The sequence below is a fragment of the Haliotis asinina genome, chromosome 1 (genome assembly GCF_037392515.1).
Source record: "Haliotis asinina isolate JCU_RB_2024 chromosome 1, JCU_Hal_asi_v2, whole genome shotgun sequence".
In the NCBI taxonomy this organism is placed as follows: domain Eukaryota; kingdom Metazoa; phylum Mollusca; class Gastropoda; order Lepetellida; family Haliotidae; genus Haliotis; species Haliotis asinina.
In genome coordinates this window covers 82,185,855-82,246,559 of record NC_090280.1, presented here as the reverse complement: position 1 = coordinate 82,246,559, position 60,705 = coordinate 82,185,855, and the positions used below count along the sequence as shown (strand labels likewise).

General features: G+C 39.8%; 4 protein-coding genes across 4 annotated transcripts; 1 reads left to right on the top strand and 3 right to left on the bottom strand.

The window, feature by feature from the left end:
• Nucleotides 1-3,309: 3,309 nt before the first annotated feature.
• On the bottom strand, nt 3,310-8,700 carry LOC137283463 (sodium/calcium exchanger regulatory protein 1-like). The gene is made up of 4 exons (XM_067814979.1): nt 8,613-8,700; nt 4,807-4,976; nt 3,859-3,969; nt 3,310-3,360 (listed from the first exon to the last, which is right to left on the bottom strand). Exons 1-4 carry the CDS (start codon nt 8,698-8,700, stop codon nt 3,310-3,312), a joined length of 420 nt encoding a protein of 139 aa, XP_067671080.1.
• A 3,463-nt stretch (nt 8,701-12,163) lies between these two features.
• LOC137283443 (uncharacterized) lies at nt 12,164-23,520 on the bottom strand. The gene is made up of 6 exons (XM_067814938.1): nt 23,489-23,520; nt 17,972-18,162; nt 16,587-16,773; nt 15,793-15,909; nt 14,560-14,690; nt 12,164-13,246 (listed from the first exon to the last, which is right to left on the bottom strand). Exons 2-6 carry the CDS (start codon nt 18,143-18,145, stop codon nt 12,941-12,943), a joined length of 915 nt encoding a protein of 304 aa, XP_067671039.1. The 5' UTR covers nt 18,146-18,162; nt 23,489-23,520; the 3' UTR covers nt 12,164-12,940.
• Nucleotides 23,521-26,536: 3,016 nt separating this feature from the next.
• LOC137298064 (E3 ubiquitin-protein ligase RNF10-like) lies at nt 26,537-40,668 on the bottom strand. Its single transcript, XM_067830119.1, has 18 exons — nt 40,239-40,668; nt 39,741-39,910; nt 38,724-38,920; nt 37,825-37,915; nt 37,014-37,071; nt 36,641-36,767; nt 34,716-34,855; nt 34,362-34,474; nt 33,967-34,011; nt 33,572-33,697; nt 32,963-33,389; nt 32,341-32,474; nt 31,652-31,769; nt 31,011-31,112; nt 30,351-30,497; nt 29,521-29,615; nt 28,507-28,711; nt 26,537-27,718 (listed from the first exon to the last, which is right to left on the bottom strand). The coding sequence occupies exons 1-18, from the start codon at nt 40,333-40,335 to the stop codon at nt 27,630-27,632; spliced, it is 2,481 nt and encodes an 826-aa protein (XP_067686220.1). The 5' UTR covers nt 40,336-40,668; the 3' UTR covers nt 26,537-27,629.
• Nucleotides 40,669-44,633: 3,965 nt separating this feature from the next.
• LOC137283438 (serine/arginine repetitive matrix protein 1-like) lies at nt 44,634-59,598 on the top strand. The gene is made up of 8 exons (XM_067814925.1): nt 44,634-44,732; nt 45,485-45,646; nt 46,697-46,801; nt 48,102-48,225; nt 52,724-53,163; nt 53,968-54,020; nt 54,932-55,033; nt 55,985-59,598. The coding sequence occupies exons 2-8, from the start codon at nt 45,500-45,502 to the stop codon at nt 56,187-56,189; spliced, it is 1,176 nt and encodes a 391-aa protein (XP_067671026.1). The 5' UTR covers nt 44,634-44,732; nt 45,485-45,499; the 3' UTR covers nt 56,190-59,598.
• Nucleotides 59,599-60,705: the final 1,107 nt, after the last annotated feature.

Here is a 60,705-nt window from a genome sequence, read left to right as displayed (position 1 = left end):
CTATAACATCATATTGAGGTCACTGCACCGGAAACTCTTTTATAGTATTTGTGATCATCCTATGAAGAATAATAAACAAACATGAATATTGTGAGTAAATTAAATATGATATTGTCCAAAATTAATGAAAAATAATGAATATATTATTCTTTGTAATTATATTCCTCAACTTTATTTACCCTTCACATTTTATCAAACAAGTATCTTTTCAAAAAATTATGGTTGAATTAATCTGTTATGCTTTTCAAATTATTAAATCGATCTTTGACCAGTTTCGAACTATGGTAACATCAGCTGCGACCGATCGAGGCGAGCTAGATTTCAGATTACACATACAACCCAATGATCTGGTGAAAATGATAGATAGCATCTTCCATACATATGAGTGATTTTCAGTGGAATGTGTGGTCTGATTAAACCAGTTTTAATGGTAACATTTTGAAGTTACCAGCCCTGATGTCTTGCTGGATTGTTTGCTTATTTCATACGCCTTCAACTGGATTTTCACAAGAAGAAAATCCGAAAGACAAGTATCGGAAATAATTGCCGAGCCTACTACAGGACATCATTATCTTGGATCCAAAGTGTAATTTCTACTTTCTATCCCCGGCGTTGTAATTCCTGCATCTTACAAGATGAAGGAGAAAAAGGATCCTAAACGTCGATGTTTGCGCCATCCAAATTTGTTTACTAAAATGTGAGCAATACATGCTGAACAGCAGGAAAAAACGCTGGCTTTTTGTCAAGATTTTAAACAGAAGACTTAAACATGAACGCTTACTTTTACGAAATTTCGTTTTTCGAAACTTGCGTTTCTTTTGTTGTTCAGTATATTATTAACTTGGTCGTTCAGTTCAAAGTGGTGTGAATTGATTTCGAGCTGACACGAAATATTAACGTACAATTTGCTGTTGTAAGTGGTTTATGTGTTATTGTTTACATTAGTCCTATGCGACGACACATGAGACCGCTTTAATAATGACTTTGTTAATTGCTGCAATGTTGCTAAGGAAAAAGTCTAACCACCCGTTCTAGGATTGTTTTCTATGCAGAGGTAGCGTGTCCGCCATGATTTCTTTACTAGCCGAGGCCGCCATTGTGCAGCCATTACCTTGGCAGATCTAGCGCCTGTGCCGCATGATGAGGAAACCAACTGTTGTCTTAAAAGGGAAACAAACGTTAACGTCAGTAACGGGTGTGACCTCCATTGGCATCGGCAACAACTGTACATCTCCTCCCCGTGCTGTTGGAGAGCGTGGAATAAACCTCCTGGTCATTAACACTCCGTTGCAGTTGTTGGAAGTTAACTGGACGTACGAGTTCGCTTTTAGGGAATTTGTCTTTCCATCTCATCCCAGACGTGTTCGATGGGATTCAGATCTGGACTTGGTCTAGATGTTATTGTTCTGGAGGAATGTCTGTGTCAGTCTTGTCGCGTGCGCTCTCGCGTTTTTGTCGGTGATGGGTCTTTTTGTCATAGTGTTACGAGCAGTTGTGGTAGTTGGTATGCTAAACGATTTCGCAAATGAGAGCTCACGATGTAGCGGTCTTGCTATGACGTTACACGTGGACGTCCTCTACGAGGGTGGTCAGTGACGGTGTTTGTCTGCTGATAGCGGTCAAGCAGTCTGTAGATGGTGGACTGATGTGTGCCTGGGGACGCGTCGGATGCTCCAACCTGCCTCAATATTCCCAACAGCTCTCTGACGTTTGTTAGCATAAACGTAGCATGCTCATTGTTGCAAGCAGTATCCGTTCCTTACTTAATAGAAGTAGCATCGTAAGAGGAAGAATATCATGGGAAGAATTCAGTTCTAACTTCACGACCTCTCTCTGCACGAGCAAAATGAAAAAACAACAACATTGAGCTCACATTTCAGTGATGTGTGACGTCATGTATGCTGCGTCGGTCGCAAACATTTTCCTTTTGCCCTGAAAAACAGTATTAACGGAATCAATTACATGTCAGAAATCTCTTCAACACAGTGAAGAGACGTCACAGGAGATATTGATGAATTTCGCGTTTCCTTTGGCGGTGAGTATGTATTTACCTCACCCCATCATCTTGCATATTCGGTGCCTTTGCCTATTAAATCAGGGAGACTATATATGTTGTAGATTATCCTTGGTTTTGCCATCAAAGGCCACCGACCATAAAAGTTTACCCTTTGTGTCGACCTAGAATCGTTTACTTGATTGACGGTTGTTATAGTAACCCAGTTGGGTAAGCGATGCTCATGATCACTTGGTTATCTAACCCAGACCCGATTATTCACAGACCCATGAAGGTGGAATATTTAGGCTTTAAACAATAACAAACCAGGTCAAAACCCTTTGTATCACTATTTCAACAATGGTGAGGTGAAGTGAAATTGGGTGTTATACTTAAGAATATTTCGCTCATATGACGACGTGTTTGCGTGTGTATGTGTGTACTCGGTCAGACGTATTGTTCCTTTTCTACTGCTAACCAACCTTTTCTTGTATCCATTAGTTCCGAGCGCCAGGGAGGGACCAACCAGTACCATATTTTAACTTTAACTTATTGGTGTATTCTTGTTACCTATGTTTTCGTTAATACAGTAAATGTGTCACTATATTTTCATACGTCTGTTAGACACTGTAGCATGGATCTACAGGTTCCCTTACCAAGCAGAGTATGATACGAATGTGAAATAACAAATGATTCTCCATCCTAATTCATAACGTTTATTCAATAACAAGTTGATCCAATGAAATACGACCTACAGTCAGGCATCTAGTCTACTTGAACAGTTTTTAATAAATGAAACAGTCAGCATTTTTTCTAGTACTTTCTAGTAGTAATGACATTGTCATGACGTCATAGCATTCCTAATTCAGGTCATTCAGTCTCATCTGTTTCAATATAGATAACAGAGTTGTGTCGAACCTCCCGATTGGTCTTGTAGTACCAAAGTCGATATATAAGTGCATGATATGCTGACCAGAAGCCCTGCTAAGATTTATATCACATGATATACGGCGGCTATTCCAAACGTATTCTGAACACCAATTAAAATGATCCTTGAGAACATTTAACTTTTCTAAGTGGTCAGCTCTAAGAAACACGCACTGCTAAATGGTCAAATGGCACCGGGACTTGTTAACTGACCACGTGATAAAATGGTCACCTGCACCGTTCGACTTGAATTGTGGTGACCAGACACTATGGCTCTAGGGCAACTGATGATGTCTAAAGAGTGTATCCATCAATACTACACCAGTCACGCTGTATCTTAAACCCTCCCGATTGAGGGTCTCCAGAATTTCTTGGTAAAGACCAGCAGTCTAAACACGCCTGAATATCCTCTTGCAGATGACGTCGCCGACGTGCACTGTCTGAAACAACGACACCAAACAACAGACCACCATTTAGCTAAAACGATACAAAGAAGTCTGTTTTGAAGCCAACTAGTATGTTTATTTAATCGTGTGATCGAAATATTTCCCTGAGTGTGTGACGCAGAAGAAATATCTGTTTTGAAATGACTCTAAATCACATTATTACCTACGAGGGCGAAAATATCGAGGTTCATACGATGCCCTAGGGCACAATATCACTTTGTCGTGTTGACGTGACGTCAAGAACAATACTATGAAGTGACGCTACTTCTATGACGTTGCGTCCTGCAAGTAGCAATGGCGGGCACTCATATAATATTTTGCGTGTGCGTCGAGTGCAATAAGTACGTTAAATAGCAGCTGCTTGGATGGCAGACATGAGCTGGAGTCCCGCCATGGGTTTAGCACCGCCGTCTACCATATCGGCTATCCTTCACATATAATGACCCGCCATCTAGACATACTGACAAAGAACCCCTTGAGGTTTGAACTCACCATGACCATTTCATTATCGATGAGCTCCCGACAGATCCGCTGTGGCTTCAGGTCTGGCGCCATGGGCCGAGAATTGACCACCACCCGTCCGTCGATGTACGTGACCTTCACCTTGACGGGATAAACAAAGAGATCTCAGGAACGCACGCAATGCACTGTTTGAAACAGGGCGAAGGATATATTATGTAATAATGTAGGGGTCTTTCGCGCTATTTCGACCTCTGGAAAAAGCTGAATATGTCAGTGAAAAAGCAGGAACGCGAAATTTGACTAATATCTCGAGAACCGCCTTGGCATATTTAGCTGTTTTCAGAAGTTCAAGTTATCGAGAACGCGACAATATCCCTTGCAGTATTCCATAGTGTGTGTGAGTGTGTGTGTGTGCGTGCGTGCGTGCGCGCGCGCATGCTTCCAGTCTTTGCAATATATAGGACGGTGAGGTAGCCTAGTGGTTAAATCGTTCGTTCTTCTCGTCAAGCTGGTTTCGATTCCCCACATGGGCACGATGTGTGAACCCCATTTCTGGTGTCCCCCGCCGTGATATTGCTAGAATATTGCTAAAAGCGACGTAAACAAATTATCACTTCCTCACTCTTAATGTAGAAATTTATACTCTCTTTTTGTCCAGTATCATAAAAATATTTTCAACGAGCCTTAGATGATTGTACTGACGCTTTATCTACGTCATATAAACAAAGTTTAGGAGCTGATTGCCTATCGTCGTTTTTTGAATACGTTATAGACTTGTACTCCACCCACGGCGACAGAGACTTCAAAACCGGTTCAAATCGTTAGTGAGACAACATGTGTTTCAGCACACGTTAGTAGTGTTATTTATTGCAAGTTTTGAGGTTACTAATTCATGGTAAGTTACATGCGCATGCGCATGCACAGGGGTCACGTGACCAGGGAATGCCTGTCTGTTTTTGTATCTTCGGTTTTCATTACCTTATGCTTAACTTTGTTTGTCTCTATTTCACATTCCTTGCCCAGTTCAAACACATCGTCCTGCGTCGATAGTCCGGTTTTTGTGGATATCCTGATCTGACCGTCCTTGACCTCGATTACTTGTTCCGGGCGGCTGGACTCCGCCATTTTGCGGAGCAACACGTTGACCCCTGAAAGGTTCAAACAACATTCACATTTGTTGAAAGAACATGCGAGAATAAGGGCAGTATATCACACACAAAGGAGGTCAGGCGTTGTACATATCAAATATGGGCTACCATTTTATTTACAAATGTATCTTGGTCCAAGCGATATAATAGTATTCCCATAAAATGATACAGTGTCTTAATCACCAGTAAGTAAGCATATGTTTCCTACGTTTCCGCCATATTCTAGCATTATGGCCAAGATCTAACCCACATGTTTCTCGTGGTCCGGAGACCCGGGTTCGATTTTCCATATGGGTACGTTGTGAAGCCCATTTCTGGTGTCCCCCGCCGTGATATTGTTGGAATATTCACTCACTCACCCTCCTCGAGACGAACGAAAGTTTTCACCAGTGGGCTACCGGTTACAGAGTAGTGTAAGGTGGTCTGGTAGTCAATTGGTTTAAGCGTTCACCCGTCACACCAAAGACCCGGTTCGAGTCCCAGCATGGGTGTGATGTGTGGAACAATTTCTGGTGTCCTCCGCCTTGATATTGCTGGAATATTGCTAAAACGGCGAACTCAATCACTCACTAACAGAGTACAAAAGGATGACGTCATCAGACAGATCGATATCTATTATAAATGTTAGCTGACAAATAAGAAATTATTTGGGGCGGACTGATCCAAAATTCCCTGAGCATGTCAATCAGCCAGAGCCTGTTCCCTTTAAAACACTCGCGGTAACGAGAGGATCATGATTAAGTATATAGCTCAGCGAAATAGGCGTTAAAAGGCTGCTTCCATTACGATGAATGCGTCCTACCATGGCGTGACAGCAAGACGTAAAGACTTCGCCCTACAGACTGTCATTGCATCTTATTAGTTCCACAAGAGATAATCAAACTTAACATTAAATCGAGATTCAGTGCCTGGAGATTTCCGTGTGGACATGACTGGTGCCAATAGAGGTTTATTCACGTGCAACTAGTTTTCCCTGTATGTATATTTGCGCCATTTCTGTTCGCCATCTTTGCGAAGTCTCGTGTTGGTGTGTCGGTTGGAGAACTTGCCAGTGTTCCAGCTACATGGCGGAGGTCTGTAAATACTCAAGTCTGGGCCAGATAATCCAGTGATCAACAGCATGAGCATCGATCTGCGAAATTTGGATATGATGACCTGTATCAAAGTCAACAATTCTGACCGCCCGCTCCCTTTAGTCGTCTTTTACGATCGTGGTTTGCAGAAGACGGGTAGTCTCGTGTTGGAACTACATGGTGTTTACATTTTAACAATACACAGCCTAATACTGGTTTGTGTCCCATCCTGACGTGATGTTGTTCAACTCACTCGTTTATATATGAGGATTAACTTCTGGACAATTTACTATTTTCGGATTTGAAATGATTGGTAGAGTGAGTGAGTAAAAGTATTTCAGTTTGATGTACACATTACCTCTTGTTATCTTGATAGGAGTGAAGGTCGGAAGCGATGCAGGCTTTAGCGAGTATGGTTTGACGACGCTTTTAGCAATATTCCAGCAATATCACGGCATGGGACATTATAAATAGGCCTCACACATTATAACCATGTGGGGAATCGAACCTGAGTCTTCCGCGTGACCAACAAACAGGCGTGTAGCAAGCAATGTAATTTTTTGTGTAAGTCCGATAGCCTACAGAATGACTACATCATTTATGATTCACATATATTCATAACTGTAACAAACCATTCACATACATGTCGATGGGTAAATAATCGACACTGGAAGAGTGACACCTATCACCTTTACTGTCACGAAGAATAACATGTTTCATGTACATGGGGACTGTGTTGGTAATGCTTTGTGATCAAAGAATATTGTAGTCAGTATGATTCAAAGAGAGTATACCACTTTTTAAATTGCTCTGATAACGCGTTTGTGGACAATTTTGCTCCGCAAAAATCATGTGTAAGCTCGGACTTTGGGGGATAAGGGTAGTTACGCCCGTCCCCAGCGTATGTTTTAGAAGTGTGCGAATAAGACAAGATTAAAACAGCAACATAACCCTCGCCATTACTGAAATCGCAACCTAGTGGTATATAGTTTTGTGTCACCAAAGACGCCCCACACAGTGTATAGCGTGTGGAGCGCCTATAGCCGCTGAATTACTATAAAATCAAATTCATTTTTCATAACAGTTAAAACATTTTGTGCTGATCTCTTGAGGCAATCCGCGGGTGATATTCGCAGGTTCGAGCGATTTATGTCTATAACAGTTGAAAATGCTGGTCATGAGATATGTCGCTAAAGGTGTTATCACTGTCCGTTTTACACGGAGGTTATGTGTAAATTATACTGATTTGGTCTGTCTGAATAATGAATCAGGTAAACGCGCCAAGCTGACGCAAATCTGTCACCATGGAGACCGTCATATATGTTACAGTCTATCTCTCAAACCAGTGATTTGACCGAATGACTGAATTTTTCAGTCATTCAGTCATTAATAAAACAGTCAGTCATCTGGTCAAATGACTAGAAAGATTGAGATCCAGTTAAACCGAATGCCTGAACAGTTATAGTCATTCTATTGACTGAGCTTAGCATCTCTTAATAAAACACGCTATAGTTATCGCAGGAAGTATAATTAGGGGTAATTCGCACATACTGACCCAAAGGCTTCGTCGGAGATTTCGGAACAAGGAAAAAAATGCTAGAAGAACAGTGTTGTGTGCAACAGCCGGCCTCACTCATGTCTCACTTGTCAAAACAAGTAATGCAAAGCTCCCATGTTGAAACTGAATAAACAGAGTGTTCGCTTTCGCGTGTGTGTGTGTGTGCGTGTGTGTGTGCGTGCGCGTGCGCGTGTTTCACTTTTAAACTACAGTGGAAGCTGTCTAAACCGGCACTCAATGGGGCTGAAGAATTAATCCGGTTTAGTCAACGTTCCGGATTGTAAAGCGGATGATAAATGTACAAGTCACGGACTGTACTGAAGTTATATGCAGATGGCGACAACATGCCGGATTGTACTGATGCCGGTTTAGACAGCTACCACTGTAATACGATTTAGTCTCCGGTGTCACAAATGAGAATTTTAGTCTTATTTGTTTTAGTCATATAACCAAGTGCTGATCGTTCAGTCATTTGACCAAATGACTAGTTTGACAGATTGACTGTAATATGTGTTCCGAAACGTGTTACACACACTAGTTTTCTGTTGAATCATGTCAACAATTTTCATTTCCGAAATAATAACTGGAAATTTTGAAATAGTTTCGTCAGTAATGCAGCTTCTCCGAAAATTGTTTATATGTGGCCACGGTCAGAACTATCGAATTATAAATAACATTACGAGCCGGGAACAAGGGGGTATTTACATGCCAAGTCACGAACGAAAAGATGACAATTAGGACTGACTACATCTGCACTTAACTTATGTTTACAACAAAGAACGCAAGATAATAAGCGTCCCAAAATTGTCTTTAGAAAGAAAAAGATTAGAGACTCAGTTATTTAAAAGATACACAGAGGTTTATGATTGCCGAGAATAGTGTTTCCTGTCCATATATGCCAGCGATTAACTTGTGTCGTGAGTTTGGGGTTTTGATGAGTGAATGAATCATTTCTTGGCGTTTTAAATACAGGGAATACTAATATCGTGATTAAAATGTACATACCCATTTCTTTCAGGAATACGTCAAAGTTTTCGCTTCTGTCAAGTTTCCATTTCCCAGCAAACATCGTTTTAATCTCCTGAAGTGCCATGTCACACTGTGGGCAGAGCCGTGCAGCAGACGACAGCACAGCAGACGATACTGATATTGGATAGAATGGGGAACTGGTTCCCTAAACACGTGATTGTACACGTGACCGGTAGATCGATAAGCCTTCGTCAGTATACTTTTAGATTAACAAGTTAACGTTTTTTGGAGAATTGAATGTTGCGGTTTTTGGGGGGTCTCATGACATGGGAGGTGATGCGGATTTGAATTTTAAATGGCGGCATGAAATCTATATAGATCTACTGTAGCTACAACTGAGAACATTTCTTTTTTTTTCAAAAGGTGTCTTTCGGATTCCCTGCCGGTTTCGTTGCAAATTAATGTATTCTCAATTGTTTGTCAGAATTTTACTACCGAGCTCCCTCACCACAAGCCTTCAAACGCTACCACCGCTACCCTGATCAGATGGTGCAACAAACAACGCGGAACATTTCAATAAACCCAGAAATCCACCTGTCAAAAACTGCAACCTCCGACCAGCCGTCCATACTATTGGACCGTCACCCACAAACTCGATAAACTCATAAAGAAACAGGGCTGGGATTTAAATGATTAGTCATGATCAGTAATACAACCGTCATAAATGTTAAATACAAAAGAAAGAAACGCAAAATGAAATTCAGAAATAATAGTTACAATTTTGTACACATATGTAAACTCACACATTTTTTAGGGTTGCACATTGTTTCTGGAATGGTTTAGAATATCATGCTTGACCAAACGCAACCCGAAATGATTTTAAACGCTTTCATCAATCAGGATTGTCCTGATGTGCGTGGATGCCATGCACCACGAATATCAGACACAATGGTTGTTTCTCACTTGCAGAACATAAGTACAGCATGTGACTATAAAACACTCAAATGAATCTCACAATTTCATCCATCATGCAAGTACTGTACACTGTCTGTACACTAAACGGGATCGAAATCAAGCAATTGGACGATTGCAAGCTGGCGAATCAAAAAGTGAGGTGCCAAGGATCTTTATCGCTGATCCCAGCACAATACCTCAATTGTGGGATTGATTTCGTCTAACAAATTCGACAAATGGCCGTCCAAGATCAGGAAGACCTAGAATCACCACACCCGCCCAAGATCGGTACATCCGGGTAACCCACGTATGTGACCGCCATCGTACCGCCCGTGACACAACACAAGAACAGTTTCGAGCCCGAAGAGTGTCCGATCAGACAATCCGGTACCGTCTCCGAGAAGTAGGAATATGTGCCAAACGTCCAAAAGTTCCCCCCTCCTTGACACGACTACATCGACGTCGACGAGTGAGATGGTGTAACACGGTGCTACCATGGAACATAGCAAACTGGAGGCGCATATGGTTTAGCGATGAATGCCGTTATCTCCTAAGGCGACGTGATGGTAGAGACCGTGTCTGCAGACGACGTCATGAACGTTTTGCTCCTAACTCAGACAGGTGGACAGATTCGGTTAGTGAGTGTTATGGTGTGGGGGAGATCTCATACACCTGCAGATCAGAACTTGTGCTTGTCTAAGGCAATCTGATGGCCAGTCAATACATCGAGCAGATTCTCCGTCCGCACGTCCTTCACCTTGTTGACCGTCAACGGCAGCTCTTCCAACAAGACAACGCCAGGCCCCACACAGCACGTGCCACCGTGGACTACCTGACTAATAACAACATCAATACCCACCCCCGGCCCTCCAGATCCCTGGATCAAAACCCAATCGAACACCTTTCGGATCAGATCGATAGACGGATACGTCGACGTCGTAATCCACCACAGAATCTTCAACAGTTGTTCCACATGCTGCAGGAGGAATGGAGAAGGATTCCACAACAAAACATCCAACGACTGATTCGATCTGTATCCAGGAGGTGTCGGGCAGTGGTAGCAGCTGGAGGTGGTCATACAAGGTACTGACTTGAACACCACCTGGTGGGCAGCAGTAATGACTGTGATGACAGTTATTTTCATAAGATATGGAAACGATAGCAATGCATTGCTCTCCACAAAATTTCATTTTGAAGAGTCTACTATGCACATGCACAATTTTACATTTTTTCGGTATGTTTCAGCATTTTATCGCTGTAAAGCAACTGGAAATGATCATAATTTTGACACTTTTATAACAGATCTAAAATTACATTTTAAGACACTTATACATTTACGGATTGATTCCCGGTGAACATTTAAATTCAACTTGGGAAAAGAAAAGTGTCAACTTTGATTAGCAAAAATGCAACAAATTTAGAATTTTTGACACTTGTTTTACTTTGCAGAGGGCATTCCCCATCAACAACCACAATGGTTCATCTGACACTAGACATTGCAGTTATCTTCCGTCAGAAACCATTTTGGTTGCCAATTGCCGTTGTCGGCGTTTGAGCTTGTGCAATTACCATCTGAAGTCTTGACGTATAACCTCATTAGGACCAGAGTCAATTATTGATTTCCTAAGCCAGTTCAAGAACTCGCACAGTAAAGACTGCCTAACCTTGCTGGTTCCTTACAATAGAAACCTTGAATCTTTACTGACAAAAACATACTTTGTCTTTTCCCGTACACGAAGTATGTCCAGCGGAAAAATATCATTTAAGCAAAAAGCATTGTAAATGGAATCTTTCATGAAAGGTACGTTTTTTGGTCGATGTTTTTCATGGCCCTATATCTACAATGTCCGTCACAATTACTACAAAATTGTGAATCTGAAAAAAACCCACTACTGCCTCTTGTGATCTTCGAATATTTTGGATATATCATACAGATGTAAAATATGCTGAGAGAAACAATTAAAGGGTCACAGGAAAATCCTTTAATATTTTCCAGTTTTTCATCACCACAGATGTATTAAAAGCCACAAGACCACAGATCCCGTCAGTTTCGTCTTGCGACAAGCATGGGTTACTGAAGGCCAACATTCTAACCCGGACCTTCACGAGTGTAATTATCCGTGAGATATTGGAACGATTACCATTATGCTGTCCCAAACTAGCCAGGCCCAGTACATATGTAGAGCATTTGCTGGGTGTTTGGATAAATACAGTGTATCATACGCTAACAAACAGAAGTCAATTCTATCAAATCCCAGATTTGTCAAAATGTCGTACCATTGCACACATTTTTGACTAGTGTGAAAACACGTCAGTGTTCTTCCAAGAACGTGTATAATGTGTGAAACTCATTTCTGGTTACCTAGAAATAGAATAAAATCACCAACTGGGCGTTCATAACACAGGGAATTAAGCCAAATATTTTAATTGGTCGTAGCTAGCATAACGTTAACAAAAGTAAATGAATCTTGATTTCGATCCCTCGGCGACGCTTGTCTGATTGTACACATAGCCAAGAGGTTAAAGTGTTTGCTCGTCACGCTGAAGACCCGGGTTCGACTGGCCACATGGGTACGACGTGTGAGGTCCATTTCTGGTGTCTGTGGAATATTGGTAAAAGCGGTAAAACGAAACTCACTCATTCACTTTATTTACATTGAGGTCTCCCATTGGCAAAGCAACTTCATATTTACAGAAACACTCCAACTGCTTCGCTACCATTTCTTTGGGCATGCCGTTATTTGATCTCTGCAAGGTCTTCCCCTCACGTTCTGCTTCTGTCGGAAATTCGGCGTCTACTCTTGGCGTCTTGATTTTGTACACCCCCGTGTCTTCATCCATTTGCACGTGTAATTACTGGTGACGCCATTGCTGGAATATTGCTAGAGGCGGTGTAAAACATAACTGACTCACTGACTCACTGACTCACGAGCAAGATTTCGTTTACATTCGGAAACTGGCCCAGAGTTTCGAAGCTCTGTTAGCGCTAGGAGAGCCGTAAGTGCCACACATAAACATCATCTTAACGCTAAGAGAGCTTCGAAAATCTAAGCCCTGATCATTAGGATTTAGAATTCGAAATTCTGGTCTGAATGCTTCCCCAACATGTACAAATAATAATAATGAAGATCCAGCGATAATTGGATGATAAAACCTACGCCTGAATTCTAGTGGAGGGGAGGGCTGTCAGAGCACCTTGAAGAGAGATATGCATCAGAGTGGGAGATTCTTGCTTTAATTAGTTTGTGAACACACATTGAATTTTAGAAAGTGGTCAAGTGCAGCAATGTTAAATACGTGGAAGGCACGGTGACTGAACAAACAAGGTGTCTGACTTTGTGTGCTGGCGTTTAGGTGCCTGACTCTGAGGGGGTGGGTTCGAATCCCGGTGGGACGATCCTTTCGTATGTTTAGTCGTTTAACATATCTCTGAACCCATCCATCAGCACTTCATAAGAAAAATCCTTGTACATAGTGACGTTGGAGTTTTTGGAGCCCCATTCTAGTTTCAAAAGAGATCGTGATTTGCCAGAGAGCTCTATTACTGCGCATGCATCGCTCGTTGAGACAGCTTCCGGGTGCGCAATAGCAACCATAAGGGCAAAGTCGGGTATTCGTATTCCGAGGTAGTGCGGACTTGCAATCCTGTCTTGGAGGATTCGTTTCGCGAAGTTAGCCTTCTTCGTGTTGATGTTAAAGTGCTCTGTCACCCATTCCTGTAACACGGAAACGTATTTGAGGTCAGGGATCGGTCATTTTAGCATTCGTGGGGGACAGGGGGTCATCGGAGAGGGTTGTTGTTTCACTTTTAACCCGATATGCTCCAAAATAAAATGGGGAAAATATTGGAACATTTCTACAAGGACATGGAGAAGAAAGGAAAAGCTCTTTTCGGAAAATCGTATCGACACTGGGTGTTTGCGATCCTTTGTTCCACCATTTATCTACAACCAACACTGTAGTAGTGAATGAAGGAATTAAACGATTTCACTATTAAAGATGTCAACAGTATCGTAACTATGAAAACTTTATATTAATAATGACAAGCTCAAACGACATATATACCTGTCAACAAAAAAGAAAGAGAGTAAAATAGCTAGAATAACACAGATTTATATTTGAAAAAATAGCAACCTACTATAAAAGAATATTTCTAAACACGACACATTATCGTACAGCCTGGCTATAGACCGCCAGCAAATGACAGTAGTAGTAGTAGTAGTAGTAGTAGTAGTAGTAGTGGTAGTGGTAGTGGTAGTGGTAGTAGTAGTAGTAGTAGTAGTAGTAGTAGCAGCAGCAGCAGCAACAGCAGCAGTAGCGGCGGCGGTAGTAGTAGTAGTAGTAGTAGTAGTAGTAGTAGTAGTAGTAGTAGTAGTAGTAGTGGTGGTGGTGGTGGTGGTGGTAGTGGTAGTAGTAGTAGTAGTAGTAGTAGTAGTAGTAGTAGTAGTAGTAGTAGTAGTAGTAGTAGTAGTAGTAGTAGTAGTAGTAGTAGTAGTAGTAGTACAGGTTGTTCATTTGACCTGAGCTACTCTAAATATGCATGACCCTGGAGGTCAAATGGCACAAACGGCTGGTCGAGTTAATTTCATTAAATTGTGGAGCTCGCTGCCTAAATGCCCGAACAGGAAACATTAAACCATCTGTAGCTAATTGTTTGAAGACATTGCTGACGATTTCTCGACTTCCAAAATTAATTTCAAACGGTGACCTTGTTCCGACTGTTCGGACATATTGACTGTCACCTCACAAAGGCGCACCCCTCCAGAATAATAAACCAACCAGTTGTGACACAGTCGTGCAATGCATTAGTATTCACTTGATCAGGTCAAACTAAACAACCTGTAGTAGTAGTAGCAGCTGCAGCAGCGGCGGCGGCGGCAGCAGCAGCAGCAGCAACAGCAGCAGCAGCAGCAGCAGCAGTAGTAGTAGTAGTAGTAGTAGTAGTAGAAGAAGTAGTAGTAGTGCCAGCAGAAGGGGTAGTAGACTCAATAGTATGAGGAGTATAAAAGAACAAAGGGTTGCTGTGTACCTTTGAAAATTGCGTCAAATCGGACGTGTCACGTGACAGAATGTGGATGTTCTTCATGTTCCTGAGGCAAATGTCAACTGCTTCCGGGTCAAGACTAAAGTTGAACTCTTTCACAACAGAATGGCCAAGTCCTTGAGTTGGAAAAGGAAGCTAATTCAAATTACACCTTTTTATTCAATGTTCTAAACTACAAATATGAAAAAAAAGGATAATGGAGAGAATGCAAGGAATTGACGAGACTGCCCCAAAAATGGACAATGGATGTTGTTGATTTACAACATTATCTTAAGCGACTTGATGGCGTTGCATGGTCCTATTAGCACCATGTTCTCCATGCTTGTGGGGCGGCGGTGTGGTAGCCTAGTGGTTAAAGCGTTGGGTCATCATGCCATACATCCGGGTTAGATTCCCCACATGAGTACACCGTGATATTGGAGAAATATTGCTAAAACGGCTTAAAATCATACTCACTCGCTCACTCTCCGTGCTTGTGGGTTTGACTCCGAGTTCATCTTTGATACGAGCAAGAATATGCTCATGGCGTCATGGAAATATTATTATTACAAATATTTCGAATAAGCTTTCTGCATCACGGGGTATGTAACATACCCGACTTTGTCGATTTTTATAAAACTAATGAAACTATTTATCACTGAAGCTTCTGTCCTTCTGACACCAAGGTGATTGACATAATTCAAGAAAAACATGGCTTATGAACATCGCTTGTGAAGATCCTGTCCCTCAGCAACCCATGTTTGTCGTGAAAAGCGACTAACTGCATTCGGCGGTCAGGATCGCTGACGTGGTTGACACATGTCATCGTATCCCAGTTGTGTAGATCGATGCTCATGCCGTTAATCACTGGATTGTCTGGTCCAGACTCGATTATATACAAACCACCACCGTATATTTGGAATATTACCGAGTGTGGCATAAAACTAACTTTATATTCACTGCATAATGATGGGTCACTGGTTTACATATTTGCGTTTTGAACATACCCAAATAGAAAGCTGAGCATTCTTTGAAAAGACAAGAGTGCTGCAGTGTCTTATTTTATCCATTTTTTTTCAAAAATGAATACCAAAATAGTCCTGTTTTTAGCATGGTTGCAAAGCACCGGATTCGACAGAAAAGTCAAGGTCAACATCTGATCCTGGGCCGCCTTTCATAGTTAACCCACATTAAGATGATATTGTCCTTGAAATAAACGCCGGAAGGTTACATACTGACCATCTATATTTCCACCCATCATGTACAAGTCCTTTATATTGGCAGCAAATTCGTGGTCCGAGTTGATCGCCAGTGCAACATTTGTCAGGGAGCCTAGGGTCACCAGTGATACTTCACCTGCAAATGGGCGAAAACATAATTGTACATAATTTCAGGTACTAAGAGTGGACTCCGAACATTCAGACAGAGACAGAGTGTGGAAGGAGGACATTACAGAGAACAAATAAAGACATGGACAAACAAATGGTAGCGCCGCAGTTGGCAATTTGCTGTAAATGTGTTACGTGTGTGTAACGGTCCCAAGTTAAGAGATATCTGTGCGACAATTGGTGTAACATTTTTTTAATTTTTAAAGTTCTTTGAGAGGCATTTTACAAGTTGTAAAGATGAAGGCATAGGGAGTAACACCGTTATCATGTAAGTGGTACTACCTACCGAAACGTCGTATTCATTGCAAAAAGAAGTTGACTATCCACAAAACATGGTTTGTCTTCTTTCTTAGTCTTTCCTGACTGACATCAACGTATGATCAGACGCGTAATTCAGTCCAGGAAATGCATAATAAATAGCTAATACACCATCTGTGTATCAGTGAATCTCCACACACTGTTCAAATATACTCACTCGCTCAATTTACCTGGATGATGTAACTCACACAGTCACCCACTCACTCACTCACCCACTCACACAGTCACTCACTCACTCACTCACCCACTCACACAGTCACCAAGTCAAACAATCATCCACTGACACAGTCACCAACTCAATCACTCACTCACTAACTCACAACTTACCCGGATGTTGTCTGGCTATGTTTGTCAACGCTGTAACGGCGTTTTCACGTTGAATAATGCCAATGTCGACGGTACTTTCCCACTCAGCGTCGCCCATACCATCGGCCCCATGGATGGTGTAACGATCAGGCCCCAGATCTGGAGCCAGACCCGTAAGGGCTTTACTGCTTCCGCTGTAGATAGGTACCTCATTGAAAAAAAAACAACACTTGTTCACTAGAACGCTTTTCCATATTTGTTTGCTTGCAGGCAATCGTTTTGGAATCTGTGTAATCCCTTAGACAGAAATACACCGGAAATCGCCTAAGTAAAAGCCGCTTAACTAAACGCTGTCGGCGTAAGTGACGCAAGCTTGCTTTCTGTACCATTTTCGTCAAATCCACAAGCATGGGAATGGGGTTGACATATTATCAAGACTGGTTGGTTGGTTGGTTGGTTGGTTGGTTGGTTGGTTGGTTGGTTGGTTCTTTAACGTCACTGTTGCAATATCCCAGGTATATGATGGCCGTCTGTAAATATCTTGGGTTTATGGCTGCAGGGTTTGGATGGTCATCTTGGGGCAATGCAATTCTCTTTGGAGGGATGCCAACCTGTGAGGTTGAACCTTAATATTTTACACATGTTGCTGGGTTTGACAGTCCAGTACCCGTGTTAATGGGTACCCCTGAAGTGTTGGAAATAGCCCTCCATCACTTGGGGCGTTTCCTTAGACACACGTGACATGATATAACATGTCTGATGAACTGTTCAAACAGTGGTACACGTGCCATACCTATAATCTGGGTTTCACTGAAGTGGCAAAGGTTTTAAGCCTGTATAACTTTGTGTTTTCTTACATGAACGAGCTGAGATGATACAAAAGGAATTCTGTTTGAGAGTAGCATGGGCCCAGATCGGTTGTTCAGCGAATGTTCTATTGGCCAACGATCTTGGTAACTTTATGTGTAGATTTGTACATAAGAATTACACCCCTTCGAGTCTAGGTCCACTCCATTATTACAAACTTCACTATCATTCTGCATTTAATACCATTCAAAGTATATTCCAAAGATAGACACAAGTTATAGAAACACCTCCTGTGTGATTAAGTGAGTGGGTTTAGTTTCACGCCGCACTCAGCAATATTCCAGCTGCATGGTGGCGGTCTGTATATAAACGAGTCCAGACCAAACAATCCAGTGATCAACAGCATGAGTATCGATCTGCCCAACTGAGATACGATGACATGTGTCAGCCACATCAGCAAGCCTGACCACCCGATCCCTTTCTACAATGGGTTACTGAAGACAAAGACACCGGACCTTCTCGATTACATTTTACAATGACATATAGGAGCAATCCCACAGTGTCCACACGCTACTCACAAGTGACCAACTGAAACCTACCTGTTTTCCACAAAGGTCGACAACTCGTACTGCGTTTCGACAACTGTTTTCCAGACTCGTGTTCCCCCACGTACATGTTACAGCGAGGACCTCAATATATGGAGAGGACAAGGCATACATGATGGCCAAAGCATCATCCACCCCTGTGTCGGCGTCTATGATAATCTTGGGCATGATTACGTCACTAAGTCCTGAAACAAAAGAAAAATGGTCTACATATTCAACTCTTATTTTTAATCGTCAAAAATACGAAGGACATACCGCAGTTAAAATATGACAATTGAATTTCTGCACACGTTTCCATAAATTAGCATTTCTGCTCTCTTGAAATATTCATCTTGATTACTTGATAAAAGTATAAACCTCAAATGACATCATCCTGGTCGACTGTTTTTTCTTTTACAAAGTAAACTTTCGTGGGTATTCTCCATGAAATCACGTGGGTAGTATATACAAAGGGGGTACGGGATCGCACAGCAAAATCCCTATGCAACTTACAAAGGATTCCAAAAATAACAATAGGTACAGTTGCATTTGAGTATATCTTAGAGGCACTCTTGGAGATTCTTTTGGACCCAACCCCAAGACAGGAATACGGAGAAACGAAAATGGAATCCAAGGCAGAAAATAACAACTGTCAAAGGAAAACCCCTATAGAAGGTGAACCCCAGTTAGAGACAAACAGGTACATAAACATTGGACAATGTCAGGAACCAACCCTATTCCGAGATCCGATCAGGTCGTTTGTCTTTTCGGGAAGCAAAGGAAAGACCACGTATTGCAAGCCTGATACATGTGAATAAAAATCCTGGAGTCATTGGGCCACACCTTCTGTGAGCGCTACCAGATCCCTCGACATTTTCTAGAACTGTACTTGTACTTTTGCAAGTTCGTAGAAGATGGCAAAATAGTGGATTTCATTTACATCTACCCGCCCAACCAATTTTGGCAGCAGGCCAACTCCGAATCATTCTCACCAATGACTGCTCTCCAGAGCCCAAGGGCAGACACCACTGATGCATGGACCACCATATTGGAATTCCCCACCATCTTCAAATTGGACACCTCAACTTGCAAGTGCAGCGCCATTGACCATTGCATTGACAGCAAGAAATGTGTTCTGTGGAAAACCAAAGCGATGGACTACACACCCCAGGAGAGGTGCCCACTCGAGGTTCCAGAAGAAATCAAGATCAACATAAAGAACCTTATGGTGACACCTGCCTTCGGTGGTGCATTCGACACAAACTCCTCCTCAACAGATTTGTGGATTAATGTCCTTGCGGGAAGAAAGATTCTTGTAACTTCCAGCAGCTAGCGCCACAGGGATATTGCAGCAGAATTCAACACACACCGCTGCCCAGCTACAGCAGACCCCTCCATTCAGCGAACACCAAAAAGCCACAGACATTCCAGAAGGATTCTACCTGTGTAAAAAAGTTTGCCATAGCCATATGCGAAAGGAGGAAGATCCAAACCCATTTTCAACCAAAGTTGATCGAACTTCCATTTGGTCATGTAGAGTTGCTGTAGTATAGAGAATACACAACGGCAACAAAAACCTGTGGCAAAGCAAATCACAGCAACTTTCCAAGACATGGGTATTCAGTGCAAATCGATCGCACACCACCTCCTACTGGAAAGCACACACAACAACAGCCTCATGTGCCATATCTCGACACTGGACTATCTCATTGGAAATCCACCTGCAACCTTTCTCCGGTCTACAAGCTATCATCAACGACCTCTACGTGTTTGGCTGTCTGTTGTGCAAAGACATCGTGCAGCACAAGGGAAGCATCCAATGCACGACAGTAGAGCACGGCCATGTGAAAACAATCGTAGGGCTCCTGCACTGGATACTATGCACCACATTAAAAGAGTATACCGAAGCAAATCAAAATGAACGCAACCATTCTCCACATGGTGCAAAAGACGAGTGCAGGAGGTATTGTCAGTACGATCCAAAAGATTGAAACCCAACAGAAATCACTACGAGCATGGAAAGCCCAAACCAAAGATGCAATCCCCTTTGCAGTCTTCGTGGCCAAAGTGGACGTCTCTGAAATCCAGATCTACCAACTCCAAGAGAAATTGTCCAATCTGGAAACAAAGCTGCAAGACAACATACTAGGGATCTACAGCATTGATTACACCCAAGACTATTCTGGCATCCTAGACCGAAAACAGCTTATGCAATTTCTTTGTAGCCAGCTTGGATTTGTCAAACAATGCAATCTCCCAGAAGCCATCAAACCCACCATTCTGGTCAACACATAATTGGTCGGGACCCATGTTTGTACACTGATAAAGTCTGGCAAAACGATGCGCACCAAGCTGTAGAACAAAGTCGTTTGCAACGTCGAAGCTGGGGAAGAACGAGAACTGATTTTGTGGAGCATCTCCACAAAACCTTTCTCCACCCAGATGTACAACAACCAGGTTTTACTCGCATAGAAGTTTCCCTGAACACCTGCCGAGACACTGACAGAACAGAAAACGTTTTGGACCGGGTTTCTCCAGCAGGTGACGGTCTGTTCAAAGTACAACCACCAGTGGCAGAAAAGACAGACCACGGTTTGGTCATAGCTGACCATCCACAACAAATGTTCTTCGTTGCATGGTACGCAAGAAGATGGGTCGCATGTCCGGAATTCGTCTAACCAGCAGTGAAGCAGAATCCTGGAGAAAAAGCATCGATTGGGTCAAAGGAGACTTCGGTTTTCAATGAGTTCCAATATTTTGCTTGGACTTCCAATCGGTGGAAGGAGATACAGCAGAACTGGACTCACTCCGATCCTACATCAAAGGCAAGGACACCAAGACGGTGCTAGCAGCGAATAGGAAACCCACCGCTCTTCATATTACTTCCCGCAACTCCACACATCGAATGGCGATGGCAACAGAAGAAATGGAGAAAGCTGTGCAGAAAAAGATCCGACCAATCGTTCAAAGAAATACTGCACAGAGCTGCCAATCGCAAAATTTCTACTACATCCACACAAGGAAGGAAATTGCTGGAGCTGCTAGAATCTGAGAAGGTAGAAAATTGGCAACGAAATCACGGGTATGGTGTTGAAGGAGGAAGGATCTGAATCAAGGCTTAGCTAAGATTCCTGCCAACAATGTGCACATCCTCATACAACTAAGGCAGACAATTCTGCACAGCAGATGACCAAGCAGTCAAGGAGGTCAGGAAAGCTAACTGTTCTGGTTAAAATGATCCGCACTAGTTGGCTTCCACCTTTTAAACAGGTGCTTATAGAGTGAGTGGGTTGGTTTACTTAGGGGCACCAGAAATGAGCTTTACGCATTTGCACCTATGTGGGGAATCACACCCCCAAACCAACACCTTTTTTGGCACGATACCCAGGTACATATATTCTGACAAGTATTTTATACATGCTGAAAGCAAGGTGCAGTCATGTATGTAACCTTGACCTTAATCTTGAGCTTTCATTTTTTTTAATTTCATCACAAATAAAACTTTGATTTGTTATTGTTGTTAGCGAAGTTTTATATATGTAAATGCAAACTTTCCAAAGTCTTTAGTCTGATCCATTTTAAAAGAGTTTAAAGATTGGACATCATGTTGAGAACAGATACTATGCTAAAAGTGAACCAGGGAAATATCATGAAAAATGGGTGAATGTTTGATTTTCCAGTACTGTTTTTTCATTCATTAGTAACTTTCTTCCTTCTTAGATCAATGTCCATTTTACTTTTAATGTTTTATCATATGTACATAGAGTGTGGTTCTGTAAGTGAATGTGATGTCCATGTCCAAAGTTTTCAAACTAACAAAACTCGGAAACCCTCTACATGATCCCATAATGCAATGGTGCTTCTGCAGCAGTGGGTAGGAGTCCCTGGATTTATTATTTCTAATGTGTGTTTTGATTTATTGTGTTGATTTGGTTTTGGTTGTATGTTTTCAAGGGAGTGTGTGTTTTTATTTTTGTTTGTTTGTTTTGGGGTGTGTGTGTTTTTTTTGTTTTGTTTTTGTTTTTTGGTGGGTTGATGTTTTGATTTTGCTATGTTTGTTTGTTTGATTTTTTGGGGTTTTTTTGTTTTTGTTGTTGGTTTTTTTTTTTTTTTTTTGGTTTTGTTTTTTGTTTTTTGTTGGGGGGGGGGGGTGTTTTTGCTTTGTTGTTTTTGAGGGGTTTTTTGTTGGCAGTGAAAGTCTGGTGGCGTCTGATTAAAAATTATACAAAGTGCAAATCTTCATTAAGCTCTTTTCCAGTACTTAAGTTTGATCTACTTCATGACGATAGCACCGAAATTGCAAATATAATGAATGACTATTTCACAAATCAAAAAACATATATATATGATAATTGTACCAAACATCAAGCTGATGTACTTGAAAAGCTTAATCTTGGTGCTTTAAGAACCGTGTGTGGTGCAGTTCGTGGTACCAGTCATCATAAAATATACAAAGAAGCCAATTGTCACCGGTTATGTCGTAGAAGATACTTTCATAAAATGACTATGTGTCACAAAATGGTTAATAACACTACACCAAGGTATCTTAGCAACCTTGTTCCGTCTAGAGTATAAAATGTCGTTGGCTATAATCTGCGCGATGATTCAAACCTTCAGACTATATATAAGCTGTAAATCTGTATATTGCGCTAGGTCTTTTCTCCCGGATACTGTAAATAGTGGAATTCATTACTAACCGATCAAAGAGAATCACCGAGGCTATCGATGTTCAAAAATGCAATTTCGAACGATTCATCTATCTACAGTAATTTTAACTTAAATTTCGGAAGCAGATTCTGTCAAATTCTACATTCTCGTCTCCGACTTGAATGTGGTGACCTTAATGCGCACAAATATGAAAGATTTATACCTCCAACATCATCTTGCTCTTGTGGCCATAACTATAAAGACTCTGTTCAGTATTTCTTTTCATGTACTGTTTACAACGATACACGTCAAAGTATGTATTTGTACACTAAAGGTTTCGACCTAAATCCAAATTTGTTGGAACCAAAAACTGTTCCTCAGTAGAAAATAAGGAACTTTTAATTTCAGTGCACTCGTTTATACATTTAAGAGACGGGTTTGATCCAAAATAGCTTGCCTGTATGACACACAAACCTGTATTGTTTAATAGTGATTGCCATTACTTCTCGTATTTGCAAAACTAAATCACTCACGGCTTATTTACTCTTTCCATTGTATCCCGGGGCGGTATTTATATGAGCTTATGCTTGTTTACCAATCCGGTTCCTTTCATTGGAAATAAATATGTTTCAATCACATGACGGTGATCTGTACATAATTGTGTCTGGAACAGACAATCTAGTGATGACAACATGAGCATTGGCTTGTATGTGTCAACCAAGTGAGCAAGCCTGGCCAGATCCATTAGTCGCCTTTGACGACAAGCATCAGTTGCTGAAAAAAAGTCTAAACCTGATCTTCACGTCAAACAAAGCAAGTTACCTAAAACAGTTAAATTCAAAATAAACAAACGGGGAAAATAGTGTCAAACACAGCTATGCCTACCTGCCTCCACCAGTTGCACACAACCTCCTCGCCTGCTGATGCACGCAGTTCAGGTGAGCGAATTGACACCGTGGTAGAATACGAATGGTTTCAACGAACGTGCCTGTAATACGTGTGTTCTATTGAATATAACCAGGAGCCTAAATCGTACCTTATATAACCAATTACAAGCATTGTACGACACTGTTATATTTAAGCGACTATGTTTAATTTCTTGTGTTTGTCAACATGGTTATTTTGTGATAGGGAACTGCTAGACATGTTGGCACGTTTCAGATATTTATAAGTCACCTTTAGTTTGGTAGATCCTGATAAAGTAACGGCAGTGTTGTACAAACCTAAAACCTGTGCAGGTGTTACCATAATTTTTAGAACGTGTTCGGATCAATGTTTAGACAATAATTGATAATACAATAATTGCAATCATACATTTTTGTCGTGCATTTCAAATTCGAACAAAACCGGTGGGGAAATGAAGAATAAAAAAACTTACTCTACCGCTCCAGACATTAGATTAAAATACACAGCACGACTCCGAATGCATAGCATTAAAGAATGCAATTACAAATGTTGGAAATTTATCAAAAAATGCCAGGTAGCACATGGTTGGCCGGATGATAACAAAGCATTGCTTGAGTCGAAGGCTCGTATATTGTCAACTGCACACTTCCACAATTGGCGCATCACTCACTAGGCCATTTGGAGGAAAAGCCTTTGAATATGTCGAACCATGCTAGTGGAAGGACCTGCCTATCCATATTAAATCACAAAAAAACTGTCACTGGATTCAAATCAAAAGTCAAGACACATTTTTAAACATAGATCTTGATCAGTGAAATTCTTCTCAGATACATCGCTTTGGAGCAGCATTTCCTTACATGTCAGCGCTAATATAGAAAGCATGAAGAAAAGGAAAAGCTGATCAACACGCAATCTTGCTGTTGTTTCAGTCTTTGATGATTTCGGGTAAGGGTGCATCCCAATAGCAACCTGGCTGGATGAAGTAGTCAAGTTCGGGGATGTATTTGCACGTCGTAAGCCAATGACGTTGATCGATATAAAAGATGTCAGTCACTGGATTGTCTGGTCCAGACTCGTGTGATTCTTCAAAGGCATTTAGAAGTTGGCGTAGTAATACAGGACATTTTTTTATGGATACGAACTTCTTGAGTTTATTTTCACGACGTTTCGGAGCTTATCCCGAAAAGTTCTGTTCAGCTGAACCTGATGAAGGGGCTAGGATAAGCCGTCATAATACACAGGAGTTGCAAATTTGCTTATTGCATATGACCTTCATCGTCACTCGGTGTGGTTTTGTTACGTTTACGTTTCATTGATGAAACCTGACGGTATCCGTCACAGTGTACATAAGCACGGTGTTCCACAAACACATAGACTGAATCCGGCTAAAAAATCCCATCGCCCGACGCCTGGGACAAGTCAGTTCTCATTTCAGGCAATCAAATAATGGTATCATACTTTACGTGAGCTACTAGATAGTGTCCGCTTACGGTTTCAAACTGCAAATAAACTTTGATTCCATTTCATATCTGCTCGAATTGTAGCTTTTAAATTTCGCAGTGATAATAAATTGTGGCAAATGACTTTTTAAACACATTGTGGCAAATGACTTAATAATCGACCCCTCACTGACTCCTTCTTTCTACCAGTTTGTTCTGTCTACTCAATACACAGCTTAGTGCAGTGTATGAAGCAGCCACGGAAACGCTGATTTCTGATCTCCAGTCAAATGCTACATCCACGAAGATGATTCCTGTCATAAGAGTGAGTGAGTTTAGTTTTACGCCGCACCCAGCAATATTCCAGCTATATGGCGGCGGTCTGGAAATAATCGAGTCTGGACCAGACAATACAGTGACCAACAGCATGAGCATCGATCTGTGCAATTGGGAACCGATGACATGTGTCAACCAAGTCAGCGAACCTGACCTCCCGATCCCGTTAGTCACCTCTTACGACAAGCATAGTCGTCTTTTATGGCGTGTCATAAGAAAGGAAAGCAAACAAACGGAACATTCCATACAGCTACATTCTGTGATGGATTCAGGACGAGCCATGGGATGGACATTAGCCACATTCAAGCCCATGCTTGTCGGGTTTCAGGCTAGCTGACACGTCATCCCATCTCAACTGCGTAGATGGATGCTCACGATGTTGATCACTGGATTGTCTTGATTACTGATAGACCGACGTCATCTAGCTGGTATATTGCTAATCTCACCCACTCAAAAGCCACAAACTCGTTGAACTTCATGACAAATACAATGATTGTTACTGAGCGTGACTGCCTGAATTTCTGGGAAACAGATTACGCAAATGATCTCTGACCCTGGACTCAAAGTGATAACTGACAGAAAGGGCAAACCAGTGATCTGAACTGCCAAGATTACATAGGAAGTATTTCTCTTACTCATGCTCATCTTTGTCTTGTCGACTCGCTGCTACTTGGTGAACGGAATATACTTTGAATGGGATTTATATGCAGAGTCATAGTGAAGTTTGTAGTGATGGAGTGGACCTATACTCGAATCAGTGTAATTCATATGTACAAAATTACACTTAGTGACCAAGGATGTTGGCCAATCACACATTTGCTAAACAACCTATCTCGGGGCTGGGCCCTTGTCACTCTCTCGCAGAATTCCTGTTCTATCATCTCAGCTTGTTCTGGTAGTACAACACTAAGTTATACAGGCTGAAGACCTTTGCCAATTCAGTGAAGCCCAGAAAGTGGGTACCACCGTTACCACTGTTTGAAACGTTCATCAGACATGGTACAGCATGTCACATATTGCGTGTAACGGAAAGTCAAAGTAATGGAGGTCTCTTTTCAACGCTCCAGGGGAATCCATGAACTGTCAAACCCAGCAACGTTTGTAACTATTAAGGTTCAAGCTCGCAGGTTGGCATGCCTCCGAAGAGAATTGCAGGACCCCAAGATGACGGTCTAATTTAGACAGTTCAGACTCTAAACCCTGCAGCCATAACCCAAGATACTAATTTATTCAAGAGATCACAAAGATAAGATTTGGTTTCAAGGATTTTATTGGTATTTTGAGACCACAACTAGGTAAAGCTTTTGGTCTGATGTCAAGTGATCCATACAACTATCAAGGTTAAATTACCTTGCTCAAAAAATACACAGGGCAATTTCCATAACCGTTTGTACAGCAAAACCTCATCAAAATGGCAAAATACATAACCATCAACACCGTCTTTCACCTTTTGTGTACTTATTTTCAGATTCTTTGGTTCTCATAATGTCTATTGTATGACTGTCAACTGCAACGTTTACTGACATGCCATTTCAGAACTGCATTCATTAGTGACGATCTTGTACTATTGTTTAGAATGTCTAGTGTGTAACATATCCATATTGAGGGCATATTAGTACATGCAACTGTAACATCTCTTCCCGTAAACAAAAGAACATAAAAAACGAACAAGTCTATCAAGCATCTGCCAAGATTTTTTAGATCATATGTTAGATCCCAGTTTTGATTTCTACAGTGAAACAGAACATAATACAGTAAATAAGTCAACCATCACATATAAAAACTAAATAAATATAAGGTTCATACATAATGCTATCTTTACCAATTTACAACTCAAATTTACAAATATAGTCAGAAAATCATGGGAAAGTCAAGCAACTTTCCTTCCCTACTGCCTCTTTGACTACTGTTTCCAAAAACGGACATAACACAATAAAATGACTTTCAAGCCCATCTTCAATTCACATCACCAGGCATCAGTGTGAAACATTAGACAGCAACAGGCTTCATATGTTCTAGATACATTAAATATGCTAACTATTGCCTTACTGAATAGACAGAATGAAATGATTCTATTTTATCCAATATCTCATTTATTCATTCACTCTTTATGGTGAAATCCAACAGACAAATCAGACATATACAAATAAATTACAGTCATAATTTTTAATTCCATTTATTTACTACAGAAAATAATTTCATTTTCAACAATTCCTGGTTAGTCAGGGAGGTGTTTCTCTATGGGTAGTTATTTAATTGCACCACAGAAAGATCACAGATAGGGTAGGTAGGCGCTACTAGGTAAGGTTATGCTGTGGGTGGACAGGAGCATATAACTACAGGGACTATTTCCCCCTTGTCATGGATGTGGTGAACAGCTTTGTAAACTTGGGCTTTTTCTGCTTCTTCCTTCCTGCATTCCCAGGACGAGCTTCTGTGAAAAGTGGAAACATGATTTTATTTATATATATATATATATATATATATATATATATATATATATATATATATATATATATATATATATATATATATATATATATATATATATATATATATATATCTTTTACCATTTGAAACCACGACTATATAACATGACAACCATGGCCATGAATACAACATTTGGCTTCAGTCCACAGTGCAACCAGGTTCAATTTTACTTCCCTTTCAGCAGTAATTCAGACAAGCCGTGGTCGTTCAGTAAGAGATGCATGGTCATGGTGTGCATGACATTTGTCAAATCCACAAGGATGTGTATGGACTGAGAAGATTGGTTTGTTGTTTAATGCCACTTTCAGCAATATTCCAGCAATAATCTTGCCTCGACCAGACAAAAGAGTGATCGGCAGCCTACGCATCGATCTACACAACTGGGGCACAATGACATATCAACAGGCCTGATTCCTTTAGTCGCCCTTTATGATAAGTATGGTTAGCATAATAAAAGACAGACTCCACACAGCAAATTACAGTGTGTTACACAATTGTTCCACTTTTGTCTGAAAACATAACAAGATGAATATTCTAGGAACTGATTTATGCACTGATCTTACAAAAGTTTTATACTCTCCACATGGTTGAGAACAAACAGAATTCACAAACAGCTTTGAACATTAGTACATACATACTGTATTTTTGCTATCGCCTGACCGCACTCATCTACTGACAGCCTATTGACATTTTATCCATCACAAGACCATGCAGACTACTAAATCCACCAACCTTTAGACTTGTCTATAGTGTCCAGAGCAGCTTGTATGGCACATGAGAAGGAGTCCTGGTACATGGGTACTGGGACTCGGTCTTCGCTATCACTGTCATCTGTGTCAGCAGATCGGGGGACTACTGGCCCTGTCTGTGCTGGTGGCTGTGTTTCCACAGGGCGTGGCCACACAGGCTTGGCCTTAGCTTTACCAGCTTTCAACATCTGAAATTACATCATCATATGGAAATCTTTCTTTCCAAATGAAGATTCATTCACATACTTCAAACACACGTAATGCCCGGGGATTTTTCAATCATTATCCTTTTCCTTTTGCATTGTCTTCAGGCTTCTTCAATTCAGACAGGTACAACTTATACCAATATTACCATCCTTGATATACCATATGATTATGTGCCATCTCCATTCTTTTGTTTTAAATATCCTGGAACCATGCTACCACAGAATTTTTCTCATATGAAGAGTATTTTTTCCCATAATAATACCGGACGCTGAAATATACAAGTGTTTGCCACTAACATGGTAATGTCCCTTGCTGTTAAAGAAGAATGAAATATAACGTATTTAATACTTTACATCTTTTGATCACAAAGAAGATTACCTTTGTGTGTAGTCCATTGTTTCAGGGACATAATAGGTGTGAATGTATAAATGCAGATACACATGTACTAGTGCTGGGATGGGGCCTAATTTTCTCGGCAGGTACCCCACCCCCTACTAGCTTACCCTACCCTGATACCCATTGAGGTACTTCCTGATATCAAACTTCTAAGGAATGGCGATTCATTTTTCAGCTCAAAGTGTGCAACGTATTATGAGATATCGTGTTTACATAAGTTAGAGAAGTGTTAAAACTGTCATGACAAATTGATTGACTTGTGTCCACGTAATCCCCCAATGTAGACTTTCACCAAATTTGAAGGCATTAGGTACAACAGTTCATGCAATATCTTGTTGACAAGAGTTTGAAAATAGGTTTGAAAATGTTGGAGTATCACAGTACAAGGATTTACCTGAGCAAATGACATGGATGTCTGCTCGCCGTCACTGACATCTTCAACACCTGGACTCGCTCCTGGCACAAACTCTACTGCACCCGCATTTAAACCTGCAACACAGAACACAGGTGTAGTTGAGTGATTGAGTGAGTTAATATTCAATAAGCAATATTTAAGCCATATCGTGATGAGAACGTTTATTATAAAAACCTGTCAATCTATAAAACTAGCTTGGAAAGTTATAACCAATATCACTATTTGGACAATACAATGTAAAAAACAGGCTATAGATCGCCAACAACAAACAGAAGGCAGATCAACATACTAGGGGCCATGGGGTACATCCCCACAGTACCTTCACTACCTGCATGGACCCTTGATACATTTACACCATCCCTTCAGCTGCTGGCAATTGTGAGAGATATTAGCCATAATTAAAATCGCAAGAATACTATGTTTACAAAACCTATTAAGTTTAAACTGACTTTGAAAATTTTGGTACTTGCATACTTTCTCAGAAGGACTACATGTGTAGTGTTACAAGCCTTTGCTTTTCTATACATTTTACACACTGTACAAATGAGGGGAAATCCAACAAAGCTCTTCGGCAAAAACGTACGAAACATTTTAACTACCTGGCTACCCATCACCCATTAACTGCCAAGTGGTGAAGGCGTGAAGATTTGGATTCTCCAGAACATTTTATTATGTATTAGTAGAATGGATTTGACTTGTACTCCAGCGAGGGAATTTAACCCAGGTCTTTGACACGCATAGTTATCCCATCCCATCACTATGCTATACCATCACTGCAGTGCCAAGAGGAGATGAAGCAAGCTGTTTACCTGATGGTGATACAGGAGGTGAACTTGCAAGGCTTGAGACAGAGGGTGACTCAGACCTGATTTCAGGTGACACTGACATATGGGCATGTCCATCACCTGCAGCTGGGAACTGGGCAATGCTGCTTAATGATAGCTTCATGCCAGGAACTGTAAGTAATAAACCTTGATTAATTCCACTGAAAACAGGAACACAATTTCAAATATCAGTGTAATGATTGCATCCGTAAACCAACAGATTTCAAAACATTTAATCAAATGCAACTGTAACAAAACAATAACTTAAGTCTCAGTAAGTAGTATATCACTGATGTACCCCTCAACACACTCATCCCATTAACCATTGCATCTAAACAAGATAACTCCAGAAGAGTTATCAGGAGAGGACTTGTTGAAAGTTCATTGGACATGTTTTTTCATAAGTGCCACCGAGCAGTATTCCAGCTATTCAAAGCAGCAGAAAGTACTCAAGTCCGGACCAGTTGATCATAGATACATTTTGTGACCAAAGTTCAAAGTATAATGACATGCAATAAACCAAACCAATGAGCTCAAAAACCGTATCAATTCTAATCCAGAAGTCATAAATATTTTTGAGGCCTAAATATATTTTGAGTACAAATACTCCCTGATGAAATTTGGAAAATGTATAGTAATTCTTACATTTTCCCATCTTTTCATTCTCTTCCATCTCAATCTTCCTTGACCTCCTCTTGTCATCACGCATCTTTTTTTGACGCATACGTCTACGCTTCTCAATGTCACCTAAAATATAGACAAAAAGAAAAAGTCCTTAGATGAAACAAATAAAAACAATGTTAATTCATTATGACCTGTAACCCGTGAAGGTCCCGGGGTAGAATAGGCCTTCAGCAACCCATCCTTGCCATAAAAGGCGACTCAGCTTGTCGTAAGAGGCTACTAACAGAATCGGGTGGTCAGGCTCGCTGACTTGGTTGACACATGTCATCAGTTCCCAATTGCGCAGATCGATGCTCATGTTGTTGATCACTGGATTGTCTGGTCCAGACTCGATTATTTACAGACCGCTGCCATATAGCTGGAATATTGCTGAGTGCGGCGTAAAACTAAACTCACTCACTCACATTATGACCTGTAAATTACAGACCTGTAAAGAAAGTGCCATAAAATCACCCATCTGAGAGCATTCTAATGCTCTATCTTCTTCCAAACAAACTCGTACACAAAAGAGCACGACAGAATTAAACAGTAAACAGTAAATTGTCTGCAGATTCCTCCAACAAGAAGTATAAGAAAAAGAAGGGCCTGTGATGGTAACCTACCAGCAAAGTGCCGCAATGTGTCTTTAGACAGTAAGGGTGGTTTTAGAGCAAGTTCTGCCACCTGGAATTCACAAGTCAGCGGCAGGTGGTTCAGATACCGAAGTCGCTTCCGTAGTTCCTGAATCAAAGAATGTCAAATACAATAGGATGGTCTGCAGAAATGACCTTCCTTCGAAGAGTCAGTATGGTTTAGCGGCACTTTTAGCAATCATCCAGCAATATCGCAAAGTTTTGACCCCAGAAATAGGCTTCACACGGGGACTCAAACCCGGGCCTTCTGTGTGACAAGCAAAGGCTTTAACCATTGGGCTACCAAACGTTCCCTTTCTTTCAAAGAGCTTAAACTGTCCACAACGAAACTCTCAATGCAGACCTGAATGTTTTTGCACTTTGACTGTTACAGTAATGACTGATGTCGCCAGCCCTGGAAGCTGGGTGAATACTTTTCTATGACACAATCAGCAACATGACCATAGAATCATAATATCTTACGAAGGTAATCTATAGGCAATAGCATTAGCAACAATTTTCAAACAAACTATCACACACATAGAACCTTATGGGTCTTTTTCAATCAACACTTCTGACAAGCACTGAGTACAACAGCCCATCTTACATTGGATTGACAAAAGAAAATGAGAGAATTATGTTTACTGCAGCTTTTATTTATATTTATACAAATGATATACCTCAGTCATAAAGATGATCTCTGTGTCAACGATGTTAGCGGTGATGATGTCAGGGCAGTCCTCAAGCTTGCCGTATTCCTTCACTAGACACCGAGCATTCAGGGCATGGAGATAGATGTGCTGACCGTCACTCGCTACAGACAAGTGAGAAGCAGACGTGATAATGAAACAAAGTCTTGTGAAAGAAATTGCAAAGAAGTTGTATGCTGCATTTAGCAATATTCAAGCAACATCACGGTGGGGATACCAGGAATGGATTTCACATGTGGAGAATCCAACATGGGTTGTTGGCATAGCGAGCGAATGCTTAACCACATGCCTACCTCACCACCCATAAGAATTTAATACATATGTCCACAGAGCAAGGTGTTTCAGTTATACATGCCACAGACAGACAGGTTACAACCCATCAGCATATACATGGCTATCTGGACAGTGTCATGAAGTTTCTCTTTCATGCTACATGTTTGAGTGTACCAAATTCAGTATGAAAGTCAAGGGGTCACTACTCTCATGGTTAAAGTCAAGAGAGTCTACAGAAACAAATACCCACAAGGACATCAACATTGTGTCAGTTGTACAAATTCACAAATTCAAAAATTACAATTCCAAAACAGTATACCTTGATAATAGTAGAATGCACTTTTTGTCTGGTTGCCTCTTTGGCCAGTGTTCACATGTTCACTCTCCGTGGGTAGTTCCAGGTGTTCTGCCGCCTCCTCCACAGGCATAGCAGTCTCCTGTTGCTCCTGAATCTCCAGCACACCGGGATCCTCAGGTGATCCAACAGAGCTTTCAGACAGGGAGGATCGCCCCCGAGCTCCATCAGCAGTCGTGTCCAACTCCGACAGACTAGTGTCCATATCCGAGTGGGGTGTGGCTTCCGAGAGGGACAAGGTAGGGGATTCAGGGTGGACTGCAGAATCAGGGGTTGGTGAGTTTGGAAGACTCTCATCTCTAGGTGCTTCTGCAGACTCAGCAGTCACATTTTTACTATCCTCATCTGAATATTCTCTATCACAAAAGGCAGATGCATAATGTTTGATTGGCTGCAATAGAAAATATTTTTAATGAGTGGCTGTGTCCTTAAAGCATGATTATCGACCAATGTATTTCAGTATTTCATAAAATCTCTAAAAAAAAGAAAGAAGAATATCACATAAAGTCAACAATTTTTTTCAACATTAGTCTTCTTCCTGTAATGCTGCCATATATTGGTGAACATACTTACTGAATTATCACTGTTTGCCAGCACAGGCTTCGGAGATTTCACTTTGTCAACTTCTTCTTTGTGGGTGCGTCTTGCTCTACGGTGCCTCTTGTTTGATGTACTCACATGTAGGCTTTCCTCCCTCTCCTACCAAGCATACATATAAACAATAAGCCATTTTACAGCAGTTTTATCTACACGTATATACCACTTATGCAGAATTCAGCCCCATGGATCACCATTTAAAGTAGGTAATTTAGAGGAGATTTAGCAATCATACAATGTCCAAGAGAAAATATTATGTAAAACTGAACTCAAAGGCAGAGGAAATTACTTCTCGGAGTTACTTTCTTTTAACATACATAACTATTCATACAGTTTCCACAGAGTTGAGTGAGAGAACACACTATCTTTACCTTCAGGTGGACCAATGCTGACTCAATGAAGCACACTTCTGAACTCTGCAAGTAACAAAGCAAATGCACATATGACAGAAATTCCACTTTTGCAACACCTGCTCTACAACAACAGATGCAATACCACTTAATGCAATAAGAAACATCTTCATTCAGAACTTTACACACAGTATCAAAATTTGTACATTCGTTTACAGTTGAATCATTAGTAGTCTATCACTAAAACATCATTCCATCACCACATCTGAAAATTGGTTACAATACCAGACATACCAGTGTGTAATATAATGAGCACTGTGCAATGACAAACACTCGTCCAGCTTACTCTGCACCAATCCCACCCCCATGTTTGTAAACTCATACAAAGAACTAGGAACCAGCATGGTGTTCATTACCTCAGCATTCAGCATATGTTTGTTCAGTTCTGCCTTCTCTGGTTCAATAATAGTTTCCTGAATTTGACTGGGGGATGCCACCAGCAGCTTGACATGCTCTGTGTTCACGGTATCTACAACACCATGCATATAATCTCACTGGCAAATGACATTTGTGACTACAGGACTAAGTCATACTTACACTGAGAACAACAATAGTTTCAAAGGGTCAAATAAATACTGCATCAAAAGGCAATTACAAGCTCAGGTCATGTTGGCTGTACTCAAACCAGTAAGATGGTAATGATAGGCGATGATTGGTCTTTTTTCAAATTTCCCAACATATCCTTTTCAATAACAATACAACTTAATCACCTGTGATTCTGTGTGGCTTCCCCTCTCGATTCTCCCATTGAGACTTGGGAACAGAGTAGGTGCTACCGCGTTCTCTCTTCATCAGGCGCAAAGTGATTGTCTCCCCTGGTTTATAAGCATGGACAACCCGTATCTGTACACTGCAAATATTAGCAAATCGTTTCACTGACAACAATTGGACCAGTCTTGAGCAAAGCATAAAAAAATGTGACAAAATTTTTGTCCTGGGACACGGATGCCCCCTGCTGCTGAGTGTGCTCTGGTGATGAATTTCTACTTAACAAGTTCAATGGAAATCTATGTACCTACGAGATGCACACCTTTTGATTCCCAATGAAACACATGTATAAGCTCAATCAATTCTGTTGAGCAGTTTTTGTGGAGAAGTGGATAGACTTAATATCCTATTTCACTATCATCAGAGAAAAATTCCACAACACTTATCTACGTTCAAATGTCTCTTAACACACAAAAAAAATAAAATACAATAACAAGATGAGATACACACCTTAAGCGCCAAAATAAAACACACATAGAAGCTCTATCAATTCTGCTGAGCAGCTTTTGTGGAGAAGTGGGTTGACTTCATCCCCTATAACACTATATTCAGTGAGTTTCAACAAAATTTTTGCAAATTCAAACAACTGTTGGGAATTAGTTGAATTTTCATCATTGATCATAGGATTATCAAAACGACTAATGATCAATCATAAGTTAATGTTTCACTTCCAGGCAAATATGTTTGCAAAAGAGGAAGTGATATGATACAAGACTATCACAAGTCTTGGCATTAGCTGTTACCAGTCACATGCAGTCATGTAAACCAATCAAGGATCTCCTTTTTATGTGCTTATATGCTTGCCTTTATTAAAAATATTGAGTTACATGACCCGAAATAGATAAACATGTCTGTGAAGCAGGTACACATAATCGATCACAGATACAGGGATGAGAATGGAAATTTTCATTTACAGCTGAAAACTAGTCGGGGGTCCTGGGATTTTGGCATTTTACACACTAAATATGGCTTCTAAAATCAATATTAACACTGTATATATATTTAGACGTTTCAGAAAAATGACCCTGGGGATGTAAAAAAACGCGGATTTCCGCGGATCCGCGGAAATTTCTCATCCCTGCAGATATTATGATTGATCCCGTGATTACTATTTACTACCAACTGATCGACAAAATCGATTAATCGGAACACCACTAATTCAAACTATACTAAAATTGGAAATATAAATAAAATACAAATCAAACTATGAGATGCACACCTTTAGAGTTCCTATAAAGCACCAGTATAATCTAAATGATTTCCATGGAGTAGATTTTGTGGAGAAGCGGATAACGTACACCTCCCCTATATCACTGTATGCAGAGAGAAATTCACCAAAATTCATGCAAGTTCAAATGGCACTAAAATTGGAAAAATAAATAAAATACAAAATCAACCTATAAGATGCACACCTTTAGACTTCCTATAAAGCACAAGTATAATCTAAATGATTTCCATTAAGTAGCTTGAAAATAAGGTCATGGTTACTGAAACTGACTGGTGTCTGCATAATCCTTCAATGTAAGCTATCACCAAATTTGAAGTTATTGGGTAAAGCAGTTCCTGAGATATCGTGTTAACAAGAATAAGGACGTACAGATGCCACTGAATACATAGTTGTGGTGGGGGATAAAAACAAGCCACAAAACACTGACTAACAACTTCAAAATTGTTGGAGCAAGAAGGCAGGTAGTTGTCATGCTTGTCTTAGCAAAAACATATTAAACATAAACCTATTTTTAATGGCCGTACACCAAAAATGCGTCACATGTATTCAGATAGGTTCTTGAGAATAATGAGATGTTATCCTGAAAACATCAACATCATAAACTATCCTGCTAATGTTACTTCACTGGTTAGTACATACCTCTTTAAATCCTTCTTGTGAACGTACTCATAGCAAATAGGACACTTTCTCCATTTCTTCTCCCCCAGATCCAAATAGTGCAGGATACAAGCCCAGCAGTACACGTGCCCACAGCGGGTTATCTTGCCTAAAGCAAATTAACAGGAGATCTTCACAGACTTCCATCAATTACAATATGAGCCAGTTTAGTTTTACGCTGCACTCAGCAATATTTCAGCTATATGGAAGCAGTCTGTAAGTAATTGAGTCTGGACCTGACAATCCAGTGACCACCGGATCTTGCTAGTAGTCTCTTACAAGCATAGTAGCCATTTACAGGAAGAATGGGTTGCTGAAGGCCTATTCTACAAGACAAGACAAATATGTATCATACCGGCCTGCGGTTCCTGTAGACAGATTGGACAGGATGGTGGCTCCTGGCTCATCGTTCTCTGTTACAGAAACAATCATTTCAATCTAACAGACATTCAAATACCATGGATTATCCTAAACACATTTATCACTGATGGAATGACACTGCCAGGCTAATATACAGTTCTATGTCCCCTGTAAAAAGCAATCGCCATGCCCTGCCCTATGCAAATGTGGCCCTAATATGTTTCTGATAAATGGTGAATCATCAGTAGTGCTCTGAATTTACTTATTAGCAAGTCACATCAATCAGCTGCAGACTATTTTAATGTTGACATTTTCTCCACATAATATAAAACTACATCCACTAGTAACTACAAAATTAATGCAAAATTATAGGAAAACTAAATAACAAGTAAATACAGCAAACATACTTTTTCTCGCTAGGTGCTAATTTTGCGGAAATGACAGTTTAGACAGCAACATGCTGTGAATTCTTCACGCAAGCAGTAACCAGGAAATCAGTATCTGTGCGATATGTACAGTAATATGTTTATTCATGGAAGTATAAGTACTTAGGAAGTGAGACATATTTGCCTAAGTCTACTATGTCAGCCAATGATTCTTTATGCTACTATCTGTCATCTTAAGATTCCCCTAGATTTCTGTCTGCAAACTTGACATGTTTATGGTAACAGCATGGATAGAGTAAATGAATGAAAGGTTTATTTGCTGTGGATATATTTTTGCATTGAAATATTTTGCATGAAAGCGTGAAAACAAAACCTGCACAATATATAATGCATTTACAGTAAATGCCAAGAAGTCCTCACCACTTGCTCCACCAGGTCCCAGTCAACAAGGGTGTCTGCATCGATGGAGTGAGCTGTGTAATCACCACTATCTCCCACAACAAACTGACAGCTGAAAGATGAACCTCGCCCTGTACAATACTACTAAGCCACAGATGTGGGACAAGAAATAATTACAGCTTCACTAGATCCAGGTCAGGTCTGGAGCAGTGGTTAAGATGCATCCTGTCATATTGTGCATTCATATAAACATGTTTTTCACTTTACATTCATGAACATGATAACTATAACAAAACAGAATGCTCCAGTGAAAGTAATAACAATCCTTCAAAATATACATTATTATTGTTATTAACTAGAGTTGTGACGATACGCCCATGCCATAATACGATACGTATTATGATACTGGTAGTCCGATACATACGATACCACGATATTTTGTCCTTGTATACAGAAAAATAAAAGTACTGGAAATAATGTGCTGTTATATTATTTCAGGAAAAGTATTCTTCTCCCAAGAAAAATAAATCACGTCATCATGAAAGACATTTTATTAAAAATGTTTAGCATGTGTCAGTAAAGTAGCGTTTTCCAAAAAAAATGGAACAGCAGGGATCAACATTGGCACAACTGGCTTTTTTGCACAGATAACAAAATAAATTTGTGAAAATTATCTCAGTCAGAGCATGTCCATGGCAATATTTTCCATGAAAATCTAAATAGAAGGGGAGACGGTGTTTTCGTACACTGCTAAGTATGTAAGTATGGTGTTGAATCGATACACGACAATTGTATCGATGTATCGTATCGTATCGTGCAGCTCTTGAATCGCGATAACTTGCATATCGATTAATCATCACAAATCTATTACAAACCAAGTTACAGTAAATATACAGAACTCATGTCTGGTCCGGACTTACTTTGCCTGAAGAAATCTTTCTTTATTGTAAACTCTTCCTCCTCTTCGTGGTCTTCTCACTCCTCTGTAAGTACTGGAACTTCCAAAGTGAGTTTCTTGACCCGCAAACGTAAACTTGAACAGGTGATTCAAACTGGCTTTCTTGGAGCCACCAGAGAACATTAAGGACTCATACTCTGAGTCCACAGGTTCTGCTACCTGAACAGAGGGCAATGAAGTTTATTTACAAGACTGAATGACCGGGTAAATTATATTCTTTCTTCTTACCTATTTACCAATGCAGAATGATGCTAAGCAAGCTAAGTGTCGGTACTGTTTGATGTCAAAAGTTATCTGAATCCATGTACAATGACGTAGAATGGCAGCAAATATTTTGAATAAAAGACATATGCACTGAGAATATTTTGAGGAGAACCTATTGAACAGACTACAATCAGTTACATTATATGTATATTGTGATGAGTGAAGTCTATCGGCGCCATTCAGAATAAAATCTTCAGCATATTTAGAAAATAAACCATCAATAATACACCCCACAAAAAACATCTTCATGCACATTACACGATAGAAAACATACCTGCATATAATTTTGCATCTTGTCATGCTATTTAAAGGTTTGTCGAAGATCAGAATGAACATGTCAAAATTATGAACGGATACAGTACACTGAATTAATAAGTATAGAGAACTGATTTGATTTGGTGGGCCTAGCCTTAGAATCTGTCCTTGCACTCGCCATGATTGCTGGTAATTGTGCAATATATGAAGCACAGAGTTAGCTCCCTTGAGCATGTTGCACTATATATATATATCTCTTACTTGACATGCAAAAGACATGAATATAGGGTTTACAAACAGCTAACATACATGGTGTTTGTATATAACAGGCTTTGTGTCTACTCACTTTGACAGTCCCTTTTGACTGTTTTGGACTTATAAGTAAACATTGTAAATTTGGAGCTGGTTATTATGTGTGCATTTTATCATGAAAACCTATCAATTTCTTTACTATAATTACCTCTTCTCTTTGACGGTCATTGTAATTTCCTCTAGATCGTGGTCGCTTGTCCCCAGTAGACTTGGACTTTTGAGGGGTAGGGCGACGAGCATGGTCTGGTGTACTTCCACGACCCCCTCCTGATTCTCTTTTCTTCCCATATTTAGAAAACCTATTAGGACTGTTATTATCTGAAAACCACGCAGAAGTATAAGCAGAACTATTAAAGTTGACCCACAGAGTGAACATACAGCTGATAAACAAGCTGACTTACATTCAAAGTAACCATTACACCAGATGTCAAAAATCAATTGAATGGAACATGGAAGCCAGCACAAGCTCAATACTTTAAACAACAGCTGGCCAACATTATGTGTCATTTGGTTTGTCTGCTTTCTTTGTAAGTCGGGTATTATGAGTTAGGTCCGGACATACTTATAACAAATAACAGTTGTACTAAATGTTTTGGTCATGTGACATCGGCTGTCAGGAGTCTCGAGAAGTGACGTCACAACTCACCATTTTTCTTACTGTCGGACGTTGTGCCGTTTTTCGGCGGAACAGATGATTGACGAGATGATTTTTTGTCCATATTTACTATCCCTTCTTCGTACATCAACAGCAGTACACAGATGAGAAGTAGAACCTCCCGTTCTCTTCTGCTTAGCAGAGATAACGAATGCTGAACGACCTTGGGCAACCATTTTCATAACTCCATGTTGAACACTCTTAAACAAGTAAAAAAATCCAAATATCTCGTAAACAGACTAATAACAGTTATGCAGTCTATTAGAAAAGTCTCTCAAAAACAAAATGCGGGGGTACAATACGTTCCCCCAGCGCTCAAAAACGCTCTTACGGAGCCTTAGATGGGCGACTATCACGCCCTAACACTTCTTGATGGAGACAGGCCTCCAATGCCCGGATGTTGTTGAACGAAACGAAAACTGGGATCGGAAATTATGAGGATGGCAATCATATTTAATACACGACCGTGCGTGAAGCAGATGTGTATGATTATTTAAATTGTTTATCACTAGTTGAAGAAAGGCAGTCATTCAACCTGTGTACATGTTGTAAATACATTGCAAGATGAGAGAATATTGACATCTTGTCACACCTTTAAGTTTTTAACAGTGTTCCATCTTTTATGTACGTGAACATTTGATGATATGGCCGCTGATGTTTTAAATCAACAACGCTGAGACACTCTGAGATGTTCAGTTTGACCCATTTGACTTTCCTTTTGCCATTTTAACTTTTTTTTAAAAGTTTTGGCCCTGGCTCTTTGGACCTGTTCCCCTCCTGGTAATGGTATACAGTTAAAATGGGAGTAATGAGTGAGTTAACATTAACGTCACGTGATGGGGATAATGAATATGCAAAGTAGCAAGATTATAATACAAAATAATAATGTTACGTCACGCAAGAGTTGTGAACACAAGACTATATTTACTATGCCCGCACGAAACACATTGATGAGATACAAAAGCATTGTGTGAAATCATTATACAAAAGGCACCGCATGACCAAATAAAATAAGGAATTGAATGTGATCAAATAAAATAAGAAATGGAATGACGCTCTCGAGACAATGATAGATAATCAGACAATGACAATGGCCTCCTGGTCTGGTGCCCTGTTCTTGGGGAAAGGACATCAAATCATTCATTTCATCAAATGCCCATTAATAAAACCTTGATTATTTTAGGAACGGAATGATCAGTACATGTCTTTTCCATGTTGTATATCGATACATGTAAACCTGTCTTCACACAACACATTAAAGTTTGACAAAACACGTTGTCAAACTCGAGTTTGAAAGTGAGAACATTCCACTAACTCGCCACCAACATCACTTTCAGAGTTGTCAAACTGTTGTCGAGAAATAGGATCGGTCTCTGTTCTCACCAACTTTTGCATCAAACCTTCCATGTTGTCAAACTCGAGTTTGACATGTGAAGCGTTGTCAAACTCGTATTTTTCAGAAACGATCAATTGTAATCACCGAAATTGTCACGTGACCGCATCGCCAGAAACATGGCGCTCAAATGCCACGCAACTTTGACATGTGTTTGACCAGAGAGCCTATGTAGAGGGGGAGAAGAAACTCCTTGAAAAGCCGCTGAACGTATATCTCGGGTCGTTACGTAACCAATGTAGCCAATATGGTGGCAGCGTAGTATTTAAGATTGAGCCCGGTTTATTTTCAACAGCTGATTAAGTTCGCTGAGTGTTGTAACAACTCAAATCCTACATGTAGAAGATAGATTAACTATTTTGTCACTTCAGTTTAAGTCAAATAATTGGTATTAGTGTCCGTATTAGGACAGTAGATTTGTAGTAAAGTTTCAAGTCGGTAAGTTACAGCTCACTGGCCTCTATTCTCGATTCACCGCAAAGGTAGACTAAATTATGTCGATAAAAACTTCTTTCACACATTCGTTTAATTTTTAAAAAGAGAACATACCTTTAGTTGAAAGGTATTTGCAAGTAATAGTGACAGTTTTATGACTTTAAACATTGTTAGGGTGTAACTGAGGTGTGTGAAAAATATGACATTTCGCCATTGAAATGCTATACGCCGTGTTTTGGGTATTCCTAGTTACTTCCTCAAAACATCTTTCACATACACCTTTAATTCATAAGAGGTGAATATACTATCAGATGAAATGTGTTTGCAATTAATAGTGATAGTTCCATAATCTAAAACCAAATGTTATGGTATATTTGAGATGTGTGAAAAATATGACATATTGCCGATCTGATCTGATTCGCCATTGATGCTTGAGGGTTATAGCTCCATAACTTCTTTCTTTCTTGTTGATCTTATTATTTGACAAAACTGGAAGGGTGTTTTAGAACGCTTTGTGGGAGTTTTACACTTTATATTTTAGGGCAGTGTGACAGTGTCTGTTAACATTTTGTTAATGTCCATTCCATTCCCCACATGCAATATCTGAATTAATTATTAATGTAAACAAAAATGTTTCAAAGTAGATTTTTTTTAAAGGACAGCTGATGTTAACACGTGTTCTCGCGATACGTTTGCGTTCTTTAACATGTTCTGAGAGGGAAGGCCGCGGTGTATTATTTATGCTTTCATTCATGCATTCACATACGTACTTCTTTCTTTTATTCTTTTTCTTTACTTCATTCATTCATTCACATAATTCTTACTGTAATTCATTCATTCATTCATTCTTAAAATTCCGACTGACACAATACACTGGCTGAAGTTAAACCAGGGATAATCTACAACGTATATACTCTATATAGTCTCCCTGGTTAAACACAACTGAAGTTGCACTAGGAAGGAGCCAAGTCACCGTGTGCGTTGGAGCGTGACGAGGCACACGTTAATTAGTACAAATGGTAAAGACAGCAAATGACCTATCCCTGTTGTAGTGTATCCCTGGTTTGACGTGTGAAAGGGCGAGTTTGACAACTTTTTAAATTTCATCTTTTGTCAAACTCTAGTTTGCCGTTTCAAACGCCGCTTAAGGGCCAAGTCGGTCATGTGCAATAAAAAACGATAGAATGAACACTCGAGACATACGAGGAGAGGTCTAAAAGTAGCACTTGAGCCTCACCGCAACAATGATAAAAATGCAGCTGTTTTATGATGTATTTTTCTACACAATATCTGTCAACCGGATTTATCTAAAACGGCACCACAGCAGAACGGCACCATATTGGTGAAAACGGCTACTGATTTACGGGTTGTAACGGCACAATATATAAAACATTGTTATGTTGACTTTATTGTTTTAATATTTTATTTACGTGATTTATTGCATTTGATTTTTTAAAAAATCAAGTTATCAAGCATTCTTTTGGATCATTTGGTGGTTCTGAAAAGGACCGTTGAGAGTGAGTGTTGGTTAAGAAACGCCGAATCTGTAGTGGTGATTTTAATGAAGGATGGGTCCATGAATAGCTGCATGGAGGTTCCGTTATGTGCAAATGGTGCCGTTTTGCGTAAGTGACGTTTTAGTCCGAATCCCTATTAGACTAACAGCTAGTCTCTGAAATGAACATATTTTACTGAAAAAACGTTCATAGTGAAAAAAAATAATATAATGAAATGGAGCCCTGAGACTTTCTTCATTTTCAGAAGCTATGGAAATCTAGACTTGCCACATTTTCTAGACTTGCGTGGGCTTTCTTGGGTATATATACCCCAGGGTCTGTACGATAGACTAAATCCCTATCAACCTCTAGCTATGTACCAACCTCGCGATCCCCGTTTCGGTAGACTTTTTGTCTTGGTACCCCGCAACACCTGCAATAAATGCATCACAAACTTCAGGAAATAAAATATGCAAGACGCATTTTGTGTATTTGAGGTAGGTAGAAATCCGTTAAAATCACACTTATATATTAAAGTGCATAAAAAGGCAAATTCAAACCACAATATTAATCACTTGTTAAAGTGACTCCCCTTTTTGTGTTTAGTGAATGAGTTTGGTTTGGAGACACTCCCGCCCCCTTCCAGATAACTTCATCATAAGAACATAACTGATTCACTGTTCATGTATGATGCCCAGGGTTTCAGCTAAATACTGAATGTGCTGTGATGACTCATATCCCATGAACCACATTGGAACTTTGGATATGACATTACTAATGATCCTTTCAAGATAAAACGGAAACTTTACAAAAATTTTACATCGAGAATACATAGTTACAGGTTCACTACGTTTTGATATCCACTCGTACTCAAAGCAATTCTTAAAGTACGGTTTCAAGTATGTTTAAGATATTATATTTTGTTCGGGTTTTGGTGGTGAATAAAATACAATACTTTACATTTAAATATTTAACATAAATCACGGTATCTGGGAAGGATACTGTCGTTCACATTTCAACATCTTCATTTATCGTTTCCACGATCGGTACTACTTTTAGATCATTCCGGAAATGCCACGCATGCGTGAATCTGACTGCGCGAAAATTTGAAAACAAAATTGAATAGGTCAGGTTCATTGCAGATTTAGCAAGATCACTAAGGTAACCTTTGAAAATGTACGACCGAAAGAGGACCCTCAACACAAGGGTTAAATTTTGTGTGATTATTTTGACGTTTGACATAATGAACAGGTTTAGAAACTCGCATAAACTAAAATCTGAAAAGTTGAACGTCATTTGCATGTTGTTGTAAACACCGAGTAAGTGACACTGACAGCTGTTAATGTTATGCGAAAGTTTTACCACTGTCAGATGGACAAAATGTCCGATCACTGCCCAGAAGATCACTTTAATAGAATGACATAAAATTATTTTCAGCGTGACATGGTGAATTGTTGATATTTTGGGAAGAGTTCCACCCATACGCCACAGGAACCCGATATCGCACTGTTGGTTATATATGACGTGCTGTAGATCTTAGGTCTATGTTTAACCAACAGTGTGATATCGGGTTCCTGTGCCATACCCCCATCTTCCCACTTTTTGCACTGTTAAAGGGAGTCCTTCCCCTTAGTAACATTCAATACTGAAACAAGTTCATTGATTGTTTTTACCTGTTCTAGTTTACAAAATGTGTATTTAGGGTGAGGCATGCATGTCAGTAATTTTGGTTTTTGATAGGGTCGGGGGTAGCTCTTAGTAGTCTTACCCCATGGTTGCTGAAGACCAATGCATCGGTCAATAAATTGCCTGATGGTTCCCATGTTCCATTTGTAAGAGTTGAAAAACATCTTACATCCAGTGACCAACATCACCCTCACTGAAATTGAAGGTTGATTATCCTCATGTTGCAGCAGTTGTAGATAATCATGAGTGGATTGACCGCTGATCATGACCAGGTGGAAACACTGGATGAGTTTGATGAACCTCACCGTCTGAAGAAGAGCTACTGCTCCACTATGACTGAGGAGGAGTATGAGGATCAGGCAGCTGCAGAGACAGACAAAGCAGTTCAGGTATATGCAGGAAGCAGAATGTGATGCATGACTTGTACTTCAGTAACAGTAACAGCTCATATCCAGGCACATTGCTTGCTCACAGCACCACATGCATTACTGTCCCCAGTCATGCTAGGACACTATCATACTTTCTGATACTTTTTCAACTCCCTGGGGATCATACAGTCATGCTGCCTGCTAGGTGCAGTTAATTTAACTCTCATATTGCTAGCACCTCCCCTTGGATACCCATTTTACACCTGGGTGAACTGAGACAATGTGGATTTGAGCAAATTGTCCACAGATTCTATGCAAATGTGCTCACTTCGGGGCCCAAACCTTGGTGCCTCCAGAGGGCATCGAACCCAGGCCTTCAGCATGATAGGCAGACACCTTAGGCTAAATAAAAAATGTGAAATGTTTCTGGGGCATCAGTGCATCATTTTTATTTGTGTTCATAACAATTTTTTATTGCCTTTAAAAAATAAATTTTTGACTTGCCAGTGTTCTGATCATCCATTTGTCCACTATAGGAATCAATGTCTGTAAGAACAATAGTGACTGAATCTGCAACTCATTAACGCATGCTAAACTTTCCAAGCTGTATTTCTGAAAGAAAAGAGTAAAAATGTGTACCTCCCTCGTCACTTTTTTTTTCTATCAAAAGTCCTATTGCCCTTGTCACTTTTGAAAATAATGTGCCCGAGAAACATTTTAGTTTTTTTATGCTGCTCCATCACTGCACTGTTTATCTCCACAATGGTTAAACCCCAAACTAGCTGATGAGATCATTCTGAACATTAATTAAATTATTGCCAACATTCAAATTTGCAAATACTGTTGTTCGTATTTCGTCCAACACCAGTAACCACATTACATTTGGTTCCACACAGGCATATGACCTTCGTTTGCTGCACTGAGATAGTCTAATGCTTTTGATCAATTCTATGTTTTTATAATAAACATAGCACATGTACTGCTAGACACAATTCAAATGATACTTGTCTCCCTAAGATCTTGGTGTTAGGAATGGCCAAGTTGTTATCACAACAGTTTCCACTGTTTCAGGATTTGGTGAAGTATCTGGATTCCAATCCAGAGGCTTATGCTCGTATCCTGAGAAAAAAGAAGGTTGAAGAGATGGAAAATGGAGGAATCTATTCCTACCTTAAGGTACTTACACATAGTAGCATTGAGTATTAGTACTCTACATCAGATTCTACATGAAGAGAGGATGATGATGTTGATTGAGATGGCGATGATGATGACGGAGGTGATGATGTGTCATAAAATCCATGATTATCATTTTGAATACCTCACCCCGATTTCTTGAAACAAACTTAAGTTTTTACTCAAATTTCAAAATGAGTTTGACAATTTGAAACCACTGAATTTGTAACTCATCTGCACTTTTTAAAATAGAAAATGCTCAAACACCTTAAGGTATATATTCACAAAACTCAAACTGTCTACTATTTTTGAGTTTAATATCAATTTCAGTACATTCTGGGAAATGTATTTTCTCAAGTTTTAGTAAAAACTCTAACTTATGTCAAAACTCAGACCTAAGTTTGTTTCGAGAAATTGGGGTCAAATCTTCCAGTTTATATTTCTAGTTTAATGATCACCATATCTCACTGGCTGCACCAAAGTGTTAAGATCATCAACTCAGGTTTTACACCCATATCAATATGTGATGTATTTGATTATCTCTTTAAAGTGAAAATAAACCTAGTCCTTTCCAATCAAAATGTAATTTAACTCATATTACTAACTAATGATTGCTGAAAACTTCATGGTCAACTCATTGGTTGTTAGTTTCATAATGTTATGCATCAGAATATAACAAGTTAAAATAATAATGGTAATTCATTTGTATAGCACCTATCATCCAGCTGACTTGTTTTTCACTGGAGGCTGTAATCAGAATTTGATTATCATTACCCTAGATAACTCTGTCTGTGAGACACAAGAAGGTTAATCACCTACATGTATCTCACCAGGTACCCATTTTCTGCTGGATGAACAAAGACAATTCTGAACAAACTCACTTGCCCAAGGTGTGACCACATGTATCACATGTGTTTTGTTGTGGGTCAGACTGAAGGCTCAGAAACTGTCAGGAGTCAAGCTGCTGAGTACTAAAACTAAAACTAAATGCTTAAAACTTGCTTTATTGATAAAGTATCTTTAATCATGATTATTTTGAAAATGTCACAATGAATATGTCGGTCCTTTTTATGTGTAACCAACCCTACTTTTGACATTAGCTCTACTTTTCGTTTCGGCTGACACTTTTTAAAACGAGCAAATTCCGCAGCAGCAAAGTGGCAAATTCTGCACGGATTCTGCACGCAAATGCGTTTTCCACAGACCAGACGTTTTTCTGCATGGCAAGGTAAGTTCCATGATTTGTTCTGCAATCGCGGAATCCAGAGGGACTGAGAAATACCTTTGTTTCCAATGGTTCCAGGTGAAGACGATGAGTCTGTTCCACGGAGAACACTACCCAGCATGTCTAGTTCCACCTGAAGAGGCTCAGAACCATCTCAACCACCTCAAGAGAGGGATGAAAAGGGCTTTTGAATATTCACAGGGTAAGTTATTAGTGTCTGTCATGTAGCTATCCGAATTTGCCCAAAGTGTCATTTCACACCCCTCCTTCCCAACAGGATTATCCATTGTATCAACATCCATTCCAACTACAAAGGGTGATTATCTTTGTTTAAGACTTCAGTTACTGTCAGTCACTTACTAGTAATCTGTGCTCCCTGAACTAATTACATATTCTGTTTATTGATTGAAATCGCACACTTGGATTCAATGATGAGTATGGGTATGTGTGAAAAAAGAGGAATATGGGATGGTCATCCTGGGAGTCATGTTAACTGAAACAATATGACATATATCATGAATGACACCACTGCCATCAAATAAACAGAATTCTGTAGATTCACGCAAAATTCTCATCCCTGTGGATTAGGGCAGCTAGCAGTCTCTAATATCAGTGTAGGAAAGATAGCCCATCCCAATGTCTAAGAGGGATGAATTTTGTGGAGGACGGGTTTTAAAAAATCTAGTCCGTCCTCATGTCAGGTCAGTTTTCAGATCTTTCTGAGATGTTAATGACTTGTCTGAACTCTGGTTCTGTAATGTTGTAACCTGATGATTCCACTAGGAGAGATTTAACAGTCCAAGCTCTGTGTGTGCTTATTAAATGATAGCTTAAAGGTCACATGCAACGTAAAACACAACTTTGCAGATTCTGGTACCTTTCGGTATGCACTTACCGAAACAAATCATAAAAAATGCCAATTCAACCTATAAAGTTGAAAAAAACGCAATGAAAAAAAAGTCCGCGAAATTGGAGTTCAAACGTTTCACTAAATTCCCCCCACCACTAGGGGGAAAACTGGTTTCAACAGCTGTGCTGTGCTGCGTCCATAAACGCATGCGCAGTGAATAGGTTCACGGAGCTTGAAACAGTATGCATGCCCAGCGTCTGAGGTCGTGAGCAGTAGTCTAAATCTTGGTTGTGTACACAAACAAGTAAATAATCTACTCGTTACGTAAAACAACTTGTTGATTGTGGTAAGCAGTCTCTGTCACAGAGAAAGCTCAGTGTCTGGTTTATTCACACCTATATGTCTGTCTGCTTGTGTGCTAAAGACAACATGCAATACACAGCTTCAATCATTGACCACGTGCAATTTGAACTTAACACCTATCAGACTATACAACATAAAGAAAATAAGTTGATTTATGACTCGTGCACCCGAGTCACGTATCTGCCACATATTGTAATTAGGCACGTATGATACACATGACATGTTTTTATGTCTGTGAGTTGCAAACAAACTACATTCATTTTTGTGTGGATCTGACGGATCCACATTTTTGTGTGGATGAGTGGATCTGACGGAAACTGGTGCAAACTCTTGTCAGTTTCAAGTCCTGCTTTGTACTTGGACGAATGATAGATTCCAGCCATGCAGTAGTTTACCATCTCTACTGACATGATTTTTTATTGGATCGAGCGCAAATTCAGAGAACATGTATTTTCCAAACCCAACATCTCTATATACATTCTTCATGGATATCGACTTCTTTTGGTGTATATGATTTTGTTTGACAACAGTATATGAATCCATACTGAAACGACGCATCAAGTACACAAAAAGAAGTTGTTGTCCATAAAGAATCTTACTTTCTTGTGACTGGCTATACTTCTAAAATGCCCATCTAACAGATCATTTTTCTGTACACACAATGAACCCTCAGCATATCAGCAAATGAAACAGCCAATCGGAAGCCGTCGTTACACTTGACTGCATATCCACCTGCTATGACTGGGTTCGGTCTCCTGAGGGCTCGTTTCGGGGGAAGTAAGCCCAAGTACAAAATATTGCACTTTTGAATCGTGATTGTACGCTTATAACTGTGTTTATTTGGGTTTTTTTAAAGCAGCAATGTATATTATATGTCTTGAATAAGTGATAAATGTGTTTTAATTATGTTTGATTTTTTTGTTCATGTGACCTTTAAAATAAAACAAACCAGTTTTAAGTCTTGAAATGGTGTTTTATTTATGTTTGGAGGACAGGCTAGATTTTGGCAGGATTGTGCAGTCTAAGTAAACTTAGTCTTAGTGTTATTTGTTACACTCCACCACTGAGTCTAACAAACCCTAGTAGAAGGTCACATCAGGTAACCTTCGAGCGACTTATGACCATCCAATCAATAGCAAGACGGTTAAATAATGTAACCAATCAGGCAACAGCTGCTACTTAGGGGTCGGAGGGACTTACAAAATATTCAGGTCACTGACACAGATCCCTCGACAAATAAAAATATATATACGTTTGGGGTTTCTGTTGACATGGTTAACATTGGCTAATATTTCCGCAAGATGACATCCTTGAATATTGCCCCTATTTTCGGCGACTGTTTACTCTCTGTTGTCATGGTTGTAACATCGCTTGGAAGCGATCGTGCGCTAAATACTATTCAGAATCGTTCGTGTACGAACCTTTTCGAGATAAAAAGTTCGAAATGGATGTGTGAACATCCACTTTCACAATTTGGTGAGCTGTGTTCTGATTGGTCAGTCTCAAAGGTAAACTTCCCATAAGGTTTTGTTAGACTCAGTAGTGGAGCATAATGAAAAGTACTGGCAGGATTGGTAGACAGGCTAGATTTGCTAGATCTCTTCTACACTGCTAATATGTGTATTAAGTGTTTTCTTTGACATTTACGTCATTACTGCAGGGTATAAAATTACCATTACCAAATAGTCCAGGGCCCTGTTGCACACAGCTGTTTTATCCCTTAGGAGATTGTAAGTCCCATGCTTAAAGGTTACATTTAACATAAAAGAACACAACTTTGCAGATTCTGACATCTTTCAGTATGGACTTACAGTAACATTTGATCTAAAATGCAAATTCAGTTTAAAAAGATGAAAAATAATGTGATGAAAAAAAATCCTCCGAAATCTGAGTTCAAACGATTCACTAATTTCAACCCAGATGCTGTGAAATGTGGTTTCAACAGCTGTATTGTACTCATAGCACATGTGCAGTGAATATGTTTGCACAGCTCGAAGCGGGATGCCCGGATTAGAAGTTAGTGGGCAGGAGTAGTCTTTTCTTGTGTACACAAACATCAAAAAGTAAATATCTACTTGTTACGTAAAAAACATGTGATAAGCAGCCACTGTCACAGACAAAACTCAATGTCTGTTTTATTGACACCTATGTGTCTCCCTGCTGTCTGCTAAAGACAATATGCAATACACAACTTCAGTCATTCAATCACATGCAATTTGAACTTAACACCTATCAGCTATACGCTATAAACAAAGAGCCTGGAAAATATCTGCCTATGAATCAGCCAGTGAAAGTCTTCGTAACACACCCACCCGCTCCGACTGGGTTCGGTATCCTTCGATGACAGTCGTGCTTAGGTCACTTTCAACAAGTAGCCACAGGACTTGTAAAATTAAGGCTAGAAGCATTTCCATATAGACTACTATATGTGTAGTAGCTGTTTGGCAGATAGATTTTGCAGAAATTTGACATTAGTAATCTTTGTCTGAGCATGTAGGCTGTGCACACCTGATGTAGAATGGATATTATCCCTAATGGTCGACCTTCCAGAACACATAAGACAGTGTGCGAAATAGTTTCCAGATTTGCCAGCAAGTCAGACTAGCTATGCCTCAAAGTTACTAGCCCACAAAATAATTCTCTCGCCCAAACTTTAAACAAAGAAACTAAGTTAAAGGTAACAAATATTGATGAGAATAAAATAAATATTGTCCTCATGACATGGGTTTGGTCATTAAGCTGCTAATATGATGAACATTTTGATCAGGTCATAATCTTGTATGATTTGAAGGTGTATTATAACTTATCAAGTTGGAGAGAGTGACATATTTACAAAATTACCCCATGAAAATTATCTAGTAAGTCTACTGGCCTGAATGGAGTTTTGCTTGCTGCAAGCTACAAGTATTCAGTATATACACTAGTATATACACTGACTCATCTAACTCATTGTCCAACCATTGAAATTCAAGCTGCACGTGTTGAAAGTGGAACAATTTCATTAGGCTGTCTTTGCAGGGCTTGATTTAAGAGATCATAACCTACTTGCACCAACACCTAGTTGCACCAGCCAAATTCTACATATGTTCCAGCTACACTGCTTTTATTGCAATATGTAGAAGTTTACGCACTTAAAAGTTGACTTGCAACTTAGACTAATGACTAGGTTGTATTTTGTAATATTGAGTTGCACCAGTGCAAGTTATGGAACACAAAATAAAGCACCGCTTTGGGTACACCGATTAAAGAGTCACAGATTATGCTATTTGTTGTACAGAGTTGTATACCCTGGCAATTCCTGGGTGGCACTGAGTATGAATTTTATCTGTTCACACAAATGATAATATTCATCTATATTATTTGGAGTTTCCTGCCTCAGTGAACTGAAAGTGGTGTTATCCCAAATGATTCAAAAGTTTTTATAATAATTTATGCCAAATATGATATAATCTAGTGCCCCTTATCAGTACTGGTACTTTGATTACAGAGAGCAAGGGAAGACGATGCTCATCTAGACTTGCTGCCAGGAAGCCCCTGGCTGATGCCTCCCCTCGTCTCAACACCCCGAAGAAGGAAAGGTCACACCAGTTGTCCAAGAGAGCAAAGAGAGGCTTGTCTGAGCCTCACTCAGAAGTTCCAGTTGCCAAGATCACTCCCAGTCACCCCCCTTCTGTACCACCACCACCCCCTCCTCCACCACCCCCACCCCCACCACTTCCAACTACTCTCGTCGTTAAGCCAAACTCAAAGAAAGTCTCACCCAAGACACGCTCCTCCAAGACATGCTCACCCAAGACACGCTCACTCAAGACAAAATCACCAAGGACAGGCTCACCCAAATCCGACTCACCTGAATCTTGCTCACCACAAATAGCATCACCATTAGAAGCCAATTCAGCTAGTGGAGTTGACAGCTCAGATCATGAGGTAACCAAAAGTATCCAGTGGTGGTTTTCTCCTTACTTCATGCATGTCCTTGAGTTATGGCTGTACACATAAAATCACTAAGGTTGCAATGGTTTACGTAGGTCAGTCACTAGATTTGGAAACTATTATTGGTGTGTTGGTCTCAACCAAATTTTCTACTGGTTACAGAAATATACACAAAATGTTGGAAGTGTTGTTTTCTCCTGGTTACAGAAATATACACGAAATGTTGGAAGTGTTGTTTTCTACTGGTTACAGAAATATACATGAAATGTTGGAAGTCTTTTCTACTGGTTACAGAAATATACACGAAATGTTGGAAGTGTTTTCTACTGGTTACAGAAATATACACAAAATGTTGGAAGTGTTTTTTTAAATGAAACCGAAGTGAAATCTTTTATTCAGGCACTGAGTAATTATGTTCTCACATTTGAGTTCAAATAGATTGATGGACCGAATTTCAAACAATATGTAGAGATTTAAGTCAGTTTCTTTCGTTTAACATACTGAAATTTTGCAGTTTGAGATAGGTTCATATCACACAAATTGACTGTCAAACTGAAGTGTTCAGAAGAGGTTTTGTTCCAAACTGGTTTTACATATATCATGTTTAAGAATGTCCTGTGAAAAGTTCAGAAATATTAGAATTGGCATATTGTCTTACTTGTCCAGTAAAATCAGTAAACATTCAGGTATAAAATGTTGGCATTTCCACTTTCTGACATGCTAGCCATGACAAATTGATGCTGTCTAGTGTGTTTTATATATGTGTATATGGTTGAAGCCAATGTATTCTCCTTTCAGTTTATCACCCCTCCTACAGACACAAGGCCACGAAGAAAACACCGGAGGACTGTGTAAGTATGCTGGGTAGCCTGAAGGAGTCACTTCACCTTGCACCTGTGAAGATCTGGGTTAGAATTGATCTTCAGTAACCCATGCTTGTCAAAAGAGGCGACTAACAAGATCAAGTGGTCAGACTCACTGACTTAAAAAACACATTGTCATTGTATTCCAGTGGTATAGATGGATGCTCATACTGTCAATCACTGGATTGTCTGATTTGAATATTTACAAAACACTGCCATATATTGGAATATTTTTGAGTGTGAGATAAGACAACCAACCATCTTTCGATTTTGATGTTATTGTTTGAGGTTTCAAATATGGAATTCAATGGTATCAAATCCACAATGACATACTTGATTAATAGATTCTACTTTCATGCCTGAGAGACTGAAAAAAATATCATGTATTGCATCTGTGGGTAGGTACTGACGGCCTTACAGCTATCTCATGTCGCAGCCTCACTAAACTCTGATACAACAGGACCCGTGAAGTAGAACAGGCCTTCAGCAACCCATGCTTGCAATAAATGGTGACTATGCTTGTCATAAGAGGCGACTAATGGCATTGGGTGGTCAGGCTCGCTGACTTGGTTGACATGTCATCGGTTCCCAGTTGTGCAGATCAATGCTCATGCTGTTGATCACTTGATTGTCTGGTCCCGAATCTGTTATTTACAGACCGCCTTAATATATCTGGAATATTGCGGCGTAAAAGTAAATTCACTCACTCACTGATATGACAGGTGTGAAGCCCATTCTGGTGTCCCCTGATGTCACATTGCTGAAATATTGCTAAAAGTGGTATGAAACCAAGCTCACTCACTCACTCTGATGCAACAGGTCTGATGGCAATCTGTTGACTAGAGCTGTTGTACTAAGTGGCTTAGAAATGATTAGAATGTCCTGTTGTTTATGTGTAGGTCCAACAGCTCAACATCCTCTGTGTCCTCCCTGTCCAGCATTCACTCCGAACTCATGTCCTCCAACCCACTCCGTCGATTGCGATCCACACAAGTCATCAGGTACAGTTTAACATCCCTTGGCCAACATCAGCACAAAGCAGTGTTAGTGTTAGTGGCTACATTGTGCATAACTTCCTTACTCCAGCATTGACCAGGGGTTCAAAAATCCCATCGCCCGACATCAGTTTTCACTACTCGCGATCAAATAAGGCATTTTACTTGTCCATGGGCTGATAGATGATTTCCACTTTATATTCAAACTGTAAATAAACTTGGGGTTCATTTCATATTTTCTCATAATGTAGCTATTAAATTTCGTAACAAAACTTTTCTGTGTGAAGGTGTGACATCACATTCATGATGAAAAATGTGGTTTTGTCTTCAGCCAATCCATGACAGTTTCGAGAAACTTTGCTGTCAGTGTTGTCACCGCAAACACTGCTTATTTAGTGTTAAAAACACACACAGAAGTAAAACATTCAAAACATATCCTACTTAGCAGCCGAGCTGATCTTTCCTGATGTATAATATGATGTTTGTACATGCTGGTTCTGTTGTAGGATTGTTGCACTGTATTTTGAATAGGGCTGCAACGATTCACCCAGACTTCAATACTATTCCATTTTCAATATTGGACCCTAAATTTGATCATTGTCATTTTATTTCTTCATAAAAGTAAAAATACTAGATTTCATAGAACTCCCATCGTCAACTTTGTGATGTCTACCAACAACAATTTTCAATGGATAATTAGCCCAACATCAACCAATCACAATTTGCCTTGTTCCAGTATTCAAAACTGTTCGAGATGGAGTCAAAATTAAGTTCAGGCTGCATAGAAATATTGGAAATAGGTATACAAATATTGAATCAAAATAGTGAAAATGGTTAACAAAAATTGAAAATACAGTGTCGATTTTGATTTTGAATGAATTGAAGTATTGAAGCATGTTGCAGATGTATGTGTTTGATGTGTATAACTCATATTGATTCATCTCTGTTGGTGATAAGGTCACCTGGTGGCACACCTGTCCGAGCACCTGCAGACAAGGAACATCTTGCCCACTCCGAGCCTCTCCATAAAGCATTAATCTCTGTGATGAGGAGGAAGTTTCGAAACATCCGGACTCCGAGCCCTCAGTCTGCTGGTCACAGTCGAATGAGTAGTCCCAACAGCACGTCAGCCTTCAGTCCATCACTGGTGTTTACACCTTGAAGCATTCATACTGTGTTTAACAGTGCTACTTATAGACAAGCTTTTGACAAGTCATTTATAATCAGAACATCAAACAGGTTTGAAACAGTAAACAATTGCTTGCTGCAGTAATTGTTTACTTGCAAAGCTCTGTTGGGCGTTTATAATGACAACTGTAAGTCATAGACCATGAAACTTAGGCTTAGATGGGAAATGTGATTTCATGCAGTGTTCCAAGTAGACAGGGTCCTGTAAGCTTAAGGTTGACAAATTTATTCAGTTGCTTGATAGTTCTAATTTTTAGCGGGCCCTGACAACCAGCTGTATATTTTAAGCTGTAAACATGGGAGATGAATCATATCACCAAGATTGCTTTGTGAAACAGGGTGCAGCTTGAAAGTACTCCACTCATTAATCAGTCCTCTGCACCTTAAAGGTCACATGCAATGCAAAACGCAACAGTGCAATATTTTGTACTTGGGTTTACTTCCCTCAAAAAGAAACACCCGGGGGACACAAGAGTAAGGAAGACTTTTCATTTACTGGTTCATTTGCCAATAGGAAGAAGACTCATTGTATGTATATAGAGATGATCTGCTTGATTGGCATTTCAGAAGTATGATGAATAATTAATGTGTATAATTATTTTATGGATAACAACTGCAATGGGTGCAGCACAATGCAAGATAGATGGTGAAACTACTTTTTCCCCCGGCGCTGGAGGAAACTTAGTGAACCTATTAAACTGTGATTTCACAGGCTTTTTTCATTGCATCATTTTTCAACTTTATAAGTTCAATTCGCATTTTGGATAATTTACTTCTCCATACCGAAAAGCATCAGAATCTGCTATTTTCATTTGCGATTGTACACTTATAATTTTGTTTATTTGTTTTTCACAATCAGCAATGTATACTTTATATCATGAACAAGTGATAAATGTATTTTGATTATGTGTGTTTTTTCTTGCATGTGGCATTTAATCTGTCAGCTTGTTAACCAGGATACAATATTATAAGACCAGTTTATATGAACTCTACACAGTGCCGTAGGTGTCACATACTTGCCGTTGATACATTTACTGATCTGCCATGAACTTGTAAATATTTTTTCCTCCAGCCAATATGCTTTGTCTGTTCTTCCCCAGATTTCATGAGACCCTCACATGATTTTTTTGTGTATTTTAATTTATATTGTGAGAGTAAAATTTCAGGTCTACAGTTTATCCATCGGTCCCACTGGGTTCACACTTTTTATTTTAATTTGCTGGGTCCTGATTGTAGCCCTACGAATGGTTTGTGGATCAGGATCAAGGTTATCAGTTACGTTGCTGAGTTGCAGATACTGATCACATGTAAGTGTGTAACATGCTTCCTTGCAACATACAATCCCAGCACAGAATATTCACACCTCATTTCAAAAGTTATGTTTCACAATGGGAATTATGTATGTTTTAACATTAAACTTTATGATCTCAAGAAATCCTTAAAGATTGGTTTTATGTAATGTAAAGATGGTAAATGTTACAGTATCTAAATATCTTTTAACTTTAACTGTGTGATGCTTTGCAACATTGTGATAAGCGCGGGATTGTGCAAAATATAGAGGAGGAAGCTTTAAAGTCATCAAATTCAGAAGACTGATGTAATATCAATATTTTAACTGCTTGGTATACATGTACGTTACATTTCCATCACAAGTCAATACAAAGGTAGGATATGATGTGTAGCAGTGATGTGTGACTAGTTGTGATATAACAGTGAAAGGCTGTGTTTAGCAGAGAAGTCATATTAGCCCCGTAGTAAGTATGAATTGTTTATGACCCCTCCATCTGCCTGTGGACAGATGCAGAAGGCAGGGATGGCAGTTTTGCACGAACCTGCGGAAATCCGCTGATTTAAATGCAAATCAGTCGATCCTGGACCCTGTTGGAGGTCTGCTGCCAGATCTCAAGCGGAATTTCAGCTGAAACCATATTTACCTGTTGCTATCCCTGAGTAGGGTTAACACCTGACTGCAAGCCTGAGATGTGTGGACGTATAGGCTCGCATGACAAATGTTGCCAAATTAATCTCAGTTCTCAGTAGTCTGAGCAAGCTCTGGTTTCCTCCTTCACCCTGCAACCAAGCCTTGAACTGATTTGTTGGTTTTAAACAGACTACACCAAGAACAATATCTTCTCAGGGTGATGGAGGAATGTGGCAGGACAGATTTATTATCATTGACTTAAATATTAACTGATTGTTACTAAATATTGGAAAAGTAACTTTGAGCAAAAATACCAGAAAAAATCAACATATTTCACATCAGTGAGTTGTACCTTATTCAAGTTTGGATTACTACCAAAATACTGTCCTGAACATAATTAAGTAGCAACCCATAGGTAAAGGCAACCCATAGCAACCCATAGGTAAAGGCAACCCATAGCAACCCATAGGTAAAGGCAACCCATAGGTAAAGGCAACCCATAGCAACCCATAGGTAAAGGCTAAGTTTGTGTAAACTGATATTTTATTTCATAAGAATAGGTTCTGTATAATATTAATGGTGCCACAATTTTCATATGGATAATCATTGATAGGTTTTCCCATTCATGATATTCCAGTAATCATTTTAGCCAACCCTAGAATGTGGTGCAAGTATTAAAGTATCTCCTGTGATACCTGCTCTGAATTTGTACATACGTGGGACACATCTGAAGTATTCAAACAATGATCTTCCTATACACCATTTACTGAGTTTCAATTTGATTATATCTGAGTGACATACAATGGCTAAATACTGCTGATGTGACTTTAAATTGTAACTATAGTGGAGTGAAAGAAGGTCCGGGGTAGAATAGGCCTTCAGCAACCCATGCTTGCCATAAAAGGCAACTATGCTTGTCATATTAGCTGACTAACAGGATCGGGTGGTCAAGCTCGCTGACTTGGTTGACACATGTCATCAGTTCCTGGTGTTCCCACTGTTGATCACTGGATTGTCAGGTCCAGACTTGATTATTTACAGACTGTCGCCATATAGCTGGAATGTTGCTGAGTGCGGCATAAAACTAAACCCACTAAGTTAAAAATGACTATGGAATGGATAACACTATCATCTTAGTCCTTGCACATCACATGTTTGTCCTGTTCCACCTAAATGGTCTTTTTCGTCTTTCTGACACTTTTGCATGTGCATATGAGACACTCTGTTGAAAGCAACTGATTTCATCTCATGGGCTTCTCACTATCAACCATCGGTCTGCATGACTGGTAACAATGGCATAAAACAGCAGTCACTAATTTCCAAGACCTAACTGACCATATGTCATTATTTTGCTTGACAAGAATTTTACAATCACAATTACATTATAGGAACATGTGTTTCAGTTGGTGATAACAGATCCCTGGAAAGTATTGTTGGTATGCAATAAACAAAAGTTGAAAAAGGACTGTTGTCTTTGTTTCAGTGGCAGCCTTATGAGTTCATTGATAAAATGAAAAAAAAATCGAAACACAAAAAGAACTAGGTTATTAACAGAAGCGAAAATGGCCAACAATTTTCCCAAGAGCAGATAACTATGGTCGTTTTCTAGTTTCTGGCATTTACTCTTCAAGAAATATTAATAACCGAGCAGAATGGCAATGTATGGTATAATACCCAACAACTAAAATCCCTGACCCTCCTTATTGACTTTATGAAAAGTTGAATTTGACATTGAGGTACATCCATATATTGAGGGAGGGCTAGTTTCAATAGGTTAAACTTTTGTACAGGGGAGCCTCTAGCGTAGCCTAGCTGCAATACCATACACCCCAAACATTCTGACCCATGAAGATCCGGGACAGAATAGGTCTTCAGTAACCCATGCTTGTAAGAGACAACGAACGGGATAGTGTGGTCAGGCTCACTGACTTGGTTGACCCATGTCATTGGTTCCCAATTGCGCTTATCGATGCTCGTGCTGTTTATCACAGGATTGTCTGGTCCAGACTCGATTATCTAGAGAGAGCCAGCATATACTTGGAATATTGCTGAGTGCGACATAAATCTAAATTCACTCACTCCAAACATGCTCCATTAGCCAATACTAAACTTTCATATGACGTTTAGAGTTCTCGCTCTTCCTTTGATTTACATTCGCATGTAATATCCGTACATCACACATGACTCGGTTATTCGTGATAAAGAATTTCCAACACGAAGTACCAAATGGATTACCACAGATCGGCACTCCAGGCGGTCACGCGGCCAATGTGAAAACGTCATCTCTCAGTGAGAGTTAAGATGATCACGGAGGAAACATAAACAAACACAGAGGGTCCATCAACCCATGGGCCCCGAATGAGTAGTAAAGAACATCTTTAATTTACCGAACATATCAATGTTATTTTTAAACTGTTTGAAGCACGGGGCCTGGATCATAAAGACTACCGAAGTTCCATGGGAGACGACATTCATGAAAGTACATATGGTCGTTTTACATGTGTCAGTCCACATACAAAGCCTTTGGCGGAACCAAGGAGTGGTTCAGGATTCAAACACAGACCCCAAC

Coding starts and splice junctions, on each gene's coding strand:
- LOC137283463 (XM_067814979.1), bottom strand. CDS start 8,700: ATGGCACTTCAGGAGATTAAAACGATGTTTGCTGGGAAATGGAAACTT. Junction 4,977..8,612: donor CGTATTCCTGAAAGAAATGG/GTATGTACATTT, acceptor TGAACCTTTCAG/GGGTCAACGTGTTGCTCCGC. Junction 3,970..4,806: donor CAAACAAAGTTAAGCATAAG/GTAATGAAAACC, acceptor TATCCCGTCAAG/GTGAAGGTCACGTACATCGA.
- LOC137283438 (XM_067814925.1), top strand. CDS start 45,500: ATGAGTGGATTGACCGCTGATCATGACCAGGTGGAAACACTGGATGAG. Junction 48,226..52,723: donor GGCTTTTGAATATTCACAGG/GTAAGTTATTAG, acceptor CTTTGATTACAG/AGAGCAAGGGAAGACGATGC. Junction 55,034..55,984: donor CGATCCACACAAGTCATCAG/GTACAGTTTAAC, acceptor GTTGGTGATAAG/GTCACCTGGTGGCACACCTG.
- LOC137298064 (XM_067830119.1), bottom strand. CDS start 40,335: ATGTACGAAGAAGGGATAGTAAATATGGACAAAAAATCATCTCGTCAA. Junction 38,921..39,740: donor ATGACCGTCAAAGAGAAGAG/GTAATTATAGTA, acceptor CCCTCTGTTCAG/GTAGCAGAACCTGTGGACTC. Junction 34,012..34,361: donor AACATATGCTGAATGCTGAG/GTAATGAACACC, acceptor TGTTACTTGCAG/AGTTCAGAAGTGTGCTTCAT.
- LOC137283443 (XM_067814938.1), bottom strand. CDS start 18,145: ATGCCCAAGATTATCATAGACGCCGACACAGGGGTGGATGATGCTTTG. Junction 15,910..16,586: donor CATAGCCAGACAACATCCGG/GTAAGTTGTGAG, acceptor GCCCATTTGCAG/GTGAAGTATCACTGGTGACC. Junction 13,247..14,559: donor ATTTGACGCAATTTTCAAAG/GTACACAGCAAC, acceptor TCCGTGTTACAG/GAATGGGTGACAGAGCACTT.